The 71,530-nt window shown below is 45.0% G+C and overlaps 1 protein-coding gene across 4 annotated transcripts; it reads left to right on the top strand.

Moving 5' to 3' along the window:
* Positions 1–18,522: 18,522 nt before the first annotated feature.
* Positions 18,523–60,916, top strand: RASSF2 (Ras association domain family member 2). Of its 4 annotated transcripts, none has more exons than XM_061207765.1 (12): positions 18,523–18,572; positions 19,437–19,509; positions 39,394–39,483; positions 41,486–41,561; positions 43,906–44,057; positions 47,156–47,244; positions 49,325–49,485; positions 50,736–50,837; positions 52,311–52,362; positions 52,851–52,972; positions 54,190–54,287; positions 60,684–60,916. In XM_061207765.1, the coding sequence occupies exons 3-12, from the start codon at positions 39,425–39,427 to the stop codon at positions 60,703–60,705; spliced, it is 933 nt and encodes a 310-aa protein (XP_061063748.1). In that variant the 5' UTR covers positions 18,523–18,572; positions 19,437–19,509; positions 39,394–39,424; the 3' UTR covers positions 60,706–60,916. The 4 variants fall into 4 exon arrangements, with proteins under 4 accessions (XP_061063748.1, XP_061063746.1, XP_061063747.1 ...); XM_061207763.1 differs by lacking the exon at positions 60,684–60,916 and adding an exon at positions 55,785–59,634; XM_061207764.1 differs by lacking the exon at positions 60,684–60,916 and adding an exon at positions 55,241–55,332.
* The last annotated feature ends 10,614 nt before the right edge of the window (positions 60,917–71,530 follow it).

The following is a 71,530-nucleotide window of genomic DNA, read 5'->3' as shown; positions in this document are numbered from 1 at the left end:
CTGGGTCTGGGGAGGAAGAGGTTAAGGTTGTTGGAAAGCCTGGACAGCCCTGGCCTGCTCTCCATCAGGGGCACAACAGGAAGGCCTGGGTATCCTTGCTGGATCAGGAAGTCTCCTAGCAAAGCAGTTAGGTAGAGTGTGGAAGAGGATGTGCTGAATGCTGCTCTCTGTGCATCCCTGTGCATTGAGGAGGGCGGGGTGGTCCAGGGCCAGGAAGGAGCGACAATCAATGCCTCAAAGTGGTGAAAGCCCTGAAAGTTGGCTTTCCACTGCAGAGATTTGGCCGGCTCTGGGCAGAGGGTCAGCCTCTCACACAGGCCGATGGCTGGGCTGTCCTGCCCTCCCCTCCTTGGCTTTCCAGAGGTATCTTGAAAGGCCAAGAGAGCATGTCTGTTCTCCAAGAAACCTCCCCCAGCAGGCTCCTCCTAGTCAGTGTACATCTCCATGAGAGAGGTGGCGTTGGCTCACCCTCCGGCCCTGCAGTTTGGAGAACATTCACACGTAGGGAAAAGGGAGCTGTGTTACTGAAACACCACAGGAACCAGGGACGTCTTGAATTTTGTTTCTTGGCTGCATAAGCAGAACTTAAAATACCTCTCACCTCCCACCTTCTGTTCCAGCCACACTGGACCACACACTGTTCTCTGACCTGCCCGGTCTTTTCATGGCTCTGCCTGGAATGTCCTTCTCCATGCTGGAATGTCTCCTCTTACGCATGTAGTCCTGCCTTCCTAGGCACTTCCGTATAACACCCGAGACTATTAAAACAAGGGGTCTCCACCATTAGCATGCACACAGAGCACCTGGCCTTATTTTGTTTTGTTTTGTTTTGTTTTTAAATTTATTTATTTTATTTACCTTATTTTTGGCTGTGTTGGGTCTTTGTTGCTGCATGTGGGCTTTCTCTAGTTGCGGCGAGCGGGGGCTACTCTTCGTTGCAGTGTGTGGGCTTCTCATTGCGGTGGCTTCTCTTGTTGCGGAGCACGGGCTCTAGGTGTGCAGGCTTCAGTAGTTGTGGCACGCGGGCTCAGTAGTTATGGCTCATGGGCTCTAGAGCGCAGGCTCAGTAGTTGTGGTGCACAGGCTTAGTTGTTCCGCAGCATGCGGAATCTTCCCGGACCAGGGCTCGAACCAGTGTCCCCTGCATTGGCAGGCGGATTCTTAACCACTGTGCCGCCAGGGAAGCCCTCCACCTGGCCTTATTGTTAAACTTGAACATGGCCTGAGGCCTGGTTCTATATTTCTAACCAAATCCTAGATAATGTTAGTGCTGCTGGTCCATGGACCATACTTGGAGAGGCGAAGACTGAAAACATTTATCTCATTCTCTCACCTGGATTTTTTGGTCAAACACATGAAACGTTTTTAAAAGTATAACTTAATCTCTACTTTGAACCCCTAGTTGACTAATAGCAGAAAACATGTTGGTTAATTTCTGATAAACTTGGTCATTTCAGGTTAAATTCAGCTAATTCTGAAAATTTCCTTCCTGCCTGTTCCATGCCTCTCTTTCTCCCTAGGCTTTCATCTCAGTTTTGCTTGTGGTGGTGGGCTTATGGAACATCTTGGCAACTGGGGTTGGGAGGCAACATCTGGGCCTAAGTGAGTATACTGCTGGTTTTGGGTGCAGCATCTTTCCATCCTGGATCCCACAAGATGTCTGAGTTCCCTTGGGGTCCCTGGCATGGACCAGACCACTGTCTTTCTGTGGGTCCTCTTGTCCCAACTGTGAGATACTCTCCTGTCCCTCAGTTTTCTCCCATCTGGCTTGCATAGCCGTCTCTGGGGTGTGGAAAATGTTGGCTGTCTCCCACACTCCCTGTAATCCCCAGATGCTTTCTGGATCTGACTAGGTCCCTCTACTCCTGAAGATGGCTTAAGCAGCCACCATGCCATGGGTACCAGGATACTCCAGATGCCTGATGAAAAGTGGCACAGCTCCTCTCCACTTTCAGATCCGAAACTGGTCTGAAATCTGAGGGTCTTACTGTCTACCTCCATCTTTCTGGATATAAACCTAGAGAGGAGGCAGCATCTCGGACACCTCAGAAATCTCTACCATCATCTAAATGACTTGCTTAACCAGCAGGTCACCCCACTCCCCCTCTCCCCTCCCCCCTCCCTGCATCCCATAAAACTGCCTTTCCTTTTAATTTTTTGACTAGTTAATATATGCATATGGAACAAATAATTCAAATAGTACAAAAGAGCACTCAAAGTTTTATATAATTTATTTAATCTTCCTGCCTTAGGACAATAGCAACTGAATCTCCACAAGTGATGATGAAATCAGTGTGCTTCTACTTTACTCCACCTCTTTTCTCTCCTTTCCTCAGTTTTGATAGGTTATTACTAGTATTACTTCTAATGCTTAATTTCTCCACGAGGATGAATGAATGTGTTTATACGAAACAAATCTTTGTACAAGACAGTTGAGCCCTTGGCAGGTTGCTCATTATGTTTGATCCTAGCACACTAACTGATATCAGTGCTGCTCAAGCTCAGAGACCACCAAAGACGCAGACCCTACTCTGGCTGCAAACTGCTATCTAGTGAGTACCAGACAGTTTTAATTCATTTACATCTCTATTATTTGGGCTATCTACTTTAAACATCTTTTCATTTCCTTTTTATATAAAATGAACAAATCAGGATACTTAAATTCTTACCTTCACTAGTTTTATATTTTTACATCATAATGGTTTATAACATTTATGTTTTGTTTTGTAACCATAATCCTAATAGTTGAAATAGAGTACTCTCACTCCAGGGACTACAAGATGATGCTCCCAAGGCTATCAGTGCCCAGCACTGTAGAGATTGCAAAGAAACTATAACCTTCTCTCTACCCCCACCCCACGACATATGCCAGCCTCAGGTTCCCCATCTGGTTTCAGGTTTTAATTGGCATTCAAACATAAAAATTAAGAAAAATTTCCTAAATTTAAAAATCGAATTTGTAGATTAAAAGGCCATACTATATTGTGAAGAAATGGATATAGGGTTTTGGGGGTTTTTTTTTTTGCCTTTTAAGTATTTCACTAAAATGTAAATTCCATGAGGTATAAGGACAGGGATTTTTGTCCTTTTTATTTACTGCTATGTCCCCAGTGTTTAAAATAATGTCTGGCACCTGGGAGCCCCCTGTAAACATTCAGTGAGTTAATTGCTAAAGGAATAGACCAACTAATACAAACATATCCTATTAATGTTATTATATTTCAAAGATAAAGTTTCCTCTGGTTACCCAGCAAAAATGTCATCCTATCCTCCCAGCCCCCAAAATCAGGCTGGCTACAAACTTCAGCACGGCAACATTCAAAGTGAGAAGACAATCTTGTACCTCCTATGACACCATCAAGGCTAGCAATCGGGGTAGGATCAGCGGGTGTCACCTCCATGCCTGGACTGGCTTGGCTGAGGAGGAAGAAAACACAGGATTCAGAGAGGGACTTGAGATACATTTCTCAGGTTCATATTCCAGCTCTGGCACCTGCTGACTGTGATCTTAGGAAAGTTACCTAGTTACCTCAGTTTCCTCATCTATAAAATGAAGATAAAAATTGTACCTCCTCCTAGGGTTATATGAGAATTAAATGAGTTAATGCTTGTAACTTGGCAAACAAGGAGATGGGATTCATTTTTTCATTTTTTTCATTCATCAGATATGTATTGAGTACTCACAGTGTGGCAGATGGAGAAGGAGATGAACTGATAAATAAGACAACTTGGTTCTTGGGCTGGTTGACCCAAGAAAGTGGTCCTTGTAGGTGCATTTTGAAACAGTATGGTGAGAGCACTGAGGAAGTGATGGGGTGAGTGGGGCCTTCGTGGAGAGGGGCCCTCAAGCCTGGCCACGAACCTGGGCTGCCAGACGTGTAAGGGCCAACAAGTGGGAGATGAACAGAAGACGTGACCACTCAGTAGAGACTTTAAATACTTTTCCCCTCTGCCCACCCCTCCCCATTTTGAGAACACTGACCCATCTCACATCCTGGCCCTACCCTGCTGCTGGCCACAGAGACTGAGTATGTTGATGGTGGTTGCTGGATCTAAGTGCATGTAGACTTTGGGATAAAAACAGCCATCTGGGAGGAGGGAGGGGCAAGATGGCGGAAGAGTAAGACGCAGAGATCACCTTCCTCCCCACAGATACATGAGAAATACATCTACACGTGGAACTGCTCCTACAGAACACCCACTGAACGCTGGCAGAAGACGTCAGACCTCCCAAAAGGCAAGAAAATCCCCACGTACTTGGGTAGGGCAAAAGAAAAAAGAAATAACAGAGACAAAAGAATAGGGACGAGACCTGCACCAGTGGGAGGGAGCTGTGAAGGAGGAAAGGTTTCCACACACTAGGAAGCCCCTTCGTGGGCAGAGACTGCGGGTAGCAGAGGGGGGAAGCTTCGGAGCCACGGAGGAGAGCGCAGCCACAGTGGTGCGGAGGGCAAAGCGGAGATTCCCGCACAGAGGAGCGGTGCCGACCAGCACTCACCAGCCCGAGAGGCTTGTCTGCTCAGCCGCCGGGGCGGGCGGGGCCTGGGAGCTGGGGCTCGGGCTTCGGTGCTAGCCGGGAGGGAGTCCGGGAAAAAGACTGCAGCTGCCAAAGAGGCAAGAGAATTTTTCTTGCCTCTTTGTTTCGCGGCGCGCAAGGAGAGGGGATTCAGAGCGCCGCCTAAACGAGCTCCAGAGACGGGCGCGAGCCGCGGCTATCAGCGCGGATCCCACAGCAACAGGGACGCAGAGGGAAAAACGGAGAGATTCCCGCACAGAGGCTCGGCGCCAAGCAGCACTCACCAGCCCGAGAGGCTTGTCTGCTCACCCGCCGGGGTGGGCGGGGGCTGGGAGCTGAGGCGCGGGCTTCGGTCGGATCCCAGGGAGAGGACTGGGGGTGGCTGCGGGAACACAGCCTGAAGGGTCTAGCGCACCACGACTGGCCGGGAGGGTGCACGAGAGGAAGTCTGCAGCTGCCGAAGAGGCAGGAGACTTTTTCTTGCCTCTTTGTTTCACGGCGCGCAGGGAGAGGGGATTCGGAGCGCCACTTAAACGAACTCCGGAGACGGGCGCGAGCCGCGGCTATCAGCGCGGACCCCAGAGACGGGCATGAGACGCTAAGGCTGCTGCTGCCGCCACCAAACAGCCTGTGGGCGAGCACGGGTCATTCTCCACACCACCCCTCCCGGGAGCCTGTGCAGCCCGCCACGGCCAGGCTCCCGTAATCCGGGGACAACTTCCCCGGGAGAGCGCACGGCGCGCCTCAGGCTGCTGCAACGTCACGCCGGCTTCTGCCGCCGCAGGCTCGCCCCGCCTCCTCCGTACCGCTCCCTCCCCCCGGCCTGACTGAGCCGGAGCCCCCGAATCAGCTGCTCCTTTAACCCCGTTCTGTCTGGGCGGGGAACAGACGCCCTCAGGGGACCTACATGCAGAGGCGGGTCCAAATCCAAAGCTGAACCCCGGGAGCTGTACGAACAAAGAAGAGAAAGGGAAATCTCTCCCAGCAGCCTCAGAAGCAGCGGATTAAAGCTCCACAAACAACTTGATGTGCCTGCATCTGTTGAATACCTGAATAGACAACGAATCATCCCAAATTTAGGAGATGGACTTTGGGAGCAGGATATATTAACTTTTCCGCTTCTCCTTTTTTTTGTCAGTGTAGATGTGTATGCTTCTGGGTGAGATTTTGTCTGTATAGCTTTGCTCTCACCGTTAGTCCTAGGGTTAGGTCCGTCCGTTTTTTTTTTTTTTTTTTTTGGCTTAAAAATTTTTTTTTTTCTTTTTTCTTTTCCCTAATAAATGTTTTCTTAATAATTTTTTCCTTATTTTCTATTTTTAAAAAAATTTTTAATAAGTTTTTTCATATTTTTTATTTTAAAAAATTAAAAAATTTTTTTTCTTAATAAATTTTTTCTAAATAATTTTTTTCTTATTTTTAGTATAAAAAATTAATAAATCTATTTTTAAAAATTAAAAAAAAAAATTTTTTTCTTAATAAATTTACTCTTAATAATTTTTTTCTTATTTTTTATTATAATTGCTTTATTTTATTTTATTTTATCCTCTTTTTTTCTTTCTTTCCATTTTTTCTCCCTTTTATTCTGAGCCGTGTGGATGAAAGGCTCTTGGTGCTCCAGCCAGGCATCAGGGCTGTGCCTCTGAGGTGGGAGAGCCAACTTCAGGACACTGGTCCACAAGAGACCTCCCAGCTCCACGTAATACCAAACGGCGAAAATCTCTCACAGATCTCCATCTCAACATCAAGACCCAGCTTCACTCAACGACCAGCAAGCTACAGTGCTGGACACCCTATGCCAAACAACTAGCAAGAGAGGAACACAGCCCCATCCATTAACAGAGAGGCTGCCTAAAATCATAATAAGGCCACAGACACCCCAAAACACACCACCAGACGTGGACGAACCCACCAGAAAGACAACATCCAGCCTCATCCACCAGAACACAGGCACTAGTTCCCTCCACCAGGAAACCTACACAACCCACGGAACCAACCTTAGCCACTGGGGACAGATACCAAAAACAACGGGAATTACGAACCTGCAGCCTGTGAAAAGGAGACCCCAAACACAGTAAGATAAGCAAAATGAGAAGACAGAAAAACACACAGCAGATGAAGGAGCAGGGTCAAAACACACCAGACCTAACAAATGAAGAGGAAATAGGTAGTCTACCTGAAAAAGAATTCAGAATAATGATAGTAAGGATGATCCAAAGTCTTGGAAATAGAATAGACAAAATGCAAGAAACATTTAACAAGGACGTAGAAGAACTAAAGAGGAACCAAGAAACGATGACAAGCACAATAAATGAAATTAAAAATACTCTAGATGGGATCAATAGCAGAATAACTGAGGCAGAAGAACGGATAAGTGACCTGGAAGATAAAATGGCGGAAATAACTACTGCAGACCAGAATAAAGAAAAAAGAATGAAAAGAACTGAGGACAGTCTCAGAGACCTCTGGGACAACATTAAACGCACCAACATTCGAATTATAGGGGTCCCAGAAGAAGAAGAGAAAAAGAAAGGGACTGAGAAAATATTTGAAGAGATTATAGTTGAAAACTTCCCTAATATGGGAAAGGAAATAGTTAATCAAGTCCTGGAAGCACAGAGAGTCCCATACAGGATAAATCCAAGGAGAAACACACCAAGACACATATTAATCAAACTATCAAAAATTAAATATAAAGAAAACATATTAAAAGCAGCAAGGGAAAAACAACAGATAACACACAAGGGCATCCCCATAAGGTTAACAGCTGATCTTTCAGCAGAAACGCTGCAAGCCAGAAGGGAGTGGCAGGATATACTTAAAGTGATGAAGGAGAAAAACCTACAACCAAGATTACTCTACCCAGCAAGGATCTCATTCAGATTTGATGGAGAAATTAAAACCTTTACAGACAAGCAAAAGCTGAGAGAGTTCAGCACCACCAAACCAGCTTTACAACAAATGCTAAAGGAACTTCTCTAGGCAAGAAACACAAGAGAAGGAAAACACCTACAATAACAAACCCAAAACATTTAAGAAAATGGGAATAGGAACATACATATCGATAATTACCTTAAATGTAAATGGATTAAATGCTCCCACCAAAAGACACAGACTGGCTGAATGGATACAAAAACAAGACCCATATATATGCTGTCTACAAGAGACCCACTTCAGACCTAGAGACACATACAGGCTGAAAGTGAGGGGATGGAAAAAGATATTCCATGCAAATGGAAATCAAAAGAAAGCTGGAGTAGCAATTCTCATATCAGACAAAATAGACTTTAAAATAAAGACAATTACAAGAGACAAAGACGGACACTATATAATGATCAAGGGATCGATCCAAGAGGAAGGTATAACAATTGTAAATATTTATGCACCCAACATAGGAGCACCTCAATACATAAGGCAAATACTAACAGCCATAAAAGGGGAAATCGACAGTAACACAATCATAGTAGGGGACTTTAACACCCCACTTTCACCAATGGACAGATCATCCAAAATGAAAATAAATAAGGAAACACAAGCTTTAAATGATACATTAAACAAGATGGACTTAATTGATATTTATAGGACATTCCACCCAAAAACAACAGAATACACATTTTTCTCAAGTGCTCATGGAACATTCTCCAGGATAGATCATATCTTGGGTCACAAATCAAGCCTTGGTAAATTTAAAAAAATTGAAATCGTATCAAGTATCTTTTCCGACCACAACGCTATGAGACTAGATATCAATTACAGGAAAAGATCTGTAAAAAATACAAACACATGGAGGCTACACAATACACTACTTAATAACGAAGTGATCACTGAAGAAATCAAAGGGGAAATCAAAAAATACCTAGAAACAAATGACAATGGAGACACGACGATCCAAAACCTATGGGATGCAGCAAAAGCAGTTCTAAGAGGGAAGTTTATAGCAATACAAGCCTACATCAAGAAACAGGAAACATCTCGAATAAACAACCTAACCTTGCACCTAAAGCAATTAGAGAAAGAAGAACAAAAAAACCCCAAAGCTAGCAGAAGGAAAGAAATCATAAAGATCAGATCAGAAATAAATGAAAAAGAAATGAAGGAAACAATAGCAAAAATCAATGAAACTAAAAGCTGGTTCTTTGAGAAGATAAACAAAATTGATAAACCATTAGCCAGACTCATCAAGAGAAAAAAGGAGAAGACTCAAATTAATAGAATTAGAAATGAAAAAGGAGAAGTAACCACTGACACTGCAGAAATACAAACGATCATAAGAGATTACTACAAGGAACTCTATGCTAATAAAATGGACAACCTGGAAGAAATGGACAGATTCTTAGAAATGCACAACCTGCCGAGACTGAACCAGGAAGAAATAGAAAATATGAACAGACCAATCACAAGCACTGAAATTGAAACTGTGATTAAAAATCTTCCAACACACAAAAGCCCAGGACCAGATGGCTTCACAGGCGAATTCTATCAAACATTTAGAGAAGAGCTAACACCTATCCTTCTCAAACTCTTTCAAAATATTGCAGAGGGAGGAACACTCCCCAACTCATTCTACGAGGCCACCATCACCCTGATACCAAAACCAGGCAAAGATGTCACAAAGAAAGAAAACTACAGGCCAATATCACTGATGAACATAGATGCAAAAATCCTCAACAAAATACTAGCAAACAGAATCCAACAGCACATTAAAAGGATCATACACCATGATCAAGTGGGGTTTATTCCAGGAATGCAAGGATTCTTCAATATACGCAAATCAATCAACGTGATACATCATATTAACAAATTGAAGGAGAAAAACCATATGATCATCTCAATAGATGCAGAGAAAGCTTTCGACAAAATTCAACACCCATTTATGATAAAAGTCCTGCAGAAAGTAGGCATAGAGGGAACTTTCCTCAACATAATAAAGGCCGTATATGACAAACCCACAGCCAACATTGTCCTCAATGGTGAAAAACTGAAACCATTTCCACTAAGATCAGGAACAAGACAAGGTTGCCCACTCTCACCACTATTATTCAACATAGTTTTGGAAGTGTTAGCCACAGCAATCAGAGACGAAAAAGAAATAAAAGGAATCCAAATCGGAAAAGAAGAAGTAAAGCTGTCACTGTTTGCAGATGACATGATACTATACATAGAGAATCCAAAAGATGCTACCAGAAAACTACTAGAGCTAATCAATGAATTTGGTAAAGTAGCAGGATACAAAATTAATGCACAGAAATCTCTTGCATTCCTGTATACTAATGATGAAAAATCTGAAAGTGAAATTAAGAAAACACTCCCGTTTACCATTGCAACAAAAAGAATAAAATACCTAGGAATAAACCTACCTAAGGAGACAAAAGACCTATATGCAGAAAATTATAGGACACTGATGAAAGAAATTAAAAATGATACAAATAGATGGAGAGATATACCATGTTCTTGGATTGGAAGAATAAACATTGTGAAAATGACTCTGCTACCCAAAGCAATCTACAGATTCAATGCAATCCCTATCAAACTACCACTGGCATTTTTCACAGAACTAGAACAAAAAATTTCACAATTTGTATGGAAACACAAAAGACCCCGAATAGCCAAAGCAATCTTGAGAACGAAAAATGGAGCTGGAGGAATCAGGCTCCCTGACTTCAGACTATATTACAAAGCTACAGTAATCAAGACAGTTTGGTACTGGCACAAAAACAGAAATATAGATCAATGGAACAGGATAGAAAGCCCAGAGATAAGCCCACGCACATATGGTCACCTTATCTTTGATAAAGGAGGCAAGCATATACAGTGGAGAAAAGACAGCCTCTTCAATAAGTGGTGCTGGGAAAATTGGACAGGTACATGTAAAAGTATGAAATTAGAACACTCCCTAACACCATACACAAAAATAAACTCAAAATGGATTAAAGACCTAAGTGTAAGGCCAGACACTATCAAACTCTTAGAGGAAAACATAGGCAGAACACTGTATGACATAAGTCACAGCAAGATCCTTTTTGACCCAGGTCCTAGAGAAATGGAAATAAAAACACAAATAAACAAATGGGACCTAATGAAACTTAAAAGCTTTTGCACAGCAAAGGAAACCATAAACAAGACCAAAAGACAACCCTCAGAATGGGAGAAAATATTTGCAAATGAAGCAACTGACAAAGGATTAATCTCCAAGATTTACAAGCAGCTCATGCAGCTCAATAACAAAAAAACAAACAACCCAATCCAAAAATGGGCAGAAGACCTAAATAGACATTTCTCCAAAGAAGAGATACAGATTGCCAACAGACACATGAAAGAATGCTCAACATCATTAATCATTAGAGAAATGCAAATCAAAACTACAATGAGGTATCATCTCACACCGGTCAGAATGGCCATCATCAAAAAATCTAGAAACAATAAATGCTGGAGAGGGTGTGGAGAAAAGGGAACACTCTTGCACTGTTGGTGGGAATGTAAATTGATACAGCCACTATGGAGAACAGTATGGAGGTTCCTTAAAAAACTACAAATAGAACTACCATATGACCCAGCAATCCCACTACTGGGCATATACCCTGAGAAAACCATAATTCAGAAAGAGTCATGTACCAAAATATTCATTGCAGCTCTGTTTACAATAGCCAGGACATGGAAGCAACCTAGGTGTCCATCATCGGATGAATGGATAAAGAAGATGTGGCACATATATACAATGGAATATTACTCAGCCATAAAAAGAAATGAAATGGAGGTGTTTGTAATGAGGTGGATGGAGTTAGAGTCTGTCATACAGAGTGAAGTAAGTCAGAAAGAGAAAAACAAATACAGTATGCTAACACATATATATGGAATCTAAGGGAAAAAAAAAAAAAAAAAAGAGGTCATGAAGAACCTAGTGGCAAGATGGGAATAAAGACACAGACCTACTAGAGAATGGACTTGAGGATATGGGGAGGGGGAGGGGTGAGATGTGACAGGGTGAGAGAGTGTCATGGACATATATACACTACCAAATGTAAAATAGATAACTAGTGGGAAGCAGCCGCATAGCACAGGGAGATCAGCTCGGTGCTTTGTGACCACCTAGAGGGGTGGGACAGGGAGGGTGGGAGGGAGGGAGATGCAAGAGGGAAGAGATATGGCAACATATGTATATGTGTAACTGATTCACTTTGTTGTAAAGCAGAAGCTAGCACACCATTGTAAAGCAATTATACTTCAATAAAGATGTTTTAAAAAAAAAAAAAAAAAAAAAAAAAAAAAAAAAAACAGCCATCTGGGCAGAAGTTAGAGCACATATGTGGAGAGATGGCAATACAAGAAACAAGGAGGAAGAGAGAGAGGGAGCAGGGAGAGAGAGACAGACAGACAGACAGACAGACTCACACACAGATTGAACCCTGTAGGTCATATTCTAGTTCATCTTGGACCTGGTTCACTTCCTTCCCATGAGTTCTGCAAGAAACTCTTGGTTCTTTAAAATCAGTCTCACTTTACCTAGGCTGGCTCAAATGACTTCTGTTTCTTGCAACCAAATGATGTGGTGAGTTGATTTATCTAAGTCTCAATTTCTGAGCCTGCCAAGTGATGTTATTAAACTAGATACTGCCTAATATTTTTCTTGGCTCCATTATTCTTATTCTTCTTATTTTTTATCATGCCTAGTATAGCACCTTGCATACCATTGATGTCTAGTAAATACCTATCAATACAGTTTTGAAAGTGTACTCAATTTGTCTTATGGCAGGATAACATTTTCACACCAAAGAATTCGTATTTCAATACAACCAAAAATGGAAGGGGAGCTTTGATGGAATATAACCTTAGGGTTAAGGAAACTTGAATGGATTCCTAGAAAAAATCAAATGTAATCTCCCATCTAATTTGAAACATAGTTCAGTTGCCAAATTCCGTTTATAAGTACTTTGTTTAGAAGGATAGCTGCCCAGAGAGTTTAGCCTTAAGGCTCTTCACCAAATACTTTTTGTGAAAAGAGACACATTTGCTGGAAATGAACTAGTCAAGTCCATGTACTTTGTTTGAATCCTTTTTCCCTCTTACCAGTCCCTGTCTGCACTTTAACTGGAGGAGAGAAAATCTTACAAGATAGGGCTCCTGTCTGGGGCTTGAGACTCATACACCTGAGCTTACTTAAGTATGAACCATACGAGAACTTTAATCCAGCCTCCCATCTCCAAGGATGAATCCAGATACTGTTCCATATAGGTATTTTAGACGCTATAAAAACTTCTTAGCGGTGGATAAAGTGAACTCTTAATTAAGATAGTCCTTCCTCATGAAAGATAAACTTGTGGAGTTCAGTGACAAAATCTTTGTTACTCAAATTTCCCTTGGTCTCTCCATTTGTGAGGACAAATTACATTAACACATTAACAGTCATAAATCTAAATTTCACCATCTCACTCAGACTTTAGCCGTCTGAAAATACCTCTATATTGCTTTGGGAAGGGGGGGTGTATGTGGGAGGAGAGTTCCCCAGATGCATCTCTCTCACAAGCTCATAAACAATCCAGAGGTCACCAGACTGGTGTCCACCAATAGCCCAATCACGTCAGCCATGGACACTTCATCCTGTTTTTTTTTTCTTTGTATTAAAGGTTTTCATTTTTTGTGTTTCTTTTTTTCCAGCTTTATTGAGATATAATTGACATATAACATTTTGCAGGTTTAAGGGTGATGATTTGATGTACATATATATTATAAAAGAATTATGCCAATAAGGTTAGTTAACAAATCTATCACCTCACATAGTTACCATTTTTAAAATCCTGTTAAGTCTTTAACAGTTAGCTACTGCTATATAACAAACTATCCCAAATTCAGTGGCTTAAAATAACAACCATCTATTTATCTTATGCTTTTATTGGTTGGCTATTTGGGCTAGACTCACCTGCGCTCCCCTATGCATCAGTGGTCAACTCTAGGTTGGGTAGGGGACTTTACTGATCTTGTTTGGACTCTCCCACATGTCTGGGGCCTTGGATGGAACATCTGGACTGCCTTGGCTCTGGGCCATCCTCCAGCCAGCTAGTGCAGGCTTATTCACATGGCAGAGCAATGTTCCAATAGAAAGAGTAGAAGAATGCAAGGCTTCTTGAGGCCCAGGTTCTGAAAAGGCATGGTATGACTTCTGCCGCATTCTACTGTACTGGCCAAAGAAAGCTGCAATGTCAACCCAGATTCAAGGTGGGGAAGTACACTCCACCTCTTTGTGAGAGGAACTGCAAAGTGTATGCAAGGAAGGGGATAATTGTAACCATTCTGGAAATCCATCTACCACTTTCTGGGTAATGTTGTCAACATACCAGGCCCTTGAAATAGAGAAGCTGAGTGTTGGAGTGTTGGTCCCTTAAATGTTACTTAGCAGCAGGGTCCCCAAGCATGGCTGCTTAGGCCCCAGAATATCCCTGAAGTTCATGAAACAGTCTTTTCCTCTAAGTTATAACTTAGAGCCTCTTCTATCTTCTCAACCCCTCCCCTCACTATGTGTCCAGGGACTCAGGTTGGAGGCAGAGCTGAGAGACAATCTCTCACCTCCCTTCTTTCAACTAAAGCTTTGTTACTGGGCCGAACTTGGTTTCTTCTTTCTCTAGAGTGAAAATTATCTCCAAGGAGGGCCCTTTTTCACCTCTCCAACAAATATATTTCCAGCTAGCCCACTATGCTAGGGTGCCAGACATGTCCAGGTGTATTCAGGTCCCAGGGACAGACCTCACCTAGGCTTCCTTATTTCTCTATTAACTCATTGGATCTTCCTTTGCAGGTTCTCACCTCCTACATAGCAGAGGGACAAAATGGAGTATGACGCAATAACTTAAACAGTCCTGCTGGTCTCGTTAGGTTAAAAACTCTCTCAAGTTCTTCCTCCCTTCCCAGCTCTCTACAAGATGGATCTTTGGGGGAGATTCTGTCTTACTTTCTCTTGCAGTGGCATTTGAGGCTGGTGCCTCAGTTCTCTTGGCTCCCCTGAAGAGGGCCTGCTTTGTACCATCCCTTTGAAAGCAGCATGCTGAGGGGTGGTGGCCCCATTCATGAGCGTTTGGCTGGCATATTCTGCTGATGCCTGCAGCCCGTGTACCTCATGGTTTGGGTGCTCCATGCTCCTTCGGAGCTCTGTAGTGTTCCCTGTCCTCCCTAACCTTAACTCAGCCCTCGCCAATTGCTCCCTTTGAGTCCCCATCATGTTGTTCTGCCAACCTCCAGGGTCAACTTGCCCTCTCCATGCTGGGTCTTAGAGCAGATGATTTGTGTGTCCTGTGTCGCCTCCCCTCAGCCCACTTCTCACCCTGGATTAGCTGTGGTGGGCAGCTCCATGCACAGTAACTCGTCCCACCTCAAGTGCCTATGGCAGTGGCTCCAGCTTTTCTGCCTCAGATGTTTCCTCGAAGCCAAAGATATCCACACAACCAGGAAGTAAGAAGAGGTAAACTCTCCTGGGAATAATCCTCAACTGGTGGGGAATGAGAGTCAGCGGATAAATCCCCAGCTCCCTGACTTTCAGAGAGAACAATTCTGAGGGGCATTTTACACAGGTGCTTAGAGGGTCTCCAGAGGAATGGAGTGCCAGTTGTATATCCTTTATTAGCTTCTCCTTCTTCCCTGTCTTCTCTTGCTTTCTGGGATCAACTCCTAAGTAAACGACCTGCACCCAAGTTCTTGTCTCATGTTCTGCTTTTGAGGGAGCTCAAACTAGGACAGGACCTATAGAAGGGCTTTGGCTCACAATTTAGCTTCCTTCTGAGGCCTCTGGTCCTTGGGAGCAGGTGGGAACTCTGCAGCAGGTCTTGGCCATGCAGGAACTGTGGGTGACCCCAGGAAAAAACCCCAGGCCCTCCCTTTATGTAACATAGGCGATCCACTAAGTTGACCTTAATGAGGCTGCCCTCCACCCCCAGGTGAGTGTCTGAGAACCTGGGAGAAAGAGGTAGGCAGCCAGTGTGGCAATCTCCTCTATTTTATCCCCAGAACTCCCTTCAGCCCATCAACATATCTTCTCACACTGGTCGAAGTCACAAATGAAGAAGGTGCATTTCCTACTATGTTCCCCACATCTTCCTCCCTTCTCCCAGAATCCCCTGGGTACTTAAGGGTAGGCTTTGGGCATCCCCACTTCTCTGCATCTCCTGCTTCTTCCCAGGCATAAAGTAGAACTCTGATCTAGGTAGGCAGAGTCTGCCTCTTGAGATGTTATAGGGGGACATAAAAGAATGTGGAAAATCATTTTCTCTGACCATGCTTGATATTTCTGTCACTGTTTTGCTAAAGAGAAAAGGGAAGTTGGCTTTTTTTTTTCTTTGGCCGCATCGCCTGGCATGTGGGAACTTTGTTCCCCGACTGGCACCCCCTGGACTGGAAGCACAGAGGCTTAACCACTGGACCGCCAGGGAACTTTGGGAAGTTGGTTTTGAGACTCAAGCTCATCAGTGACCTCTTTGCTCTTCAACTTGTGCTGTCTCAATATGGTGGCTACTAGCCACATGTCGCTATTATGCACTTGAAATGTGATTAGTGGAACTGAGTATTAAGTTTATGTAAACTTAATTAATTAAAACTTAAATTTAAAAACTGATAATTCAGTTATTGGGAAACTTTTAAGCATGTTGGAACAACTTGGGTATGTGAATATACTTTTTCAAGTGAAAATTTTATAAAACCTAAATACAGATCAAGTATTTTTAAAGTTTTGAAATTTTATTTCAAAATTTAACATCCAAATTGAGATGTTTTGAAGTGTAAATACACACCTGATTTTAGACTTAGTACAAAAATAGAATGTAAAATACTTCATGAATAATTTTTTTATATTGTCTACACATTGAAATGGTAATATTTTGGTTATGTTGGGTTAAATAAAATATATTATTAAAATTAATTTCACTTTTTAAAATTATTTTTAATGTGGCTAGAAAGTTTTAAATTGCAACTGTGGCATGCATTGTATTTCTACTAGAGGATGGCTCTGGAAATACTTTTCTGCTGCTTCTTTGGGGCCATGTGCCTCCTGGTTTAGTCCATGGGGGTGGAAGTCTACAAGAAAACATGGTTTAAAGATGGGCTTTAATATAGCAGTTTAATATTTGCATTATATTATCCCTGTTACAGAAGTATTGTCCCTACACTGCCTTGAAGGATAAAGGCATATTCCTTTCTCTCTTGTGCTTTCTGTATGGGGAAATTGATGAAAAGAAAGATGTTTTCTGGTGTCTTGAACTAATCAATCAATTTATTCACCAAGATGGAGACTCTAAGTGGAGAGAAATGGATTTTGTTTTAAACAGGTCAGGGTTCCTGGCAGCCTAATTTGGACAATGGATGGTCACCTGACCTAAACTGGGCCAATGAGTTGCTGTCCTGGGAGACTGGAGTAGAGACTAAGGGATTCTAGTTCCACCTGGCTGCCTTCTTCAACAGGGAGCTCTAAGCCCCAGTGATGGAAGTGATGGCCACCCTTTGCCATGTGTCTGGGGTGCAGTGAACGCCAGTCTATGGTGAAAGAGAAAAGTTGGCTCCTCAGAGAAGACTTTCTGGGTTACTGGAAGCCCTTCAAGTTCTAGGTTTGCTTCTTACCGAGCTCCGCCTGCTGTTCTGACCCTGAGGTTGTAGGGAAATCCCCATGTCCTCATAATACATTCCCCTGAGGATGCTCCTATTACCTGCAAAGCAAAGAAGCTTACTAATACAGAGTAGTAACTCCGAAGTTTGGGGTGGGGGAGGGGGAATTAATGATTGACCTTTCTGTTTATAGCTCGGGAAAGAACCAGAAGGTAATTTTTTTTTTTTTTTCTATAGTTGATCAGTGGTCTCCTTGTTCTGGGGTAGCTGACACAGTTTTCACCACCAACCTTCAGCTGCATTTTGGGTTCAAAAGACTTTTGTGGCCAGTCCGGGAAGCAGGTCACCATTTATAACATTGTTTCTAAGGGAAACACATTCCACGATCCAAACAATGAATTTATAAAGAATGTTTCGCTTCCAGGAGGGATGAGCTGACCCAGCTGTACCCTGAGGGTTGTCTACCCATTAATCCTTAGTCCCCCTTCCACGCTGAAAGGCATGGGGACCGACCCTGCAGGGTTGGAGTATGTATGTTGGGGGACAATTGCGATAAGAGGGAGGGAAAAAATAAGGCGCCCCAAATCTGGGGTGCTCTAGGGCTCCGTGTATACTGAGAGGCCCTGGAGGTCCAGGGATGGCTAAGAGGGGGAGGTGAGAGGAGGACAAAGAAACTTGGCCTCCTTCACATTTCTGTCACGTCTGCCAGCCCGCGAAGTCCAAGGGGCCTTGCTCAGCTCAAACCCTTTTTGGAATAAGCAGGTGTTAGAAAAAAAAATCCCATATCCTCTGCCTGGGGAATCCAGGGCGCTCGACGTGGGCTCCGCGGGGCAGCGTGACTGTTCTCTGGGAGTGGCTGTCACCGCCCGGAGCAAACCAAGGGGCTCGGGCCAAGACTCTATCCCTTTTGGAGAAGGCCGCGGAGAATGGGGTGAGTGAGCCAGCTCATCCTCCCCACCCCCTCACTTCTACCCCTCCACCCCAGGCCGGAAGAGGCGCTGGCAGCCTAAGCCCGTACTAGAAGGGGATGAGCAGCCACAGCTTTGTCTGGGAGGGAGGGGAGAAGCCCCGCCCCCCCGGGGGGGAGGGAGGGCGGGAGAGGAGGGGGAAGAAGAAAGGCCGGGGAAGAGGGGTGGAGGGAGAGATGGAGAGCTAAAGAAAGAGGGGGAGGGAGGGCGGTCAGATCCGATTGGGGCAGATAAAGGCAGAGGGGCGTGAGAGAGGGCGAGGAGGGGCGGAGGGGGACTGGGCGCCCGACCCTCAATCGCGCGGCTGCCGCAAGCTCAGCAGGGCTGTAAGGGAGCCGGGCCCGCCGACCGCTGACCGAGACGCTGGCTGGAGCCGTCCCCGACCGCAACACCCCCACTTTCCAACTCCAAGGTCCCCGCAGCGCGCGAGAGGTGCAGCCGGCTCCGGACGCAGGCAAGGCGCGGGGCGCGGGCCGCGGGGAGCGAGGCTCCGGGCCCGATTTGCGGGGAGCAAGGTGTGGTGCACTGGGCGGTCCTCTCCCCCCTCGCCGAAAGTTTTCCCGCAGTGTCCCCTGACCCGTCCGAGTCAGCCCCTCAGTCCTCGTCTGCTCCTGTTCTCCTCCCTTCTTCCCCAGACACTGGGGGTTCCCGGGCGTGTGGACTCCGCAGGGGCCGCATAGGTGCGGAACCCCAGCCTGCCCGCCTTCCGCGGGAGAAAGTTGTGGCTCTAGGCTCGTCCTCCCCCTCCGATTCCTGGGGCGTCCTTCCTTCTCTCCACGCCAAGGGCGGCGGCAGGAAGGCGCCCCCACCCTATCCCCGGGGTCCCCGGGACTCCCTGGCTAGACGGTGCCGGGCGGGCAGGTGCAGGGATGGCAGGCCCCGACCCTAATCGGGGGGTGTCCTGGGGGGTGTCCGATCCTAATCTGGTCCTGTTCTTCCCGGCTCAACCGACGATTCCCTGGAGGCGGGTTCCAACCTCCGGCGCCCGAGCCTCCCTTGGCCTTCAGAAGGGCGCCGGATGCGCGGGGGCCCTGGGTCCTCGTTGCACTTCCCCTTTGCCGGCTCGCGGCCCGTCTCCGGAGCTGATGCCGGAGGTCGCTGGGAATCTCGTCTTTGCATCCTCTCTCGCCAGAGAGGCAAATGCCTTGGGCCGACCCCGGCCACTTCTGCATTTCGAGTGCCTGCATTGCACTCAGTTCCTAAGCTGGGAGATCCCTGGGGACAGCAGAGAGGCACGGTGGCCTGACAGGGAGATATAGGGTTCCATCTTACCCTGGGGCGCTCCGTGGGTCCTGGGTTGTCCACCGCACCTCTGCGCCTCAGTGACGGCAGGAGCTGAGCGCCAGGCTTCTGAACGCTGCGATGCACTTTATTTCCAGGTGTGTGGAATCTGGATCCCTAAAACTTGTTCTCCCAGAGAACAGAGGCCGTCTAGAACTGGCCAAATTTATAGTAAGTACTTTACATGTGATGAATGAATGTATGAACCAATGAGCTGACAAATAACAATTCCTGCCACAGTTGATCTTGGTACCATGGGAGGAAAGAATTAGAAACAATGATTCTTTTAAACAGCTGTGAGACAGAGCCAGGGGCCTTCTTTCCCCAGCATCTGGTTGAGGAATCCGGGGTTGGATTTATTTTATTCACCAATCCACATTTCCTTACTGGGAACTTTTTCTGCAGGTGGTCTGAAGAATTAAAGAAACTTCTCAGTGGCTATATTGGGTAGTTTGAGGAGAGTTTTGTTTTGTTTTTTTGTTTTCAAACTTGTGTCCAAATGCAGTGTCTCAGAGAATGTGGAGTCTGCCTGTGAGGTGCCCATTTGGGATCAGAGACCCTGGAGTATGGCTATGAGTGTGGGCACCAGCTGTGCTTTCTCCTCTGAACAGGTCAGCCTGATGCCTGGGAGCTGCTGCAGTCGGGTGGGCCTCAGGGGGACAGAAGAGGACCTCAAATGATGCCTGAGCTCGGAGAGGGACAGTAGCTTTGGAAAGAGGGTAGTTCTTGCCTTGGGACAAGGAGGTGGAGACAGAGCATGCAACCTGCCCAGGCACCTGGGAGTCTGGGCTGGTTCAATTCAGGATTCCCTGTGCTGAGAAGGCTGGAAGGTGAATCCTGCTCCTCCTTCAGGAGAAGGGAGAGCAGAGGTGGAGTGCAGAGGGGATAGGATAATCTTTGGAGTGCAACCTAGGCATATCCTATGTTCCTCTGTCCTAGTTTTTTATGCTGGTGAAATCTGGTTAGAATGATGAGGGATACTTTTGGGGAGCTTGGCTGAGAGAAGGCCAGGGGATCTGGGGCTCCTAGTCATACCCTCTTCCAGGGGAAGGTAGAAGATATGCCCTCTGCACCTGGCTGAGTGGGTCAGGGCCTGTGCAGTATTCTGCCCCTGCTGTACCTCCGGCTGGCAGCAACCCCGCCTTCCTGAGGGCGGTCTCACTCTGCCCCAGAGTCCACTTCTCTGCATCTCTGCATGGCTTCTGTTCTGGGTTCAGGCCCTCTCTCCAGTTTGTGTTATCCTAGAAGTTGGTCCAGGATGGTTGTCAACCCTACACCTTGTTTTCAGTCCCTCAGTTCTCCTCATCACTCTTGGATGCACTGGCCTACCTGGGACCACTCAGTTACCGAGTTTTGCTTTGATTTCTTGGTCTGTTTCCTGGAGCCAAGCTTTTTGTCTGCCTTCTGTGCGTGAGCTCCTTAGGAATGGCCAAGAGAATTGGCTGGAGAGGTGTCTAGGACCAAGTATTCTGGCACCTATGCTAGAGTGCCAAGAGCTGGACTGCGGGCCTTGCCAGAAAGGGGTCCTGTCACCAAAGTACAACAGGGCCTTGGCCTAATTATTTCCTTCAGTCTTCTCAAGGATACTTTTGGCAGGAAGTGTCCTCACTGGGAGGTGAGGTGTGGAGGTGGGACCAGATTGTCAGAGAATCCCTTGGAGAACTTGGGAGACCGGATGATCCCCAGGGCAGTCTCAGGATTTGTCCACATTCCTTTTCCTCTGCCCAGAGTGAGAAACTGGGCAGGTCTCAGTAGTGTTCTTAGAATGGAACAAGACGTACAGTCTCTGTCTTCAAGCTATAGTTGCGGAGAGCTGCTACAGCTGGGTTTGTAAAACTAGGGCAGTGGTCTCCTCCTACACCTCCCTGCCTCTCCCACCACTCTTCACAGTATGGTCCAGTTTTTTATCCCAATGACACACTGTGCTATTTAAACACCTCCCTGCCTCTCCAGAAGAATTGTAAATAAATCTTTGAGGCTGGGTAAGCTACCACAGGCCCATGACTGAAGGCTTCATTTATTTGGCTATTTGTGGATTCCCATGGAGGATGTGTTGGGGGAGGGGATGGGGCAGGAGGCAGTGGGGGAGCAGGGCACAGTAAACAGGAACATCTTCCAGACTCCATTTGCTAGGTGGCCAGGGGGTCATTTTTTAATCATCCCTTGGATGGTAGACTCTGGAGCCTCTAATCAGAGATTGATGCAGCTGCTCGGGGATGACAGCTTGAGGCTGTAGAACTCCTGCCCAAGGCAGCTGTGACTGAACTAGAGAAGACAGCCTCTCACTGAAGAAGCGGGCAGGGAAGGGCATTTGGTTAATTCCCGTGAGATGAGCAAAGTGACTTAGAATGGCTTTTCCTATTCCTTATATTGATAAAAATTAGCAAAAAGATACCTTATATTTCCTTGGACATGTTAACCCGAAGTGATTTGGCAAATAGGTTTACTTTTACCAGCATAACACTTTATCCATAGTGTTAGTTTGATTAACTTCTCCTTTCTATAGAGAAATGAAAGAACTGTTGGATTTGGAGTTTGAATGGCATTCAGAGTTTCTAGCAGCATGATATTGGGCAATGTAATAGATGCTGTCAGCATCCTTCCTGTGTTCCCTTGACCTCAACCAGTGACTGATGGGAGAAAGTGTATAAATACTCCAACTCCTTCACCTCTCTGTTGGGGTAACTTTGAGGCATATTCCATGCTGTCTTTCAGAGTTGTCTTGTGGGACCATATCCCAGTTGCTAACAGTAATAACTGTCTCCCTTCATTGGCTGCCTTCCCTTCCCTCTTTCACTTTTCCACTCCCTTTCAACTTGCACTCGAATCCTTGTCTTTTTTTTAAAAAATATTTTTCTCTTATGTTTTTTTTAATAAATTTATTTATTATTTTATATTTATTTTTGGCTGCATTGGGTCTTCATTGCTGCATGCGTGCTTTCTCTAGTTGTGGTGAGCGGGGATGACTCTTCGTTGCGGTGTACGGGTTTCTCATGGCAGTGGCTTCTCTTGTTGCGGAGCACGGGCTCTAGGCACACGGGCTTCGGTAGTTGTGGCATACAGGCTCAGTAGTTGTGGATCACGGGCTCTAGAGCGCAGGCTCAGTAGTTGTGGCACACGGGCTTAGTTGCTCCGCGGCATGTGGGATCTTCCCGGACCAGGGATCGAACCTGTGTCCCCTGCATTGGCAGGCGGATTCTTAACCAATGTGCCACCGGGGAAGTCCTCAAATCCTTGTCTTATGGTCAACTTCTGGGGGAAACCGACCTAAGGGTTTAGTCTGTAGTTAAAAAGTCATTTTAAGTCTTTGAGTCTCCATAGAGAATAGACCTTGCCAAGGGGGAGGGTTGGATTGGGAGTTTGGGACTAGCAGATGCAAACTGTTATATGTAGAATGGATAAACAACAAGGTCCTATTGTACAGCACAGGGAACTATATTCCATATCCTGTAATACACCATAATGGAAAAAAAAAGATAAACCCTGGTTCTGATAAAGTAGAACACTCCTACCACCCAGCAGGACCTACTCAAGGCTGAAAAGCTTGGGGCCACATTTCCAGCTACTTCCAATGTCACTGCATCCAGGAATTGTTCCCTGACTGTGCCCCATGGGAGTACAGCCCCATCTTTTGCCTTCTCATCCCACATTTTGCCCATCCCTTTCTTCCTTGTTTCATTGTTCTCTATCTCTCACCTTGTGAAATTTGAGAGCAGAGTCCTTGACTGACTCACCTTGGTAACATCCTGCAAAATGCCTTTTATATCTTGGATTCCTCTTAAATATTGTTGACTGAATAAAAAATGAGAAGAAAAAAAATAAAGTCTCTGAGTCTCAGTTTCCCCAGCTGTATGATGGAAATGATAACTATCTCACTGTGATATGTGCTCAGACAGGGGCCTGGCACACAGCAAGCATTCAGGCAAACATTTGCTGGCTCTTTGAGTAGTACAGACGAGGCTATGATGGATTTGGGAATGGGTGTTTTGGTGGACCATAGAGAATTATAATACTTTGGAGAGAGAGGCTTGAGAGCCTGGAGGAGCCAGCTCTAGCACACACCTGGCCTTGACTGGGCTGGGATGTGATCAGTGATCTTAATTTCCTATTTTGTACACAGGGTGAGGAAGATACGAATTGTACTAGGTGTGGGGGCTTCCCTGGCGGCCCAGTGGTTAAGACTACACGCTTCCAGTGCTTCCACTGCAGGGGGCGCGGGTTCGATTTCTGTCGGGGAACTAAGATTCCACAAGCCGCGCGGTGCAGCCAATTGTACTAGGTGTCAAAATTTAGGGTATGTTCAACTGTGCCCTGAACTGGCTGAATCACTGTGTATGAGACACTTCTGAGGTTCAGTTAAAGATTATTGAAGTGAGTGCTCTGAGTCTTTGGGGGCCTTGGTTTCCCCATCTCCAAGGCCAGGGCTTAGATGATTCCACAGGTCCCTTCTGGCCCTTGGTCTCCTCAGGAAGAGTCTATTGCATTCTCCTTCTGTCCATACAAAACAACATTTAACAAAAGAAAAGCTTTCATGTGTCTACAATTAGGTTGCCCACCATGGGGCACCCAGCACTGGGCCATCCTAAAGTTTTAGTCTTTCCTGCTGGCACAAGGGATTTCAACAGAATTATCCCAGTAAAATTTTTGCCTTCCTTGTGTACCAGTTTCACTTAATGACGTAGGCATGATGTGTCCCCAGAGGAGGCCTTAGGAGTGGGTAAGGAGGATATGGAAAGGATACGCTCTACTTTCCTGAACCACTATGCAATGTTGTAGACACCCAAGTGGAAACCAAGAAAAGTCCATGTGGAGGAAGAGACTTCTATATGACAGAATTCAGCATTCCTAGTTGGGTTTTACTCACAATGCTCCATTGATAATCCTCCTGAGGGAGTCCCTGACTCAGCAATTCCACCCATAGGAATTCTTATCCTAAGGATATAATTGGACACATGAAGAAAAATATGTGCATAAGGGATGTCCCATGCAGCGTTTTTTATAATAATAATAACAACAACAACAAAAATGGAGACTAAATGCCCCCAAATAGTAAAATTGTTAATCATGGTGTATTTATACATTAAAATACCATGTGACTACAAAAAATTTAGGATACAGATGTGTATCTGTTAACATGGGAAAATATGATACATTTCTAAAAAGTAGGTTACCAAACTTTGTGCTATTTTTGTAAGATATATCATATCATCCACTTATATTTGCCTCTGGAATGATATATGGAAAAATGTTAATAGTGATTGTCTCTGAGTGGTGGAATTTTGGAAGATTTTGATCTTAAATTTTTTACATTAAATATTTTTGATTTTTTATTATGGTAAAATATATGCAATATAAAATTTACCTTTTCAACCATTTTTAAGTATACAATTCAGTGGCTGTCTTAGTCTGTTTGAGCTATACTATATAACAAATCCCACAGATTGAGTGACTTACAAACAACAGAAATTTATTTCTCACAGTTCTGGAGGCTGGAAGTCGTCAGGGTGTGAGCATGGTCAGGTGAGGGTCCTCTTCCAGAATGCAGACTTCTCATTATATCCTCACATGGCAGAAGGGGCTTGGAAGCGCGGTGGGGTCTCCTTTACTCCCATTCGTGGCTCCACCCTTATGACCTAATTACCTCCCAAAGGCCCCACCTCCTAATACCATCATAGGATTTCAACATATGAATTCAGGGAGGATACAAATATTCAGACCATAGCAGTGGCATTAAGTGCATTCACAGTGTTGTATGACCATCGCCACTATTCTTTTCCAGAACTTTTCCATCATCCCAAACAGAGACTGTACCCGTTGAACACTAACTCCCCATTCCCTCCCCTCACCCCAGCCCCTGGTAACCTCTTATACTTACTTACTCATGAATTTCCCTATTCTAGGTTTCTTATAAAAGTGCAATTGCACAGTAATTGTCCTTTTGTGGATCCTAATCTTTTTGCTTATCTATATTTTTAAAATTAAAAAAGACTGTTTTACTTGTATAATAAAAATGAAAGGAACAAGAAAGACCTGGGAGAGAATTGTGGTGCTTGGTCTCTGGTATTTTCATTTCAGGCAGGGCCACAAGGTCCTGGCCATCCTTGCTGCCTCTGCCGCCATTACCTGGGGTGGGGGTCAGCGTCTGACCTCCATCTCAGCCTGGCAGGACAAAGGTGGATGGCCAGTGGGCCTCAGAACTAATCACATTTGGGGCTTGCTGGTTGCTGGCAAATCATCTTATCCCAGGGTTTTCTGTGTGTGGTGGTGGGATTGAGAGGGTGTGCTTGGGGTTCACTGTGCCTCAAACCTAACAGCTGTCATGCCGTGAGTGAGGTCCAAACCGGGTGGAAGTCGTGTTGTTGAGACCATCTTTCTTAAAGATTGAGAAGGAGAGCCTCAGCCTTTCTATTTTAAGCATCCTTTGTGTATTCCAGACCCTGTGGCTCAACTCACCCTACTAAGTACCCACCAATGGCAGCTGTGGGTATGGCTGCTGAATGCTTTGTCTACAGGCAGGGTCAGCCTGCCTGGGATTCAGGGAGGACTTTAACTGGTGGAATCCATGAGATCCTAAGAACTCTGGGGAGATGGGTAGTGGCCTCAGATAATCAGTGCCCTCTTCCTAAGGCTCCACATAGGCTCTTACAGTTGATTATACAGATATTTGGGGCAAGGATTGCTCTCTTGTGCATGTGGTGGGTTGTGTATGTGACAGGATAATTGGGAACATGGTGCAGAGGGGTGGGGGCAGGGGAGGTGGTATGTATGTGTGTTTCAGTCTGGTCTGAGGTGAGAGGAGGTCAGGAAGCTTCGGTACCCAGAAACTGGATACTAGGTTGTGTGGCTCTATTCAGGGGTCATGGGAGTGGGTCAAGTGGCTTTACTCTGGGATGCCTTGTTCTGTGGAAAATGTTTTAAGTTTCTCATTAAGCAGTCTTCCAGAAGAGCCTGCCCCAACCCTCCAGCGAGCTGGTGAAAGAATGTAGGTCTGGGAGGACAGATGTGCCTACTGTGTTCTCTGGAAATTTCTTCACCTGGCTCTGCCTGTTTTCTCTCTGCCCAGCAGAAGGCTGCTCTTTTAATCCAAGACAGTGGGGGAAGTATAAAGATTTTACGGAAACAGCTTTTGAAGGCCATTTTGAGAAGTTTGGTTTTCGTGGTGCTGATTTTTCTTTAGGGTTAGTCAGCTGGTTGCAGGACAGGCAAAGGAGGGTGTGAGTGTGGTTTTGTGGTAGACTTCCCCTCAGCCTCCTGGAAATGTTCTGGAAACCCCTGGCTGAGCTGTTTCTCCTGGGTCTGAGATCTGCTATGTGCGGCTGAATTTCCCCACACCTGTTGTAGGGCATTAATGAGGTTAAATGAGGGTGGATGTGAGATGCCCCACAGTGGCTGCCCCAGGGGAGGGCTCAGCTGAGCCTTCCTCCGCTCGCCTTCCTTACTGCTTCCAAGGGCGAGGAACCTGCCTGTCTCTGGCGGTGGAGGAGGCCAGCGCTTTGGGCTTTTGGGTTTCCAATCCTGGCCCTGGGTAGCAAGGAGAGGAAACCCTAAGATCTCTGCACACAAAGCTCATAGTCTCAGCCTATAACACCAAAAAAGGGAAGAACTGCTGGGGTTCCCTTAGGAAGGGGATGTGAGGTCAGAGATGAGTTTCAGAGAAGCACTTAGTAAACAGGAAGCGTGGCCAGAAAGAAACCTGTGCTTGTAGGAAGTGGGGAACTGGAGACGGCCTCCTCACCTGCCAGGATAAGCCAGCAGTGCCTAGAGCTGACGGCGAGTGGGGGCTCAGAGCATGAGGAGTGACACAGAACTTGGGCCCTCCCTGTGGAACAGGGCTCCACTTAAACCTTGCAATTATTGGGCTGGAGGAAAGCTTAATTTGCCCTTCTGAAGGCAGGACTTTAAATACCCATAAAATAGCCCTCGGTTTTGAGAAATGCAGGTGAAGGAATGCTTAGTCTTACTTGTCTTGTATGCCTCCACTAACTTCCCACTCTTTCCTCATGCCAGGTCAGTTACATGGAGTTTTGCACTTTGTTGAGCTTTATCCTGTGAGGGGCCATCTGGGCAGGGCCCCTCTGGCTGAAGATGATGGAGGCGCTGCTTCCCTTCCATCAGGGAGGCAGAGGTGGCCAGGACCTTCCCTGGGGCCTGTAGATACCGGAGGGTTCGCTTTCTGGGTCTTTGGGTTCTCTGAGCTGCAGTCTAAGTTCTTTGCACACACACACACACTCCCTCACACACCCATACCACACATTCATATGTGCACTTGCACGCTCTCTCCCTCACACCCATATGGACACATTTACACACACACTCTCCCTTACATATCTACATCTATACATTTACACACATCCACACCTACACATTCACACACATACCGCTTCTTCTGTCTGGAGTTTTTGCTTCCTTCATGCCTTTTTTGGCCCCATTCCAACACCCTGCTCATCCCATATGAGGCTAAGGGTCTTTGGGTTTCCTTCTAAATACCCGTCCTGAAGTCAAAAGCTTGTAGTTGTTGACAGGACTTCCCTATAAACAAGTAGTTGCTCGTCTGGGCCCGCGAAATGATCGTTTGGTGGGGGGTGACTGTTTGTTGTGACTCTCGGGGTCACTCGCCTGGCCACCTGCCCTCTGGCGTGAGAGTAGGAGGCAGGCCTTCCCGGCAGGCATCCCGAGACCATTCCCTCAGATCTTCCCCAGCCACACTGAGGGACTCACACTTGTGTGAGGAAGGCCTGAGCAAGAAGGGTCAAGGCCCCAGCTGTCGGTGGAAGGAGCTGGGGCTTTGCAGACCTTGCTGCTGGCAGGAGGGCGCCCAGCTTGGCCACCTGTCCTGCTGAATCTCAGGTCCTCATCTGGCAGGTGGACCAGACAGAGACTGCCTCCTGAGATAGGAGTGAGATTGCCTGTCAGCAGGGGCCTCGTACCTGTCAGTCAGGCCCCCAGGTTTTTTCCAGGAGGAGGGGGGCAGGCGGTCTGATGCAAAGCAGAACCCCTATTTAGTACAGCTTCTCTTGAGGTGAATGGGAAGGGGGGCAGGCGGTTTTTGGGGCCCATGAGTGTAGGGGGTAGCTTGTTCTTTAGACAAAGGGTGAGATGTGTTTGGGGATTCGTGGCTGTGTAACATTGCAAATACCTGGGTCCCTGGATGGGATCTCCATCCCGGGCTCCTGCAAGGTCTGCTTTTCCTTCAGCTTGTCTGCCAGGCCAGTCACTGACTCACCTGCCTTCCCCAGGACTCTGGGGTGTGCTGTGGCCAGCAGCTGAAGCCAGCCTCCAGCTGCCTGTCCTACTCGGAGACGCTCATGTCCAGCCAGGGCACCACAGAAGGAGCACTGGCCTCATCATGTCAGCTCTGTGACCTGGGACAAGTCACCTGACCTCCGGGACCTTCTGTTTCCTCATATTTAAAGTGATAAAAATAAAGCCTTCCCTGTGGGTTCTTGTAAGGAATAGGAGAAGGCATCTAGAGTCTTGTCACCAGCAGCACCAGCATCACTTGGGAGCTTGCTAGGAATGCACATTCTCAGGCCCCACTCTAGAGGTACTGAATCAGAAATTGGGAGGACGGGGACAGGAATCTGTATTCAATGAGCCCTCTGGGGGATTCTGATATACACTTCTCTAGAATATGGCCAGGTCAGGTGACTTTTAGCTGAAAACTCTTTCTTCCCATTCACCTCAAGAGAAGCTGTACTAAATAGGGGTTCTGCTTTGCATCAGACAGTCCTGGGTTTGAACTCTAGCTCTACCTCTTCCTGGCTGTGTGTCTTTGGACAAGTTACTTCACTTCTTTGTGCCTCAGTTGCTTCATCTACAAAATGGGAATATTAATGTTTCTTTCTTCATGGGGTTGTTATGGGGATTAAATGAGTCGAAGCAGGTAATATCTAGCCTGTAGTAAGCTTGCATTTCTGGTAGTTGTCTATTATTCACACTTGTTGTTTTATTATTAACATAGTAATACTGTTGTGATTGTTCTATTCCCTATTTGTGAGGGAAACAGGAGACCAGGGCCTCCTTTGGCTAGTCTTCTGTTAGTTCTCTTTGCTACCTGCCTCCACGTTAAGTGCCCTCCCTCCTCAGGCAGGACAAGCCAACCTCTTCCCAAATACCTTCCCCTCCCTTTTCCCTAACCTCTAACGTCCTTTTGGGGTGTGGAGGGGCAAAGCTTTGTATTCACATTCACAATAAAGCTGAGGAAGTAGAGTACATATACCCAGTACACTTGACCTTATCTCTCCCTTTGGTGCTGTTTGATGTTCTTTTCCTGAGCAGAGTGACTGAGAACCATGTGGGTGGTTCCCTGGGGGCCTGGACATGGGGTGGGAAAGGGATGGAGGAGGCACATGGGTCTGACCAGTAAGTGGGCCTTTTATTGAAGAAAGCATGTAGATGGAAGGCAAAGTATGCTGTTTCCTTCCTAGGCAGCACGAATTTTGCCCATGTTCAGGACAGGCTCAGGTGGAATCTCTTGTAATCTCTAGATCTTGGCAGGGCCCCAGGCCGCAGCTCAAGTCTCCTTCCTTGTGTGGCGCGGTAGGGCTGGGGTTTCCTGTTTGCCATCAACACTTCTTCCTGCCTCCATACGAGGAGGCTGAAGTGCGGAGGGGTCAGCACTGTCTCCTCTCTCACTGCTTGGTTACAAAGCAGAGTCCCTCAGGAGACCTGATGAGGCAGTCTTCGATACTATAGTGTGAAGCACCATGTCAGATAACTTTCTTTTCCAACCCTAGAGCTCCAGATTGTCCCCAGAGGGCAGGGCTGACCAGGGTTCAGAGAAGAGGTGGGGAGAGGCCCCAAAAGGGGAAGCTGCAGGCCCCCAGCTAGTGTTTCCTTTGCATCTGGGGCCTGCAGCTGGCTCCCTGGCTTCTGTGGTGTGGTGCCCCGGTTTGGTGATGGGGCCCCTTGCATCAGCTCTGTGCCTGCACACACTGATCCTCGGGGATGCTCTGCACTGTCCCCTCTCCCCTTTGAAATATTAGTAATGGGAAGGGGGGCACTAAAGACTCAACTCAGTTTGCTTTTAGAAAATTCTGTTCCTTCCATTCTTGAAAGGCTTCGTTGAGACGCATTTGGGGGTGTCCTCAGTTTACACAGCTCTATCCCCATCAGATTTCATAGTGGTTCTCAGCCCTGGTTGTACATTGGCATGACCTGGGGAGGTTTTAAAAATGCTCGTGGCTGGAGCTCCTCCCGGAGGGTCTGATGAAATTGGTCTGAGTTGCAGCCGTGACATCAGGAATTTCAAATTAACCCCCTACCCCACTCCCCCTCCAAGAGAGTCTAATGAGCACCCAGAATTAGAACCTCTGAGATGTCGTGTGTCCTGAGTTCAGCTGTTACTCCTTCCCACTTTGGTTTCAGCTGAGGCTTGCCAAGTGCATGTCCTTCTCGCTGGTCAGGGGGTGGCTCTGTGGGGTTTGCCCCCCGGGAATGCTTCATGGAATAAGCCCTCCCCTTTCCCAGCCTGTCTCTCTCTCCTAGTTATATTTTCTTAGAGACTGGGACTGCCTGGGTCCTATAAATTCGCTGTTGCTCCGACACCCCCCATCCTACCCTGGAAGCTGAGGTGGGAGTGGGGCAGGGCCTGGCCCCTGTTATGCAACCAGAAAGACCCTTTAGGAAACAGAAAACAAACAAAACACCAGAGGGGGTCTTCATCTCACTCTGGACTTTCCAGCCAGGGGTGGCTCCCCTTTCTGTTCTGTATTTGCCTGCTGGGGACTTTCCAGTTGATCAATAAGATGAGAGACATTTGGTCTCTAGGCTGGAACAGAAACTGTGTAGGGATTAGCTAGCCTCCTGGGGATGCTCTGAGACCAGGTTGACTTCAGTGTGTTCTCTGGGCTCCCTGACAGAAAGCGAGTGATGGCACAGGAGTCTGGAGGAACCAAGAGCTAAGAACAGAGGAGCTTCTGCTCTCTTTGAACCGAGCTTTGATGCCTTTCCGACCTCCTCAAGCTTCCTGAGGACTTAATGCTTGCCCTCATCACAGGAAACTGAGCTGGTTAATTTCAAGAGCCTGGCCGGCCCCTCATTTATTCTTGGGGAGGCTGGAAACACCTGTGAGTGGGGGGGCGGTTCTGTGAAAAGAAAGAGGAAAGGATCCTTTGTGCAACAGCTACAGGGTAGCTACGGGGTTTTGACTGGTCCAGAACTTGGGCAAGTCTGTCCCCATTCCTGCAGCTCAGCCTTGTACCGACCGCACCTGGAAATCCTGTGCAGGCAGCTGTTTCGTCCCAGCTTGAGAGTGGGTAGAGGAAGGTGATGGAGCCAGGAGCTTCAAGCCCTAACGTGAAGCAGATGTAGTGGCCGCTGCTGGTACCACCCAGATCCCCTTTATCTATTTTTTAAAAAATAAATTTATTTATTTGTTTTTGGCTGCATTGGGTTTTCGTTGCTGCGTGCGGGCTTTCTCTAGTTGTGGCAAGTGGGGGCTACGCTTCGTTACGGTGCATGGGCTTCTCTTGTTGTGGAGCACGGGCTCTAGGCGTGCGGGCTTCAGTAGTTGTGGCTCGTGGGCTCTAGAGCGCAGGCTCAGTAGTTGTGGTGCACGGGCTTAGCTGCTCTGCGGCATGTGGGATCTTCCCGGACCAGGGCTCGAACCCATGTCCCCTGCATTGGCAGGCGGATTCTTTTTTTTTTTTTTTAATAAACTTATTTATTTGTTTTTATTTTTGGCTGCGTTGGGTCTTTATTGCTGTGTGTGGGCTTTCTCTAGTTGCGGCAGGTGGGGGCTACTCGTCGTTGCAGTGCGTGGGCTTCTCATTGTCGTGGCTACTCTTGTTGCAGAGCACAGGCTCTAGGCGCACGGGCTTCAGTAGCTGTGGCTTGCGGGCTCTAGACCGCAGGCTCAGTAGTTGTGGCACATGGGCTTCCGCAGCATGTGGGATCTTCCCAGGCTAGGGATTGAACCTGTGTCCCCTGAATTGGCAGGCGGATTCTTAACCACTGCGCCACCAGGGAAACCCCCCCTTTATCTACTGCGTGTTATGGGTGTGGACTGCTGACAGGTCTCAGTTGCTCCCTAGTCTTGAGAATTGCTCTTGCAGGATAATGCCTGGGTGCTCACGCCCTCCTCCCAGAGGCGGCTCTCAACCAGTGACTGACTAGCGCGGGGTACAAAGGCCTGGCCTGCCTGTCTTAGGGTGGGACAATTCGGTGGAGTTGTTCACACCCTAGAGCTCCCATGGAATCAGGCTGTGGCTGGGCCCCAGTTCCTTCCCCAGCCCAGTCCTTCTTCCCTCACTCCCTTACAGGTTTCTCCTGAAATCAATTCCTTAATAACTCATGTGCACAAGAATCCTCATTTTGACCTCTGCCTCTAGGAATTACCTAACCTAAGACAGCAGGTTAGCTTTCTTTGGGCTGACTGTTGAATCCACTGTCTCCGCTGAAGAATTAATAATGAGAATGGGAATATTTGCAGGAGAGAGGCACAGTGTGGGAGCTGGGGGTCCAAAGAGAGAAAGCTCTAGGCCTAGGAGGGGAAAGAAACACCAAATGAATGGTTTCTGTGTGGTGGTAAGTGCTGTGATGAAGGACAGGCTGAGGTGTGGATGCCTATCCCCCCAACACTGCCCAGGGACAGCGAGAACAGTTTGTAGGGGAAGGTAAGTTTTGGATCAGTGTCTAGGGAACATGTGAGTTTATTTGGGTCTGAGAAGCATGGGCACACTCACAGAGCATGAAAAACAAGCGTAGAAAGTTCTTTGTAGCTGGGATGTCATCATCTTCAATAGCTTAGAAACCTTCCCTTTGTCAAGACATTCTCTTGGATCTTAGGGAAGGTTGTGCCCTCAAGTTGTCCTGGGAGCAGGCAGGAAGTAGTGGATGGATCTTCACATGGGAAGTGCTAGGTTCTGCTGACAGGCTGCATGGCATTACCCAGGCATTTAATGGAGCTGAGGAGAACCCAGAACATGCCAGGGCATGAAGTGGTGCCAGAAGAGAGGACTGACTGGTTAGTGGCCCAATAGGTCTCCACTGTGACTAGGTGACTAGGAGGCTCATGTCCTGACTTGGCAAGCCTAACGGTATTCACATCTCCAGACATGTTAGCAGACATGCTTTGTAGTTAGTAGACATTCAATACACATTTTATCTTTTAAGGTTTTTCTAAAGAGAAGTTGTACTGATCTAGAAGTCTTGAGGGCTAAATGGCCATGTTCACAGGGGGGTTCAGTAGGTTTAAATATGTTTTAGACTTCTAAAGAGTGACTCCACGTCAAAGATTATTTGTGTCAAATCTGCCCTTTCATTCCTGTCCCATTCTGTCTCTCTCCTCCTTTCTCTGTGTGGGAAGCAGTGAGCAGTCTCCGTTCTGTGCCTGAGATGCTGGCTGATGTGGGAAGCCCCCTCCTTCCTCTCTATCTTGCTTTCCCCTCTTCAAAGAGATGGTGAAGATTGGTTCTATATTCTCAAGGCAGTGTGCAAGCGATGCTTGGAAATGATCCTTACAAGGCATTGTGGAGTCCAGGAGGGCTTCATAAATTCTTGATAATAACAGAGAAGGCAGAAGAATTGCAACCAGCCAGCTGAGCAAATCCCTCTCTTTGAGACTGTAGATATTGGCAGGCACCCTTGGCAGAAGTGTCCAATTGAATGTGGATCCCAGCCCCATCAACCATCTTCCTCTGACTCTTCCTTGTGTGAGAAACAATACTCTGCTTAAGCAATATTGGACTGAACTCTAAATTTCCGGCCTTTTGTTTGCTCTGCTACTGTGTTTGCCTTAAAGGGTATGTAAATGTAGCTGGCTTTTTTTCCTCTCCAGCTGGCTGGAGGTAGCCAGTGATTTGTGGTGATGGTTGGAAAGTTTATGAAGACAGATGCAGTTGTTGTCCTTGAGATAGACAAAGGAGGGGTTGGGTCCTAGAATCAGCTACCTGTAATTTCAATTCAACAATGTGGTCGGCTGTGTAAGTATTTTCCTAACATTCCTAACCCAAGAAACATAAAAGTAAGAAAAAAGGTGGGGAGAAGTCAGGCTGGAGACAAAGATTGGGCCAATTGAGTCTATAGGTCAGATTTATAGCAATGGCCTTGGTGAAATCACTCAATATGTAGACAGAGAGAGCTTTAGAGAATTCCCACATTTGGGCCATCAGACTACTTGATGATTTTTATCAACCTGGTAAGTAAAAAATAGTGATGAGGGAAGTTGAACATCTTTATTAACTATTTGTATTTATTTTTCTGTGAGCTATCTGTTCATGTGCTTTGACAAATTTTCTATTGAGTGTAGTCTTTTTCTTATTGAATTATTAAAGACTTTTACATATTAAGGAGATTAACCTTTCATAATATGTATTGTAAATATTTTCCCCCAATTTGTCATTTGCCTTTTGACTCAGGATAGGGTAAACTTTTTTTCTAAGCAGAAGCTTAAAATGTTTACAGATTGGTATCCAGTTTTCTTTTTTCATCATGCCTTCTGGATTTTGGGTCAAGAAAGTTTTCCCCAGTTCAAATTTCCCTACATTTCCTTCTAGCATTTTATGTGTTTAATTTTTTAATTCATTTATGATTTCTTTTGGTGGAGGAGTAAGGTAGGGATTTAGATTCCCCATCTCCCCATTTCCAAAGGCCAGTCAATTCTCCAGCAACATTTTGTTTTATTAATCTATCTTTTCCCTGCTATTTAGAAAGGTAGCGCACATTCTATGTTCCCAAATATATTTGGGTCTATTTCTGTATGTGATATTGTTTCATTAATCTGCCTGTTTTCCTCAAGTACCAAATAGTTTTAGTAACTGCAGAAAAGACTTAATTTCTCTAATTGGTATTTTCAGTAGATTTAAGAGGACGTACTGTCAAAAGGGATTTGTCTTAGGAGCAGGACAGATTGCTTTCAGATCCAAAACAAAATTACCAAATTATAGGTTATTATGGAGGCAGTGAATGAGAGTCCTGCAGAAAATCCAATCAGTGAGTTAGAAAATTAGCTGTAGAATTCTGGGGAAAATAAGGAGGTGGAGACTGTGAGTAAAAATTATACGAGACTTGGAGGATAACTGCAGGGATGTATGTAAGTATGTACGTATGTATGTATAGTGCTGGAGAGAGGGGATAGAGACATTGCAGAAGAAAAACCAAGAATGGAAGGAAGAGAAGCAGTAATCAAAGCAAGTATAGGATATTTCCCTGGTTGGAGAAAGACCTGAATGTTCAGGATGAGGTCTGTCAATGGCCAGGCACTACTAATCTGATTTCTACTCCATCCAAGCTTTGGCATTGGCTCTGGCTGAGGTCCCCCATGATTCTGTGTGGTAAATCAGAGGCCCCTCTGGGTTTCCCTTCCTTGGGCTCCCACCACCAGCTCCTGGCTCTGCTGATCTTGGCCTCCTTCTCAGGGCCCCCTGTTCTCTTGGCTTCCAGGATACTGTGTCTCCTGTTTTCCCTCCTCTTATAGGGACTCATTTTTTCTCTGCCCATCCCTGACCTACTGGGTCCTTTGGATACCTGCCCTTGGCCCTGCCCCTTCAGCCCTCCCTGCTATCTCCCTGGTAACCTTGCCACTCTCCTGACCTCCCTCACTTCAGCCAAGCCAGGATTCCCTTCCCGGGAGCTCCACACTGTCACTCTCCTGGGCTGCAGACCTGGCTGTGCTTCTTGTCATCTGCATCACGGGGTTCCATGGCCCTGCCTCAGACTCAGTCTGTGTTCCTCACACCAGTGCTTGTGACTGTGCATGGCCACCTACATTGCTATCCTCACCAGTAGCCAGGCATCGTGCTGGACTCTGCCTTTACCCCTGTGTCGAATCTGGCCCTTTCCAAATCTTTTTATTGATAGATCATGACTTTTTCTCTACCTCTTTAAACTCTTTAGACTCTGTTACTCCATCCCCATTGCCTGCTGCCCTGGGACAGGCCTCTCAATTGGTCCCCCTACCTCTGTTTTCTTCCCCAATCCTTTCTCAAAGTAGACAGCAGAGTGGGATAATCATTCCAAAATTCAACTCAGATCACACCCTTCCCTTATAACTCCCCTTGTTTTCCTATTGCCACTATTAAAAAATGATCACAGACTTGGTGGTTTGAAACAACAAAAATATACTCTCTTACATTCTGGAGGCCAGAAGTCTGACATTGGTTTCAGTGGACCAAAACTAAGGTGTCAGTAGGGCTGCGCTCCCTCTAGAGGCTGTGGGGGGAATTTCATTTGCTTGCCTTTTCTGGCTGTGTTTCTTGGCTCATGGTCCCTTTCTCCATCTTTCATCCACAGCGTAGCATCTTCAAATATCTTTCTCTGCTGAGGTTGTCTGTAGAATCTCCCTCTGCCTTTCTTATTAGGACACTTGTGATTACATTTAGGGTCCACCCAGATAATCTAGGATAGTCTTCCCATTTCAAGATCCTTAATTTAATCACATCTGCAAAGTCCCTGTCACCATATAAGGTGACATTGACAGGTTCCAGGGATTAGGACCTGGATATCTTTGGAGTCCATTATTCAGCCTACCACACCCCCCATTGTACTTCAAAGTCCAAAGTCCTCGACATGGTCAAGGTCCAGCACACACACCACCCCATCTTGGTGCATGCTTCTGCCTGGACCACTCTGCCCCTCACCTTTGCCAGCTCTATCTCATCACTGAGGTCTCAGTTTAGAGTTCACTTCCTCCAGAAAGCTCCTGGGACCCCACCCAAGTCCAGATCAGGTGCCTTTCCTGTGTGCTGCTGTGGCACCTGCCCTCCTCGATAGAATTGTCTTTCCCCTCATATCCACCTCCTGCTGGACTATGTACACTTGAAGGCAGGGCTGTGCCAGTTTACTTGCTGTTGAAATGCCATCAGTAAATGCAAAGCTTTGTCCTTGAGATAGACAAAGGAGGGCACACAATAAATGAACGTATACATTTACATATGCATAGAAGAGGTGCTTTAAAAAAAAATGGGTACTCACTAGTTATGGTAATTGTCACTTAAGAAAAAAAAGAAAAACTTTCTCAGTAGTCTGACTTTCTTTCCTTTTCCTTTTTTTGTAGTACATATATACTCCAAATTTTATGATTTTTTTTGAAGAATTGCAAAATTAAAATTTAGAGAGAACAATTGTGTTCTTGGGGTACCACTTTGGGTATACAGGTGGGGTATGAATTTTCTAAATGGAACTCAGCCCTCCACTCCCCTCCTCCCACTTATACCCCTTCCTTAGGGGGCCTTTGTATTAGTTTCCTGTTGTTCTTGTAACAAATTACCAAAACTTAGTGGCTTAAAACAATACAAATTTATTATCTTCTGGTTCTGTAGGTCAGAGGTCTGACATGGGTCTTCCTGGACTAGAATCAAGGTTTTGGCAGGGCCTGTGTTCTTTTCTAGAGGATCTAGGGGAGAATCCATTTCCTTGTCCTTTCCAGCTTCTAGAGGCCACCCACATTCCTTGGCTCACACCCGATTCCCCCAGCTTCAAAGCCAGCAACAGTGGGTTGAATCCTTTTCACATTGTGTCACTATAACACTGATTTTCTGCCTGCTTTTTCCATTTAAAAAATTTGTGGCAAAACACACATAAAATTTGCCATCATAACCATTTTAAGTGTACAGTTCAGTGGCATTAAGTACACTCACATTGTTGTGCAGCCATCACTGTCATCCAGCCACAGAACTGTTTTCATCTTGCAAAACTGAAACTCTATACCCATTAAATAGTAACTTGCCATTCCCCCTTCCCCAGCCCCTGGCAACCACCATTCTATTTTCTTGTCTCTATGGATTTGACCTAGGTACCTCATGTAAGTAAAATCATACAGTACTTGTCCTTTTGTGACTAGATTACTTCACTTGGCATAATGTCCTCATGGTTCATCCATGTTGTAATGTGTGACGGGGTTTCCTTCCTTTTTAAGGCTGAATAATATTACATTTTATATATATATGCCCCCCACATATATATGTGTGTGTATATATATATATGTATATACCCCCCACATTGTTAATCCATTCATCCACTGATGGATATTTGAGTGGCTTTCACCTTTTGGCTGTTGTGATTAATGCTGTGAAGAACATGGGTGTACAGATATCTTTTCAATGTCCTACTTTCAGTTCTTTTGGGTATGTACCCAGAAGTAGAATTGCTGGATCATATGGCAGTTCTATTTTTAAGTTTTTGAGAAACTGCCATACTGTTTTCCACAGTGCTGCACCATTTTACAAATTTTACAAATTCCTTGTGCACCAATAGTGCACAAGGGTTTCAGTTTCTCTGCATCCTCACCAACACTTGTTGTCTCATGTCTTTTTGATGATAGCCATTCTAACAGGTGTGAGGTGATATCTCATTGTGGTTTTTTCAAAAAATTTTATTGAAGTATAGTTGATTTATAAAGTATTTAATTTCTGCTGTACAGCAAAGTGACTCAGTTATACACATATGTATTCTTTTTCATATTTTTTCCATTATGGTTTATCACACGATGTTGAATATACTTCCCTGTGCTATACAGTAGGACTTTGTTGTTTATCCATCCTGTATATAATAGTTTGCAAGATTTACGTTTCCCTGATAATTAGTGATATTGAACATCTGCAATCTAAAACCTCCCAACAAAGAAAAGCCCAAGACCAGATGGTTTCATTGGTGAATGCTACCAAACATCTAAAGAAGAGTTAATACTGATCCTTCTCAAACTCTTACCAAAAAATTGAAGAAGATGGAACACTCCCAAACTCATTTTACAATGCCAGATACCAAAGCCAGATAAGGACATTACAATAAAAAAAAAATTTAAAAACTGCAGGCTGAAATACTAGATGAAAGTAAATATAAAAATTCTCAACAAAATACTGGCAAACTGAATTTCAACAGTGCATTAAAAGGATCATACACCATGATCAAGTGGGATTTTTCTCAGAGGCTGTGGCAAGCAGAGGCAGCAGCCAGCAGTGTGGCATTTCCCTGGCCCTGGGTCAGTGTTGGGCTGCTTGAGCTGTGGATCTGGGGCAGGGACAGAGAGCCATGTGCTCCCCGCCCCTGGTACATGGTCTACTGAGTTCCTAAGGACACAACCTGACTTTAACCTCTGTCTTCACCTTTCAAATATAGGCCTCTCATCTGATGAAAAGAGAAAGGAAGAATGGACTACAGTCACCAAACTTCCCTAGTCCCATGTGGACAAGATAAATACATTTCCAAGTAAGATTTTTTGCTATGGTATTGTGTTTGCCAGTCCCATGTGAATGGAAGCCACTGGCAGAGGAGCCTCCTCTGTGCACGAGAGGAGTTCATGTGTGTGAGAAGGAGAAAGCAACTGAGTGTGGACCAGTGAGAGCATCAGCAAGGTTGCTGCTATAGATAAAAAACATGCCCCCAGAGCCTGGCCATAGAGAGTGAAGTTAAGGAGGTCTTCAGGACATGGCACCCTTAGGGGTTCAAAAGAGATGATGTTCTGGAGGGCTTCCAGGAGGAGGAGTTGGTGCTGGCTGCTCACTGTCTTGTCTGTGGTATACCCCAGGAAAGTCCTGGCTGGGTCGTGTCCCTGTGCTGCTGGGGTTCTGGCTAAAATGGGCACAGGTGCCCCCTGAACAGAAGGAGACAGTTTCATTGCTTTATATGCACTAAAATCTTTTGAACTCAGATTTTTGCTGATATGGCAGGGCCTAAGCCAAAACGGACTTCTTTAAATTATAAGTTTGCAGATATATTTTTACATTCAGCACAGAGATTTGTACATATTTATGTTCTCTATCTTAACGAAATGTTTAATTTATTTGAGGCCAAATTGTTTTAATTCCTTTAGACACACTTGGTCATACACAGACACACAGTTGTGTGAGCTATGGATGATACTTATCTCTTAACTGATGGATTTCCCCTGGGGCTTCTACTGACCAGTACTTTTAAATCCTAGTTTCAGATCTTTGTGTTCAAAAGTATCAAACAGCTTTTGTTTTAGGTTATTTGGAGTCACATTTTTTACTAATTCACTCCAGCTTATCTAGGTTTAACTTGTCTGGAGCTTCTTCGAGTTTCCAGCCGGTTTTGAACTCCTGTGTGGCCCCAAATCTCTCCATTGAATGGCTGGACTTAGAGGGACTGAACTCCCTTGCCTCTTGCCTGAGTATAGGCAAAAGAACACACCTCAGCCTCCTCAAGCCCTTCCCAGGCCTCCCCTCATTCACTTTCAGATAAAACTTGATCACAGCATTTTCAGGTTTGGCAGCTCTCACTCTGATCACAAAGGGTGTGACATGCTCTCTCACATTTAGTAGAGCTGTGCTCCCAGGGGGGCCACTTGGAAACCAGTATTTAGAGGCCTTGTAAGGTTTTTAAAAAATATTTTTATAAACTAAAAGCACCTAGAATAGATTAAAAAGATAAAAGCACCTAGAAGGGTACATTGCTAGGGTCCAGAAGCCTCCTCATGCCCACTTCTAGTCACCACTCCCAAAGGTGAACCACTATCCTGAATTCTAACACCCACCTCGAATGTCATATAAATGGAATCATACAATATGTGTTCTTTTGTGTCTGGCTTCTTTCACTCAGCATAATATCTGTGAGATTCATCCATATTATGTGTAGTTCATTCATATTCTCGTTGCTGCTCCATTGTGTGACCATAGCTGCCTTTATTCATCTGTTCCACTCTTGATGGGAGTTGGTAAGTTTTTAAACACCTGATAAGGTCATGTCAATGAAGCATAAGTCAGTGGGACCCAGACCTGTCCCTTTTAACTTTCTGAAATTCTAGGAGTTTCTGAGTCTTGTGAAGGTTTGTAGTGATTGTCCCCTCCTCACTCACAGCATGTGTGAGGGAGGAAAGGCTGTGGAGAGGCTGGAGAAATCCTGTCTATGGGCTTTTGAAGTGTGTTTGCCTCTATGAATCTGTGATTTATTAAGGCCTGCATATTTAGCTTGGGTTTGGGGAGTGTTGTGAGAGATGCCAACCTTTGTCAGCAGACCAGACCTGCCTTGGTTTTCTGGAGTTGCTCTTTACATCCAGTCTGTTCTAGGTAGTATTTACTCTTGACCTTGACCTTGAACTCTGGGTATGTGTATGTGTATATGTACACATGTAGACAAACATCCAGACTGGAAAATCGAAGGCCAGGTTAGAGGTGAGAAAAAGAGGGAACAACTGCATTATAAGTGGCTTCACCTGAGATTGTGACACCTCTTGTATTTTTCCCTTAAGGAATGAACTTCTCCTGCATCTGAAGACCTACAACTTGTACTATGAAGGCCAGAATTTGCAGCTCCGACATCGTGAGGTAAGGAGTCCCAAGGAAGATCTGTGAGGCTCCTTCCCTGGTGGCCAGCCCAGTCTTTGTCTCCATGTCTCCTGGTCTGAGAGTCCCTGCCTCTCCTGCCACAGTGAGGAGCCTCTCAATGCTAGTGATGTTATTGGGAGTCCCTAGAGTTCTTCGGAAGGAGACCCCAGGCCAAATTTGTTCTAAAAAGGATGAGCTTTTCTGTTCCGGAGACATTCCTGCAGCTGTATGGCTGGGCTAGCGCCAGCCTCAAAAGAAGAACCCTCCCTTTCATGAAATGACTCTTTCAACTAACTCTCAAGTAGCCTTCCTCCTCTTGGGCAATTCAGGAACCTCTCCCAGTCCTCTATGTTGACACATCTGGGCCCATGTCCTATTGCTGAAGCAACCTGGACAAGTTACATAAGCTCTGGGTGGTAACTCTTGGCCCTTCCCCACAACTGCAGCAGCCTTCCTCGAGTGCCTTCTTGGAGTGTCCTTTGTTATCCATCTGTCTTTCCCCAGCCCCCATCCTGAATCTAAGCTTATGCATACTGTATCCATTTCTGTAAAGCCTGTTTCAGATAGATGGTGGAGTAATATATACTCAAGTGTTCTTGACCGATAAGAAGGTGTGTGTAATACCCTTCTAAACACATTTTCAGGTTGTCAAGCCATGGGGATTTAATTCATAGAAACAAACGGATATCCAGATGGCAGAATTTCAGCTACTAAGGCAGGCTGGTTGGGAATAGTATGTAGTGGCTTTTTGTATGTTCCTCAAACCACACCACTTAGGCAAAGTCCTACTTTGGGTTAAATTCTGCCCTACAATCATGTGATATAAAGTAATGATGCCAACCTTGACCAGCTAGAAGGCCATATATGACCTGTGCTTAAATAAAGCTTTTCTCCCTAAGATCCCCAAATGCCCTAAAGTTGCTCCACTCTTCTCCTGCCTTCTTTATTACCCCCTCCCTCTCTAAGGATGATCCTAGGGCCCAGGTTAGTTGTTCACTGAAGAAGTGTCATCTTCATTCATGCGGCTTGTCCTGAAGATGTGGCCATAGCCCAGATCTCGGGTCTTGGCCCTGCTTATAAAACATGGGTTCAGAAAGGTTTTTCTGAAACTCTAGAAAGAAAACCTGACCCTTTAGGCATTGTCCTCAAACCCTCTACTAATTAGTGGCTGGACCATTAGCAAGATTTTGGTCCTTAAACAGCTTTTCTGAGGTGTGTCCTATAGGTGATTAAAAGGTTTTATGGTGATTAGTGAGATCCACTTCTTTGGGATAAAACATGCAAATGTTTTTAGAAGGGTTTCACATTTAAATTCTTATCAGTCAACAACCCTTGAGTATAAAGTTGGAATTCTTGCAGGATTTATTCACCTCTTGGAGAGTTGTTATGTAGCACATTAGCTAATTATTGGCCTGGGAAGTTCTGCTGTTAAGAAATCTGATTAACACATCATCTCCCAACTCAGGATCACGTGGTACTCTTTTTAAGGTAACAATTGATCTGCTAGAGGAGCTAGTATTCTGTTGAACAAACTTGAGGAAATGTTACTTTAAATCTCCTTCAACCAGTGGGTCAGATTAACATATAACATGTTATAGCTAAAGACACATCACTTTCCATAGTAGGGGAGGGGAAAGTAGCTAATTTAAGGTTTTAGCTCTTGCTTCTGTTAGCAGGGTTAATCTCACATACATTTAAGAAATGTAATTGGACTTCCCTGGTGGCACAGTGGTTCAGAATCTGCCTGCCAATGCAGGGGACACAGGTTCAAGCCCTGGTCTGGGAAGATCTGACATGCTGCAGAGCAACTAAGCCCGTGCGCCACAACTACTGAGCCTGTGCTCTAGAGCCCGCGAGCCACAACTACTGAGCCTGTGTGCCACATCTACTAAAGCCTATGTGCCTAGAGCCCGTGCTCCGCAACAAGAGAAGCCACCACAATGAGAAGCCCACGCATCGCAATGAAGAGTAGCCCCCACTCACCGCAACTAGAGAAAGCCCGCACACAGCAACGAAGACCCAACGCAGCCAAAAAGGAAAAAAAAAAGAAAAAAAAATGTAGTTAGCTTTCTTTAAAATCATTAGTATAAAAACAACAAAAAACCATTGTTATAATTTGCACATGTCTATGAATTTTGAGGCAACTTTGCCCTGACCTCTGAGGTCGGCTTCAGAGCCTCAGGGGTAGTTTACAAGTGGAGAGAGTGTCTTGGAGCTGGGTTGTGACTATAACTTGGGTGCACCCAGCTGGACACATCAAGGATGCTGTCAATTACCCCCAACAACATGGTGCTGGCTTCCTTGGGGCTTTTCTGGGCTCACCCTGCCAATTGTTTTGTGGCAGGAAGAAGATGAGTTCATCGTGGAGGGGCTGCTGAACATCTCCTGGGGGCTGCGCCGGCCCATTCGTCTACAAATGCAGGATGACAATGAACGCATTCGCCCTCCTCCATCCTCTTCCTCTTGGCACTCTGGCTGTAACTTAGGAGCTCAGGGGTGAGTGAAGAGAGATGGGACTGGGGGGTGACCAGGGGTATCTGGGGGTCCCATCTATTCTCAAGCAGGTAAATGCCACCTTCTTCCAGCAAGCCTTGATCTCAGCTCCTATTCCCACTGCCCCCTGCCTTCGACTTGGGAGGAGGAGAAAGGGGTGTATGTTGGTGTTATTGGGCTTCCATGCCTGTCACCACAATCACTGAGTGAGAGTCAGAGTGAGGAGGGGAGATGCTGAGTCAGAGAGGAGAAGCACTAAGGCCTGGGTGAGCAGCATGCCTTCCCTCGTGGAGACCCCTAGTCTCTGAGGGGTATTGTAGTGGCCAGCCAGGCCCAGTCTGCAGATTTCCGACAGGACACCTGATGCCCCAGCATCCTCCCCACTAGGACCACTCCTCATAGAACGACCCCACCCCAGAGACATTTAGGGCTCAAAACTTCTGTCCAAAGCTCTCTGTGTCTGAGGGGAACCTGGAAGAGGAAAAAGAATGTCAGGTCCTGTCCAAGCCAGCCAAGCAAGGACTGCTTCCTTCAGGCCACACCTGGAGTTGGGTGGTGGCGTGATGGTCTTGAGAGGTCCCCTCTCCTGGGTTCCCACTGGAAGGTCTGTGAAGACTAAGCCTGTTCCTCCCTGTAGCCAGATGAGTAGTTCAATGCATCTAGTAAGGCACACCCTCTTTACTGTCTTTCTGGGACTTCAGTTTTTAGGATCAAGTGACTATCCCTTGTTCCATCCTAAACTTTGCTGATACTGAATGCCTTGGGGCCAGAGCGTGGGTGGAGTGCGCCAACCTCTCAGCCAAAACCACAGTGATGTTTTTTTCTGTTTTAAATAAGAACCAAGCCCTCTCTGTTGACCCCGTTGAACATTTTGTTAAACTCCACAGCCAAATCTATTCTTTGCTAAAGTTGAGAGAAACCTACAATGTGGCCAAAGCCTGTTACTGATCTGGTTTCTTTCCAAGGGAATTTAAGGAGGAAAATCTTTGCCTGTCCCATCAGCGCAAGGGTGTCCAATCAAGGTTCTCTGGTTTCATCTAACTTTGCCGGTTTCATACTCTGCTTTGTTTTCTGCACTTTCTCTGTATTTGGTTTCGAGTGGGCCAAACCCTTTCCACAGCCCCAGCCCAGGCCCTGGGGTGTTACATTCCATTCCCTAAGTGAGATGATTTTTAAAATTCCACTTGACCATGTGACCTTTGGCTGGCCTACTAAGGGGTCTTTCACACTGTACACTTGTTTCTTTTCCATTCCCTATGGCATCAAACTGGTCTTGGTTGGTTCCTGAAACCTGCAAATACTTTGAGAGAGTTTTCAGGAATGGTAAATAATGTTATCCCAGTGCCTGCTATAATAAAGTGAATGCCTGAACCACTGTGTTAAGAAGCATGCTGAGACCAGTTTCTGCTTTGGCAATAAAGAGTGCTTTGGACAAGGGAGTGGGAAGTGGCTGCTATGGGTGCCAAATGTTCACCATTCCTGAGAGGCTCTGCTCAGTTTCATTCTGGGGCTCAGAAGCCCACAGGTTATAATACAATAGGCAGTTCTTTCAGATTTTCAATTTTAAATTGTCTTCCCTTAAAATTAGCATCCCTTGGGATTTCCCTGGTGGTCCAGTGATTAGGACTCTGCATTCTCATTGCAGAGGGCCCAGGTTCAATCCTCAGTCTCAGAACTAAGATCCCTCAAGCCACATGTGACCAAAAAAAAAAAAAGAAACAAAATTATCCTATCTCTGCTGAGTCCCAGTGTTACCAAACCACACTTGGGTCTGCTCATCTACGTGCAGTAAAGCCAATTTACTGACACCGGGTTGTGGTGAAGGAAAGTGCTGCGTTTATTGCAGGTCCAAGCAAGGAGTCCAGGCAGTTAATGCTCAAAAGACCTGAACTCTCCAATGTCTTTCATCGGAGAGTTTTTAAAGGCAAGGTGAGGGAGAGGGTCGCAGGGTGGTAGATGCTCTTCTGATTAATTGCTGGTGAGGTAATTGGGTGGTATTTCAGGAGTCAACATCATCTGGTTCCAAGGGGTTTGGGGTTTACCTGCTTGTGGTCAGAATGCAGTTAACTTCTTACACCTGGTGTTAGAAGATACTTTCAGTATCTGCAAAGCAACTCATGGACATGGCTCAGGATACTATCTATAGCCCTTGAGGAGGAACTAAAGTCCTTGACTTTGTTTTTTGGCTAAACTATTATTATCAATATTTTGTCTTGCTTGACTGTTTTCCTTAGTTTCTGCATTTTCTCACTTCTCTGATTAAATTTGTTCTTTGGAACTCAGGGAAGGCCTAGGAGGTTAAAGCTTTTTTACAAACAAGAGGAGGGGGATACAGGGGTCTGTTCCTGGGAAGCCCCCACAGGGTTCTGCTTTGTTTCACCAGGGCACCTGCATTCTTCTCACCATGGGATGGTCCTAATTGGTTAAATATTATTCTCCTTTCTGGCCAAATCCTCTGTTGATTTTGGGTGTGTTTCTCTGAGCTGCTTCCACTGTTCTTTTAGGCTTTGAGGAGTTATTTTCCAGCTATCGTAGCAATACCAGGTCTCAACTCAGATTGCCTGCTTGTGACCCTTTCTCCAGCAACCCTGAGAACACTGCCATCAGTGCCACTTCCAAAGCTGCCCTGACTCTTGTAGCAGCCAACCTATTATTTTCCATTCCTGTTAGATGGCAGAAGCAATTTCTGAGTTATTCCTCCAACAGAAGTGGGTCTGAACTAGGATCTTGTCCCTAGAAATAAGTGACCATTATTAGGGTTTTCTAAATAAGCTATAGAATTTGTACGTGCTTAGAAACTCAGCATAGGCACCACACAGGTGTTCTTTGTTGTTCTCTGTCCTGGACTTCATGTTGCTGCAAATACCGGGAACAAGCATTTTCTCCCTCCAGAACTCCCCTTCCCTGCCCAGTGCTTAGCCCAGGAGCTGGACCAGCCTCATGAGACACTCAGCATAGCCCACCATGTCCTTTGTCACCTGCTGTGTGCTGGTACCCAGGCTTGCACAGGCCAAGTGCTCCCTTTGTACAAGTGGGGTGGGGTGGGACTGGGGGCGTTCTTCTGCAGGGGCTGAATCTTTTGTTTGTTTTCTGCTCACCAGCACCATCCTCAAGCCCCTCACCATGCCCAACATTCCAATCTCAGAGGTGGATGCCCTGCCTGAGAGTGATCAGACATCAAGTCCCACAGGTACATGCATGGTGGGAGGATCCTCTAGTTTGGGGCCGACTGTGTGAAGACTGTTGTGATGATGTTGTACACTGTTACTTAGTTTTTGAAAACAAAATTCACATGGTTCAAGATTCAAAACTTATTAAAAAGAATTGAAAGTTTCCCATCTCATCCACCCACTGAGTTTCCCTCCCTAGAAGCAAACTGAAGGCATTCTTCCCAAGGTACTCTTTGCAAACACAAAGAAATACACACCAACAAAGCTTAATGGTTGGATGTCATTTCTTTTCTTCCCCTTTTTATGTAAGTGGCTGCATTTTGCACATCCCGTTTCTATTAGTTTGTCTTGAGGATTGTTCCATACAAACCCATGGAGAACTTCTGCATTCTTTACAGCTCTGCAGTATTACATTGTATGAAAAAAATGATAATTTAATTGCTCCCTATTGATAAACATTTAAGTCGTCTTTAGTCTTTCAGACAAACAAAAGTGTAGACAGTGTCCTTATACACGTATCATTTCACACATTTCTCAGTGTCTGTAGGATTCTTTGAAATCGAATTTCTGGATCTGAGGCTATGTGCATTTGCAATTTTAATAGATATTGTCAGTTCGAAATTATCTTGCAAGTCCTTATATCGTGCTTATCTTGTGCAGACATTGTTCTAAGCACTTTAAATGAATTAACTTATTTAAACCCTCACAACAATCTCGTGAGGTGGATGCTATTATTATCCCCACTGTATAGATGAGGAAACTGAGGCACAGAGAGTTAGTGATATATGGTGTTGGGAAGGAAGACATTTTTCTCTACCTTCTAGGTTCTTCTGGCTGGTCTAAGAATTAAATTGACATGAGACAGATTAACAGGAGAAAATCAAACAAAAGTTTAATAACATGTATACATGGGAGAGACCCAGAAAAACTGAGTAACTCACCAAAATGGCTGATGCCCTCACCTTAACTACCATCTTCAGCTAAAGACAAAAGAGGATGTTGGGGGTAGTGGTTTGGGACTTCAGGAGAGGAAGGCAATTCACATGGAGATGGAAAAGCAAACGTTTGGTAAACAAATGTTTGCTGGGCCTGCAAAGACAGTGTGACACAGGGTGGACTCTGATCTCTAAGAGTTTCCCTCACCACATTTAGCCCATATTCTTTGCAGATGTCTCTGGTGATAACTCTAGTCCAGTAATAAGCCCGCTATCTAAATTCTTCAGGCAGTTAGGGGAAAAGGCAGAGTTTCTTCCTGAGTCTTTTTGACTGAAAAATTGTTCACAACCTAAAAGTTTAGAGTTATGTTTTATTCGGCGAATATTCTTAGGACTTCAAGCCTGGAAGGTAGCATCTCAAGTAACCCTGAGAGAACTGCTCTGAGGAGGCAAAGGGGGAGCTAGGATACGTAGGAGTTTTTCAACAAAGGGCAGGTAGTTTGAATGTCAAAAGATTATTGTTTATTAAAGAAAACCAGATATCCCAAGTTAAGGAATTTAGCTCTTTTCTGTGTATGGGAAGATGCAAGAGTCTGGGCTCATTGAAATCATTACTTTGATATGAACCTCAGCTATCTGGGGCCAGTATCCTGTGTTTTCACCTCGAGTTTCCTCAGGGGTCACCGTGGGGAGTGGCTGCAGTCTGATGGCTGCTAGATGGCAGGTATTCTTTTCCGTCCTGAGTCCCCTTAGAGCTAACCGGCTCACCATCGCCTGTGGCTGCAATCTCTGATGACCGTGATATCCTTTGTTTACTGATATAGCAGACTATATTTCATTTATCAGTCTTTTGGGGCTTGATTGTTTTCAGCATGCCAGAGACATTTTGGGGTAGCAAGTTTTGCTCCCCTACAATGACAGTGGTGGAGCTGGGGTTTGAACCTAGGAGTCTGGCTCTAAAGTCTGTGCTCTGAACTTTGTCACTGTATTGCTTCTTGGTAAATTATGCATCATGTTTTTCCCCCAGCAGGAAATACTGTTTTTATAAAATACATTTTTGAGAAAGCTGTAGGTGCTGTAGCATTGGTCAGGAAGAGGGTACTCTGTGCACACTGCCACATCCCAGGTCCAGGCAGACAGAGCTCATCTTCCCCTTCCCTCTCAGACTCCAGGGGCCTGAAGTCCCTGCAGGAAGACACCCCACAACTGATGCGCACACGCAGTGATGTTGGGGTACGTCGTCGTGGCAATGTGAGGACACCCAGCGACCAGCGGCGAATCAGACGCCACCGCTTCTCCATCAACGGCCATTTCTACAACCATAAGGTAGAGGCGATAGGGTGGCAGGGGGCAAGGGCCAGCCCCAGTGGGGGCAAGACCCCTTCCTGGGCAGCTGCCACCTCAGGGCTGCAGACTCCTGGGAAGCCGCTCAGTCTTTGGGTCATGAGTGGGCTGCAGGCTCTGCTGGCTCTGAGAGAGATAAGGGCCTCCGGATCAGTAGCCCTCCGAGATGATGGTGTTGTAGGAAAAAATGGGGTGCAAGAGGATGGTCACGTCCCAGGTCTTGGGTGAGTCCGGTGGCCCCAAGGCAATGGGTCGTTCGGGAATATGAGAGCAGCCCTGGGCTGTGGGGGTGATTCATTTTTATGGGCTGGGTAATTTCACAGGCTAATAAGTGGGAGGAGTATTATAACTATCTTGGAGAAGGGGTGGGGATTTCCATGAATTGGGCCACCACCCACTTTTTGGCCTTTTATGGTTGACCTCGGAACTGTCGTTGCACCTGTGGGTGTGTCATTTAGATGCTAATGTATTACAATGAGTGTATAATGAGGTGAAGGTCTACTGGAAGTCAAATCTTCTGCCATCTTGGGCCTAGTAGGTTCTAACCAGTTTTTGTGGTATCCTGTTCTTAATGGCTGTGTTATTAATGGTTGTGCCCTGCCCCCTTTCTTCCTGTCTCAGTGGGTGAGATGCGAGATGACCCCACAAACAGCCCTCATCAGAAACCCCCCCATCCACGTGTTACTCTCTTTCTGCACCATGTGCCTCCAGCTGCTATGTGGCCTGACTTCTCTGTGAGTTAAGGGCTGCCCTGAAACAGAGCTGCAGAACTCAGATCACCCACCCCACCCCAAGCTAGCTGACTCTCCTTCCTTCCTGCTGCTTGGTTTGAATCTGGCCCCAGAAACAAGTGCATCATGGAAGAGTGGTCACAGACCTCCTCATGTTGAAGTTGTAGTAGAAGGGGCTTTGTGTGTGCTTTATTTGGAGGGAGTGCCTCCCTTATCTGGTCCTCTTTCCCTCCTCAGCGCTGCCGTTTGGCAAGCTCAGACCCCTTAAGCCTCCTGCAGTGGGGTGGGCGTGAGCTCCTGAGCTAGGCAAAGCCCAGGGCTCTTTCTTGACATCAAAGCCCAATGCTTCTACGTTGTAAGGGACAGAGGACTCTCAGGGAGCACAGGTTGAGTGCCATTGTCCCTGTCCCTTTACCCCAGGTAACAGGGCCAGGACACCTGGGTTTTAGTGCCCCATCCTTGTCTGTACACTCACTCTGAGCTGGACCCCTCTATTGACAGACGTCAGTGTTCACGCCGGCCTATGGCTCCATCACCAATGTCCGCATCAACAGCACCATGACCACTCCACAGGTCCTGAAGTTGCTGCTCAACAAATTTAAGGCAAGTTCCCTCTGCTGGCTGGCCTCAGACAGTGACATGTGTGCCTTGGGGCCCCCAGAAGTGTAGAGGTGGGGGCTATGGAGAGTGTGTGGTAAGGGAGGCACCGGGCAGAGAAGGTTTAGGTTCTTTAGACCCCACGACATCAGCATCACCTGGGAGCTTGTTAGAAAAGTAGGTTCTCAGGCCTCCCTCTCCCCCAAATCAGACCCACTGAAGCGGAAACTCGGAGATGAGGCCAGGGAACCTGTTCCACAAGGCTTACAGGGATTCTGGTGCCACTGAAGCCTGAGAAGCACCTGCCCTCAGGTGCTTTATGGACCTCCAGAGAAGGACAACGGACCTGATGACTGCTTCAGGGCTCCATGCACATATCGACTTCTGTGCATTTGGGGAACCTACTTTGATGAGCCTTCAATAGATGTGAAAATTATAGTGCATGAGTGTTTTTGAAGTCCTGTTGCTCTGTATGTTTCCCACAATACCCTTCTAAGTCTTTTGGAAACCAGGTATTCTTATTTCTAATAGAAGCCAGTGTGTCCTAGTGGTTTAAAGCCTAGGCTCTGGGTTTGAATCTCTATCTATCACCTGCTGGTTGGAGGAGTTGGACAAGTGACTTAAGCTCCCTGTGCTTCTGCCTCACCATCTGTAAAATGAGGTTAACAGGACCCCATTACTGGTGTCAACTGAAAAAAAATTGCACAACCTAAAAGTTGAGTTTTATTCAGCAAATATTCTTAGGACTTCAAGCCCAGAAGGCAGCATCTCAAGTAACCCTGAGAGAACTGCTCCGAGGAGGGGAAGGGGGAGCTAGGATACATAGGAGTTTTGTCACAAAGGGCAGGTAGTCTGAATGTCAAAAGATTATTGTTAATTAAAGAAAATCAGATATCTCAAGTTAAGGAATTTAGCATTTTCCTACATATGGAAAGATGCAAGAGTCTGGGCTCACTGAAATCATTCCTTTGATACACACCTTAGCTATCTGGGGCCAGTATCCTGTTTTCTCATCCTGAGTTTCCTCAGGGCTCACCGTTGGGAGTGGCTGCAGTCTGATGGCTGCAAGATGGCAGGTATTCTTTGTTTCTTTCCTGAGTCCTGTCAGGGCTCACCAGCTCACCATCGGAGGTGGCTGCAATTGCTGATGACTGTGACATCCTTTGTTTACTGATATGGCAAGCAATATTTTATTTCTCTCTGGGTTGTCATGAGTATTAGATGAGTTAAAACATGTAGAGTTTGTTAGAACTGTGCCTGGCATGGTGCAATAAATGTTAGCTCTTATTACCTATTATTATTGATAATGTTACCACCCCCATTTCCTCACCACTTTTAAATGCTGTAGATAAATAGCCCTCCCCTCAAAAGAGCCTATCATTTATTTAGCTTTGCAGTGTTCAAGAAGAAGAAATGGCCACAGTTAGGATATGTAAATATATGCTTTCAGCAAGTATCTTTTGCTCCTTCCTGATTCAGATTGAGAACTCAGCGGAGGAGTTTGCTTTGTATGTGGTCCATACCAGTGGTGGTAAGTATAAAGAACACAGTATACTTAAAACTTTTAATTAACTCAAAATAGCAAGTTAAAAAAAAAAAATCTCTGCCTCATTTGCTTGTTGCTTGGGTTTTGGAAACTTCCAAATGTTGTTTGCCTCCAAGGCTGGTGAGCTCGCTGGATGAGTCCACCGGAGAATGCCATATATGGTCAGTAAACTAACCCTAAAACCTAACTGCCTATTAAAAAAAGAACTGGATTTTCTCAAAGCACAGAGAAAACCAGATTCTCCAATGCAGCATCTTCCAAAGGGCTTGAGGCATGGAAGTATTGTTGACGGGTAGGGGAGTGGCAACAGTTGCTTTGAACTGTTGAATTGTTCATTTACAAATCAGCCTCCTGACTTGTATGGCCAAATCTCCTGAGGTGCCTGGTCCATTTGGGCCCCTGAGTTGACAACTACTTAAGGTGAGAAAGGCCTCAGGCAACTCAGGGCTGCTTCTGGCTGTGTGTGGTTCCAGAGAAACAGAAGCTGAAGAACACTGATTACCCCCTGATTGCCCGGATCCTCCAGGGCCCATGTGAGCAGGTCTCCAAAGTGTTCCTTATGGAGAAGGACCAGGTGGAGGAAGTCACCTATGATGTGAGTCCCTTTTCAGTCAGATGTCTGTCCCAGGAGGGTGGGGGATTTTGTTGGGTAAACTACAACTGGGGTATAGCTTGGCTTTTTGGCCAAGGACCAGGCCCTGTTTTGTTGCTATTTCTCAATACCAGGTTTTCTTGAAACAGTAATGACCATGGGGCCAGGAAAATGAATGCAGAAGCTAGGTTGAGGGTGTGCCCTGTGGGAGTTAACTGGAAGAATGCTCAGGCACGAAATGATTTCCATAGAAGGAATAAATTTCTTGAGGCTTTCTGCGGTACTTAAGAGGGCTGAAAAGTTTCTGCAAACCTTTTCCAAGCAACTTCAAGAAGTTAGCAGTGATTTTATAGCTTTTGCTATAGCAACAAACTTCCCCAAGTCTTAGTCACTTACAACAGTAAACATTTACTTTCTTGCTCCGGATTCTGCAGGCTGGTAGCAGTGGTTCTGCTTTAGATTGTGGGTTCAGCTCAGGTCGACATTGCATGTCTTATTAAGAGACCGAGGGTCAAGAGGCAGTGGCTACCTAGGTATGCTTCTCATGGCAGATGGCTGGAATGCAAGAAACCATGTAAGCTCCTTTGAAGCCCCCACCTGGATTTAATGTATATCACATCCACACACCCATTCCATTGGCCAGAGCAAGTCACATAGCTGAGCCCACCCTTTACAGCATGGAGAAACATACTTCTCCCACAGAGAAGAGTTGGTAGAACAGGTTGAGGGTTCTGGTGAGGGAGGAAGAGTGGCTGCTTAACTTCAGCTCACCTGGGAGCCACCCCCACGCTTATAGCCTCTCAGGAGGCAGTTCACATTTGGATGCCTGTTTGAGCCTTGAGGCACAAATCATCATTCTGAGTGATGGTTCCTTAATTTCTCTTAGGGGAGAGCAGAGAGGTTTATTGAATATTATGTGTTCCGGTCTTCTCTGAATGCCTGACAAGAGAACGTGCTTTTCTATGTTTGACATCACCTTTCATGGATTGGATACATGAGATGAAAAATGAGAAGTTATCATGTAAATGAAGTGATCTTCATCATAGACTCTATACCAGCCTTGAGAAGAATGAGGCTTGGCTCCTGCCTTTAAGGAAATCCCGGATTAGTGCAGAAATAGATTTCCCAAGGCTTTGTGCCTGATATGAGAGAGATGCCAAAAAAAATTAGAATAGTGCTGGGAGGGGTCTTGCACCCCAGACTTACTTTTTCCTCCCCAGGTGGCTCAGTATATAAAGTTTGAGATGCCTGTCCTTAAAAGCTTCATTCAGAAGCTCCAAGAGGAAGAAGATCGGGAAGTAAAGAAGCTGATGCGCAAGTAAGCATAGCCCCTGGGGTGGCTGGTTGGGTTTCTCCTGTGGCCTCAGTGAGAGGAGTCTCTGTTCAAGAGCCTTGCAGGGGCTGTGAGGAGCTGCTGCCTGGGACTGGGTCGTATGGACTGTGTTCAGGGGGCTTCCCATTGGCAATGCCAGATCTCAGATCTCAGGTGGGGACTTGAAACGTCGGTGTGTTGGTCGTTCTGCTTCTCGTTCAACTTCTCATTTTGATGTGGGACATAAAATTGTTCCAAGGATTTCAGGAAGGTTGTCTCGGCAGTGGAAATTTGTCTGAGTAGAGTAACCCTAAAATCCCTTCCTCACATCCTTTCTCCCTTTTTAACATTTCTCTTCTGGAAATTGCATTTGGGTTGAAAAGTCCAGTACTAAAACTCCGTTCTGGGGAGGATTTTGTTATTTTTTTGTCATGTTTAGTCATAAAGTAGAGCTGTGTTTCATAGATATGGCAGAAAAATTGATTTTTTTTGCCACTAAAGTCAATGCTACATTTTCTGTGTTGATGATAATAACTAATATGATAGCAGTTAACATTTATTGAACACTTACTATGTGCCAAACTTTAAAAATAGTTTTGCTGTGCAGTGCAAAGCCACGTTAGCCCTGCATAACAGTGCCCACTCCAGTATCTGAATTACCATAATTCAGGGAAGGGATGAAAAAACCGTACTCACCACCAAGCCATGGACCTCCATGCTTGGTCGTTGCTATAGTGTCTTTGGCAAAATGCAGATACTGATATTAGATTGAACCATATGAAGTTGCCATTTTTGTAGGCTCCCCCAAAATGGTAAAAGTAATGGCAATTTCATATGGTCCAGCCTAGGTGAAGATTATATGATACTCTATGCATAGTGCCTTGAGCATAGTAAGCACTCAACAAAGGGAATCCTTATTACTGTTCTTGTTATTTCACCTTCTCATTCTTCTTCTCCAGACTTTCTAATCATAGTAAAATAATTAGTTTGGAGTGAGCATCTTCAGTCCCTTTCCTCCTGTTGTGGAAATGAACACAAGTAATGAAGTGGTTCAAGAGTGGGCCAGTGGGGCTTCCCTGGTGGCGCAGTGGTTGAGAATCTGCCTGCTAATGCAGGGGACACGGGTTCGAGCCCTGGTCTGGGAAGATCCCACATGCCGCGGAGCAACTAGGCCCGTGAGCCACAACTACTGAGCCTGCGCGTCTGGAGCCTGTGCTCCGCAACAAGAGAGGCCGCGATAGTGAGAGGCCCACGCACCGCGATGAAGAGTGGCCCCCGCTTGCTGCAACTAGAGAAAGCCCCAGCACAGAAACGAAGACCCAACATAACAATCAATCAATCAATCAATCAATAAATCTTTAAAAAAAAAAAAAAAAAGAGTGGGCCAGTGAGAGAAGCAAAGGGTTGGGACACTTGGCCCACACTGTGACCCAAGTGATGGGGGAGGGTCATGAGAAGGAGTGTGTTGCTTTCTGCTCTCCACCGAAGCTGTTCTGTCCCCAGGTACACCGTGCTCCGGCTAATGATTCGGCAGAGGCTGGAGGAGATAGCCGAGACCCCAGCAACAATCTGAGTCACAAGGAGGGGATCCAGACGCCATGGAGGGCATTGTTGACCTGAGAAGACTCACAGGAAGCTGGGCGCCTTCCATGGAAACGTTTAAATGCAAACCTTTCCAGCTCCCAAACCACCATGGAGAAGCCAGCAGACAACTCCCTGACCTTTCTTTCCCTGCTCCTTTCCTTCACTCACGAGGACTTTCAGTTTTTATTATAAGAAGAACCCAAAATGTGTGTGTGCACGTGTGTGTGCACATGGTACACATCCACATGCCTACATGATATATTCACATGCAATTCAATTCCAAGCAGCCAGCACAAGTGCTATGAGGCTGGCAGATGTTCTGCTTGTGGGCAGGAAAATCAGAGGAGTCACCGATCTGAAGGGTTTTAGGTTGAAGAAAAGATTTCCCCCCTCAAGTGCCAGGGAGCAGCCATACATGTCTGCTTGTGTTTAGAAGGGGAAGGGGGCCCAGCAAACTCACCATTTGGGGTATTTTTATGTTAATAGCTATTCTCCCTGTATCCCTAGAAAGGATCTGCAAGTGTGAGATCCTTGGCAGTTAACAAATTAACAAACCATGCCCTTGGGGCAGTTCTGATGGAAAGAAAAAAATAAACCATCAGTGGGGTAGATGCAATAAGCCCACAGGTTTTTACACTGGAAACTTCAATTGTTTTAAATAACAAGGACATATGTGATGATCTGTGTGGATGCCAGTAAAGAATGGATTCTGCCTCCACCCTCACCTCCCTGGCTACCTCTAGGAGATAGGGGAGCCTGATGTTTGTCTCAGCATGCCAAGCTGATGACCCCGACTCTTTGGGGCCTCCCTGAGTTGAAAGAAGTATCTTATGAAACAGGCCTCACTGGTTTGTACATGGCGCCTCGTCTTGTATGGCTGGGAAGTTTCCTTCCTTAGAGAAATGTGGAGGCTCCTTGCAGAATGACAGGTGCCTGTAAGCCCAGCCCATTTTCATATCCAGTGGTCTTCTTGCACTTGGAGCTGAGGCCCTGCGTTTGCAAGGTCAAGGCTTAATACTTTCCAACCACTGGATTCTTGCAAGTTGCCCTCACGTTGTGTGTGGAGATGGACTCTAAGAATGAAGACTTGTCCTGCTACTGACCAAGTGTGGGGCTAAGGGATACCTTTTGGGCTGCCCCATGAAAGTGTGTAGATAGGATGGAGCTTCTCTCTCAGCTTCTCTGAGCAGCCACTTGGGTGATCTTGAGAGACTCCAATGGAGGGGGAAGGGCAGGAAGAGTCTGTCCTTCTGGGCCCCCATTGGTAAGATCGCCAGGTAGCTCAGCTCCAGTACAACTGATACTGTTTGAAGAGTGACAGATAGATGCTTGGAGCAGGTGCCTGGCTGTGGAGGTCAACCAAGAAAGGCCAGAAGCTCCTAACACTGAGCCTTGTTGTGGTAGGGAAGCTCCCCATCTCTTCTCCACCTCCTCTCCAAAGAAGGTTTGGAGAGCTGGGCAGTTGAGGAAAGAAGAGCCACTGATCTGTGCCTGCAAGGACAGTGGACCTTTGCAGCAGAGCTGTTCCTGCCCAGGCACCCTTGCCCCCTACCTGCCCCTGTGGCTTCCGTGGCCTCTTTAGATGGCTCACAGCTGTAGTCTCACTGTTGACTTTCAAGAAGATGGCATGCTGCTACCTGGCATTTTGCTGAGGGTCTCTTAGCAAGCTTACCTCCTCTGGGGGGAGCGCCACCAGCCCTGTGGGGGATGGACTGGAAATCTGGAGGGCCTTAGCCTCAATCATACACCTCAGTGGGCTTCTGCAAAATGCACAGAAAAAAATGGGGGCCCGGGGAGAGGCTTCCTTTGTTACAGATGGGAAAGAGCAGTTTTGTGAATGCAAACATACTTCCTGAGTTTTGCATTTGAGAAATGACTTGGAAAACTTTTCTTCCGGTTATTTTTATTTTGAACGTTCAAAGCCTTTGTTGGCCCCAATAATCCTCCTTGAGTGGCTAGGGAAAAAATTTTCCACAAAGCAAATTACTAATGGCTAACTTTTATTGGACAGCCGTTTTTGGTTTATCAAAGTTCTCTTTAATTTGCACTAGCAATATGATAGTGGTAAATATGGGAATGTTGCAAAATGTCAGATTTGCCAGATCACTTTCTCAGAAAGTGATACTGAGGTAGACTTGGCTTTTTAGAGATGGGGGGTTGGGGTGGAATTGAGGGGAAATCGCATCTTACATGATACATTCCACTTAATGCAGGCCGCACTTTTCCATTTTGGCTCAGCCTGTTTAGAAATCATTTCTCACGTACTAATGACCCAGTCAGGAATTTTGGAAAGGTTCTTTGAAATAGCAGCAACTGAAATAGAGACCCTCTGCTGTGATGTGGAGCTGGATTTTCTCACTGGTATCACATGGCCTTGCAGCTTTGAACTCCTGGACTGATTTGTGTGGGTTTATGTAATTGTGTGCAATGAACCTGAAATCGTGTGAAGAAAAAAAAGGCCAATTTACAGGTTTTTTCCTCACTTGTGAAAAACGGCATAGCCACATCTGTGTCTTTTTCCAGGGGCTTATGTTACAAGGTGATCAAATGAAGGAAAAACCTGAGTTTATCGTTGGGAAGGGGATCCAGTCCCCCTGGTGATGATGGAATTAAGCACAAGGTCACATTCTTAATCATCACATTAGTGAGAAGGCGAGGAGTTAAATTGTGGGGGGAGGGGGAGTGGTTACCTTGGGGAGGGATTGAAAAGCACAAACAATAGGTTTGCCTGTGCAAACTGGTGAGGAATGTGTACACTGGTCTCCAGACTTGTGGACTTTGTGAGTTGAGGTTGAGGTGGGAGGATCTCGGATTAGCCACCTACCCCTGTGACAAATGCTGAGCCCTGAGGTTGAGGTTTTGGTCTGAGACTTCAAGGAGAAATATTTTTACCCTTCCCTCCTCTCTACCAGAAAGAAAACAATACTCTGTCCTAGGGACCTCCAGATAAAGACATTTTATCATCTCTGTAGATAAGACTTTAGGATATAAAGACCAAAACAAACAAAAACACTCAAGAAACAAACTCTGATGCAAACATGTCTTGGCAAGAATTCTTTTCTTTGGAGTTGGGCTGTTATTTCAGTGTTAGGAGGTTGGAAGGAGAAATGGACCAGAGAAAGGCAGGAAGCTCTCTTAAGAAAAGAGACACTCTCTTTAAAAAACAAAACTATTTCAAAGCTCTGTAGCACAGAGAACGTGGTGCCATAGATACATCTCCAAGAGAAATTCCTATACGAACAAAGGAATTCCAGTGCCTCATAGCGACAAAACCATGATGTGAGGGCCAAGGTAGGAGGCAGAGATCTCCTTGAACACCTGTTGCAGCAGTACAAATTCTCGAGTCAAGCCTCTACGAAAATTGTTTTACACAAAGTATTCTTGTTGGAGGCAGATGAGTTGAGGAATGATCTCCTAGAGAGGTAAAAATAAAGACAAATGTGGCACCCCTTCTTTCATAGGGAATTGACAGTGTTTACCCTGTCATGGGAGGTGACAGCGCCCCCTGTGTTATAGCCAGGCACCAGACATGGACAAGCTGTGAAAGGAGAGCCTCAGTTTTCCTGTGGAGTCTCCCTGGCGATTGCAGACCTGTTTCCCAGGCTGATGGTTTCTGGTGTGTTACTGCTAGTGTTTCTTAAGGGTTTCCTCACTTGATTTAGCTTTGTGAAGTATCTTTTTTCTTAATCATAACTTGCTTTTCGAGCAATGGTACATGACCTCGTTCAATGTTTGGTTCTGAAGTTATAAACTGATGTGTTTAGGTATCTTAATGTAACTTGGCAAGTCCTCAGTAGGGAGCTGTGAATTTCTGTAACATTTTGATATGTTTTAAAGCACCTGACTTAGATCTTGTTGAATAAAGCACTTTCAAAGAGAAGTCCCCGGTGGACAGGTGTGTGTGTGTCCGCTGCATTACAGGAGGGTTGGGGATGGGAAAGTGAAGGTGCATCCAGGAGACGCTTTGATTTTCTTTTCAGAGTTTATGGTTTGACTGCACTCAGACTTGGTTCTAATGTTCCAAAAAGGAAGTGAAATGAGAATATTCCCTATGAATCTTGAGTTCAGGCCCTGGTGGAGCCAAGAATTGTAGAAACAGCTGGGAACAGCTATTCAGTGAGGCTGGATTTTTGTCCTAACTCTACCCTTGGCTTGTTGGGGCCAATTCACTGAACCTTTTTCTAGGACTTGGTTTCCTCATCTGTAAAATGGCCAAGCCACTGTCAGGGTTTGGGGACCTGGGCTTGCCTCTGTTGGAGGCACAGCCCCCCAGGGGTTGCCAAGCCTAAGACCTTTAGACTAGGGCCCAAGTTCCACGCTATGGTGTGAGGCAAGTGTGATGGTTAATTTTATGTGCAACTTGGCTAGGTCATGGTACCCAGATATTTGGTCAAACACTAGTCTGGGTGTTGCTGTGATGGTATTTTTAGATGAGAGTAACATTTAAGTCAATAGACTTTGAGTAAAGCAAATTACCCTCCATAATGTGGGTGGGCCTCATCCAATCAATTGAAGGCTGTAACAGAAAAACACTGACTCACCTGAGGGAGAGGGAATTCTGCCTCCAGTCTGCCTTTGGACTTCAGCTGCAACATTGGCTCTTCTCTGGGCCTCCAGATGGCCAGCCTACCCTTCAGATTTTGGACTTCCCAGCTCTCACAATTGCATGAGCCAATTCCTTAAAGTAGATCCCTATCTATCTATCTATCATCTCTCTCCATCCTATTGGTTCTGTTTCTCTGGAGAACTCTAACACAGAGAGAGGTTGTGTGGCTGGTTCATAACATTTAAATATGTGATTGACAGTTGTCTTTCTAGGAAATCTGGCCATGGAGCATAAAGAGTGACCAACGGGGCTTCCCTGGTGGTGCAGTGGTTGAGAATCTGCTGCTAATGCAGGGGACACGGGTTCGAGCCCTGGTCTGGGAAGATCCCACATGCCGCGGAGCAACTGGGCCTGTGAGCCACAACTACTGAACCTGTGCGTCTGGAGCCTGTGCTCCGCAACAAGAGAGGCCGCGATAGTGAGAGGCCCGCGCACCGCGATGAAGAGTGGCCCCCGCTTGCCGCAACTAGAGAAAGCCCTCGCACAGAAAAGAAGACCCAACACAGCCAAAAATAAATAAATAAATAAATAAATTTTAAAAATAATAATAAAATTAAAAAAAAAAAGAGTGACCAACATAATTTGGCCTCTAGAAAAAGGTAGCAACCAAGACAAGATTTTTTATCAATGCTGCCAAACAATGCTTATAGGTATTTAAAAAGAGAGAAAAGTTTGGATAACGGTGGTTCCCCTTTAATTGTTGTTTTGATTTCTTACATTTAGAGTTTTCACTCCAAGCAGTAGCTTTTTAGGTGCTGAATTAACTAAACTGAGTAAAATAGATGAGCAGACAGGTAACACTTCCAAGGCAGTGAGGTTTTTGTACTGTACAGTATGTGGATGTAGGCAACATAAACAAAAGATAAATGGTCTGTTTGGGGCCCCACCAAGACCCCAAATCAGGCAGTAAACTTTATAGAATTAAAGAGTGCCTGAAGTCACCCAACAAATACTAATAGCCGCTGCCAAAGGAGTTGGCAGTTTTTGTCTTGCTTTATGAAAACAGATTTTATGAAATAATTTATTGTATCCATTTTAGGTAATGAAGCTCTTACTGAATGGAGTTTGCTGTGAGCACCAGACTTTACTGTAAAGTTCTGAATACATTTGAGTAGGTTTTGCTGGAATGCTTAGATGCAAGAAAACCTACTGAAAATTGAACTTGGGTAAAATTGACATTGCTCTTTTCATTTTAAAACCAAGCAAAATAGGGGGTGGGGGGAATGCAGGGGAGAAAAAAAAAACCAACCAAACAAAATAAAAATGATTATTTATTATTTAAGTATGCAATTATATAACAATAACTATGTAAATTAACTTTATAGAAATATTACCTTATAAATATATACTTTATAAGTACATAAATTCCAATTTATGTCCATTGCTCTAGTGTAATTATCAATAGCACCCCCTTTTGCTCTCAAAATGTCCCATTGTGGATGATATATATGGTCACTCTATGCATTGGCCAAAAAGCAGCTTATCACAATTTTAATATGTGAGATTTTTAAGAAAAGCTGTAAGTTGGAATTTAAATGTTAAGTTTAAACTTTAGGCTAGAACTGAAATCTAAACCCATGTTTTGGTGGAAGGCAGAATATAGTATGGATATTTTATATATCACTGTTTTGATAATACTGATTTAAATGTTCTTGCATTAGAGCAAAATCCATTTTTCTTTTGGAGTTTTAAAACTGGACACATTAGCACTAACTTGTGACTTTGAATGTCACACTACCCGTGTCTGCAGAACCATCTAAGGGATCAGCAGCACCCAGATTTGGGTCTCTTAAAATATCCTCCACTGAGAGAAACCTGGGCTCCCGGAGGGTAGCTTGTGCCAAAGCTTGGATCAGAAGGAACAGGTCAGCGTGGGTTGTCTTACTAATGGGAATAATTATGTCTCAGAGATGTCTGAAGTGTAATTTCAGGAACAAACTGCTGATGAGAACTCCCACACATAGCCAATATTGAATGTCTGGGGCCATAAAAAGCCTGGAATCCAAAATGAACCCAAAGAAAGATTTTTAAAGGCAAGGGACATACTTACAGAAATGTAATGTATTGTTTAACTTAAATTGTTAAAGTTCCTTCACCAAATTTTGGCAATAACATGAATGGTCACAAAAATTAATATAAGTAGTTTGGCCAAAACCCTTAAGTTAACTAAGCAAAAAGAGCAAACTACAACATCCATGACCCATTAAAAGAAACCAACAAATAAAAGTTGAATTTAAAATGGTCAGAATAATCTAGAGAGAAATTATTAGAAATAATAAATTGATTTTACAAGGTTGCTAAAACAATGTGACTATATACAAATTAATTTTATTTCTATGTATCAGCAATAAAAGATTAGAAAATAAAATTTAAAAATGGAAAGTTATACTTCATTTATGAATTGGAAAGATAGCAACTCTCTTCAAATTGATCTAAGTAGTCCCAATAAAAAGCCAAGTAGGTATACCTCAATCAAAAAAAAGCCAAAGCCAAGTAGGACTTTTTCTTTCTTTCTCCTTTCCTTCTGTGATAATGCTACAGGCAAAATAAAAACCATAAACATGGATATTATTCAGCCATTAAAAGTATAATTATAAATTTATTTAGAAACATTGGAAAACATTACATAAAGTGAATAAAATTGCATGTTCAGTATGATTGCAGGCCTATATATAAAAGTCTATGAAAAAAGTTACCTTGGAGTGGTGAGATTATGTTTACTTTATGTTTCAATTACATTGGCTTTTTTTTTTTTTGGCGGCACGCAGCTTGGGGGATCTTTATTCCCCCACCAAGGATGGAACCTGTGCCCCCTGTAGTGGAAGTTCAGAGTCCTAACCACTGGACTGCCAGGGAATTCCCTACATTGGCTTTTGGATTAAAATTTCCTGTTTAGTGTGTCCAAAAGCACATGTACATGTAAAAACACAAAAAAATGAAAACAATGGCCAGAGGATTAAAGCCAGCTAGGCCCTCATCTCCCTGCCAGTGTCAGTTTTCTCCAGGCACAAGACTTCAAAATCCTGTTGTAACACGAGGCCCATCGTGCAACTGAAATGCAGTCTCTATATGCCAAAACCATATGTGTGTGTGTGTGCAATGTACACGCACCACACACACACACATACAGACACCAGAATGGAAAGATCACATCCATAGTTCTAAGGTCTTTGAGAAAACCAGCCACTCTGATGTCTTGAGTGTGCTGAAGGATGGAGTCTCCATGTGAGAAACTCGGGAGCTCCCTGTGTTTAGTCTCAGTCACCCTGGACACCAAACTCACTTTCTAATTGGACTCTCAATGCTCCTTTCAGGAACTGGACAAGCAAAAGCTTTCAAAAGGAGAAAAAAAATGCCTATCATAAATTCTGGAAACCTGAGGTTCACCAGAATATACCATCAGATTGCTCTGCTTTCAGTTTCTTACATTCTGAAGTTCTCTTTATTAATAATTGGGTACCAGAAGCAAGGCCTGCTTGGCTAATCAAAGCCTTTTATGGTAGATTCTGGATAAATGTGTGCTTCACCCCACTCTAGCACACAGGACACTCCCTATTTCCCTATCCTGTCTCATGCACCTGGAGGTCTGAGCCAGGAGTTTTGACCTACATTCCCACAAAGCACTTTTCCCAAGGGCTTTAGGGAAGATGATGTCTGGGGATAGTGGCATTGAAGATTCTTCCTGGAGTGACTCAGATAATTATCAAATAAATTGATAATTTATTTATCAATTTAATAAATTGATAAATTTATTAAATTGATAAATTTAATCAGGTATCTACCAGCACCCTAAAAAGATATGCACACTCTTCCAACAATAAATAATACTAAAATAACTCAAATGATCCTAAGTGATCCTAAAATGCCCTTAGAATCTCCCCACCCTAGAAAAACTCGAGGATTCTGAAGATCCTTGTAAATCCCATGCCAGTGGTTTTGAACTTCAGGTAGCATCGATGATTTATTTATTTTCTCCACTAGAACCCAAACTCTATGAGGGTAACCTCAACACCCAGAGTAGGACATGACTCTTGGTAGGCACCTTGATAATATTTGTGCAATGAACAAATGAATATCCAGATGTACCCCAAACACAAAGACCTCAAAATGCGAAGACCACCAAGGCTAACAACCTCAAGATCTTGACCCAAATTCTTTATCACAATCACTATAATCCCTCTTAAAATGACTTTTCTTTCTTTTTTTTTTTTTTGGCTGTGCCTCATGGCCATGGCAGTAAAAGCCTGGAATTCTAACCACTAGGCTACTAGGGAACTCCCTAAAATGACTTTAGATCATCCCAAACTATCCGATGGGCCATGAATCACTGCAAATGGACCATAAATTACTGCAAATGATCCTAAACCCTTGGTGAGCCTAAATACCTGAAATGGCCTACGACTTCAAACAATCTTGAAGATCCTGAAGAGGCATAAATTACTCAAAATGACTTAAGCCCTAAGTGAATGTCAATGACTTTAAATGATGCCAAATGATATAAAACATCCTTTAAAAACTCTAAGCAATCCAAGTAGAAGCTAAACACTGGAAATCTCTAGAAGACCTTCAATATTTTGACTCCTAAATGATTCTAACTCTAAATACATAAAATATCCTGAATGATGAAAATGACCCTAATTCTAAGGACTTTTTAAAGAATCCAATAATTTCAATGACCCAATGGCTAATGTGTCTAAAAACCCTAAAGCTCTAATGACTGGAAATGGTCCCAAATGACCCTGCACTATCCTAGAAGAGAGGTCTTCTTGGGGGAAGACTCTCAGGGGATGCCATTGTTGCTGGTTCACAAATCACACTCTGAACAACAAGGATAGAAGTCACATAAACCTGGATGGCCCCAAAGGATCCTAAGAAAACTAAAACAACCCTACATTCTAAAATGTCCTCAAAGATCCTAAACAAAACTAGACCCTAAATCCTAAACAGTACTAAACATCCTTAGGTTTCTTAAATGATGCTTAAAATCCTAAGCCCCAAATTATCCCATGTGACCCTAAACTAACTCAAACAGCTCTACATGACCCTAAGGATCACAATAGACTGTATAAGATTTTAGACCTTACACCTCCCTAAAGCACCTTAAAAATCCAAATTTGCTTTAAATGACTCTAAACCCTTTCAGTCCAAAAGACCATAAAAACCCAAGAAATCCTAAGTACACTTAAATTCCAGATTCCCTAAACAATTCTAATTGATCCAAAATTATCCCAAACCCAAATTAACCTGAAAGAGTTTCAACGGAGCCTAGATCTAATGAGCCTGACTTTCCCAGTCTCAGTGACATTAATGCTAACAACTCTAATAAACTTGACATTAATGAGTCAGCAATCCTAAACCCTAACAGGCAATGGAACAGACACCTTATGGATGGCCTCTCCAGACTCTGATTACCCCAGTCCCAATGACTCACTTCTTCCCTGGAATAAAGTTATGATTCATCGCATTGCCACCATCATTGCACCTGCATCTCCACCATTCCAGCCGTGGTGGTTGAAGTGCAAGCCCTTATCCAATAGGATACAACCCATCCCGCTCAGCTAGGCACCTGGGTGCCCCAGGGCCCTGGAAGGTGGGGAGGAAGCAGAACATCATTCTCTCCTGAGGCCTGAGCAGGGGAGTGCCTCTTCTCTACAAGAGGCATCTGTAGAGAGATGCTTGTAGGCACCTGGCTACATGACTGACCAGAGGCCCGTGTGGTCCTTTTCACACCAGTGACTCTTTCCATACTGGTTACACATTCTAGCATCTTCAAACCAATGGCTTGGGTCAACTTTGACCTGTCATATCCAGAATTAATGCTCTACCTCCTGCCTATTTGGAGCTTCCAACAGGACCAGACGGGCCATTTGGCTCATGTTCAAATTAATGAAGGGCCGTAAATATATGCTTTTAACATTATCACTAGATGATATACAATAGTGTCTTAGTTTGGGTTCCTCCAGAAGGCGACTCTAAGTCCTGGATTTGAGGACTAGAAGTTTATTTGGGAGGTGATTCCAAGAAAGACTGGAAGTGGAGTGGGGAAGGGAAGGAAGCCATTATAGGGTGCGTTATCAATTAAGTTACCACTATGGGCAGCTACAGCTCAATCCCACTGAAGACCTCTGGGAGCCAGGGTAGAGCACACCTCAGAGTTCTCCCACTGAAGGGTGAGAGAGCTGGGGTATTTATACACCAACTTTCATCAGGCATTGGTAGGGGGCTGCTTTTGGGGGAGTGGGGAGCCATTAATTCCCCAGCATATCTGACTTGCAGTGCACACAGGCAGAACAGACTCTGGTGGCCAAGGGACACAGGTGCTGGCTGTTAGTGGTCAGGTGTATGTACACAGAAATAGCAGGCGATACGAACAATGTCTGCTATATGAAGTTGTTGTAGGGATATATGTATACATATAGCTGATTCAGTTCACTGTACAGTAGAAACTAACACAACATTGTAAAGCAATTATACTCCAATAAAAAAAGAAATATATGCTTCCTATTCTCAAGGTAAAAAAAAAAAAAGTGACAATTTGTTAGATGTAAATATTTAAGCTATTCCACACTTTTGTAAACTTGTTTCTGCATTTCTTCATCTTGCAATTTCCTGGATGCCCTAAATAGAAAGGCCTTTCTCCTCCACTCCAGGAATTTATCTAAGGCCCACATAAATATTCCACCATAATTTCCCCCTTTCAAAATCCTTAACTTAATCACATTTGCAAAGACCTTTTTTCCATATAAGATAACATTTATAGGTTTCAGGGATCAGGACCTTATACTTTGGGGGGAATTTTCAACCTACTACACTATGGAAAGCCTGGACTACTTTGGAAAAAGTGAAGTTAGACAAAAATGATGCCCACAGTCGGTTGTATGACCCTGTTTAGCAGACAAGAAGATGCATAACTTTGAAGCCTGGAACACTGCCCAGCCATGAAAAACAAAGATGAGAGAAACAAGGCCAAGGGAAGGCTGACCCCAGACCCCCAGCTCCCAGCACCCACACTTCTCAAAGCTCATTCCCTTCTTCTAGGCCATCTCAAGGCCACCATAAAATTATGGGTAATTCCCAAAGCAATTAGTGAACTGAGGAAGCTTTGGTTCTTTTCCTCTGTCATTCATTTAACACTGGAATCAATTAAGACCCCAGACACAGAGAGATGAGAAAGAGGGTGTTTTCATCTCTGGAAAGACAGTGTGTCCCAGGGGAGGAGCCCTTCTCTTTGCAAGCCTGAATGACAAGTTGAAATTGCCCCTCTATTTTCTTGCTCCTGCCCAAGCAATTAGCTCCAACTTGTTTCACCTTGGTGAGGTTGCCTCCATTCTCAGATGACAACAGATGGCCCCATCTCAAATATTCAGCTGAGGTTTTCTTTCTCTAAGGAGTCCAGGTCATTTAGGTGTTTGGGGGCAACTTTGAGGAGGCCTCGGACCCCTCCAAGTGAACCTGGATCTTTCTGACTTGTCTAGGTCCTGCCTGTTCCCTGCTGTATTTTCCACCTGTGGCCACAATGCCCACCCTAGACAACTTGGACCCCAGTTGCCTACCTGCTGTCCAGGCCACTCCTACCATTAGTTCTCAGGTAGCTTCTCGGCTTGGCTGCTTCCTCCTCCCTCTTCCGTAGACTCTGCCTGGAGATGGCCCTGGGGCCCATCATCAGGCTCGGGAGCTCTCTTTCCTCTAACCTGTCCCCCACTGGCTTCCAGCTGCACTTACAATGAACTCCTACACAGTCTTCAAGGTCCTCATCACCAGCCCTTGGCTACCTCCTTAAGCTCATCTCACACACCTGCCCTCCTTCTCCCCTTGCTCATGCTTTCCTTCTCATGCCACCAACACATTCTCAACTTGGGCCATTTGAACACATGGGTTTCTCTTCCTGAAGTGTCTTGGCTGCATAGTTACCATGGCTAACTAGCTCATTCTCATTCTAGCTCATTCTCATTTTCAAGTCTCAGCTCTGATGTCCCCCTGCAAAGAGGCCATCCTGGTCACCCTAGTAATGTCTTCCTTCTCCAGTCACTCTTTTCATTATTTAAGAAAGTTTTTTTTTATTAAGATAAAATCTGCATACAATGAAATGTACCAATCTTAAATGTACAGCTTAGAGAGTTTTGACAAATGTATACATCCATGTAGCAATGTCCCAAATCAAGATACAACCTTTCCTCAGTGCCTTGTTATCTGTCTGTTTCATCAACTTCACTCAGCTCTGTAGAACATTTCTTGTTTATTTGTATGTTGTCTGTCTCCCCCTCTAAAATGGAAACTCCCGGATAACAGAGCTCTCTTCAGTCGCCTTCACTGCTGTATTCCTCATGGTCAAGACATTCTTCTCTGTTGCACTGAATGAACTAATGGATGGTCTTTTCTATTTGCATAAGCATGAAGCCCTGACTTCTAATGCTGCAAACTCACCCAAGGTATTTTCTGGGATTTGGCATTGCCCTCCCCTTGGTGGAAAGGAATACAAGATGCAGGTAACACTGAGGTGAGTAACACTCTTAGTCCCTGGGCCTAGGGGGAGTGAACCTGTCAGAGCTCTTTCCTCAGCAGTCCCCAGGGACCAGTTTCCTGGAAGACAATTTTTCCCGGGTAGGAGGTGTGTGTGTAGGGGGAGGTGTGTGGGGGATATATGGTTCAGGCGGTAGTGAAAGCACTGGTTCCTGCGGTAATGCGAGCGATGGGGAGCAGCAGATGAAGCTTCGCTTGCTAGCCCCCTGCTCTACCTCACACTCTGCCTCACCGCTTCCACATTCCACACCCGCCCAGCCTGAGAGGACACCTTGGAGAGTCAAGGTTAGGGTGATCAAAAGCAGTCCCAAAGCAAAAAGTCATTCATGCTAACCTCAGAGGTTCAGATGATGTGTGAGTGTGTGGGTTAGAGTTTTTTTTAAAGCAGAATGTCCTGACAGACGCTTCACCCTGAAATCATTAAAGAAGGTCTTTATAGATAGTCTCATCCACCAGAGGACAGACAGCAGAAGCAAGAAGAACCACAATCCTGCAGCCTGTGGAACAAAAACCACATTCACAGAAAGACAGACAAGATGAAAAGGCAGAGGGCTATGTACCAGATGAAGGAACAAGATAAAACCCCAGAAAAACAACTAAATGAAGTGGAGATAGGCAACCTTCCAGAAAAAGAATTCAGAATACTGATAGTGAAGATGACCCAGGACCTCGGAAAAAGAATGGAGTCAAAGATCGAGAAGATGCAAGAAATATTTAACAAAGACCTAGAAGAATTAAAGAACAAACAAACAAAGATGAACAATACAATAACTGAAATGAAAAATACACTAGAAGGAATCAATAGCAGAATAACTGAGGCAGAAGAACGGATAAGTGACCTGGAAGACAGAATGGTGGAATTCACTGCTGCGGAACAAAATAAAGAAAAAAGAATGAAAAGAAATGAAGACAGCCTAAGAGACCTCTGGGACAACATTAAACGCAACAACATTCACATTACAGGGGTCCCAGAATGGGAAGAGAGAGAGAAAGGGCCCGAGAAAATATTTGAAGAGATTATAGTCAAAAACTTCCCTAACACGGGAAAGGAAATAGCCACCTAAGTCCAGGAAGCATAGAGAGTCCCATACAGGGTAAACCCCAGGAGAAACAGGCCAAGGCGCATAGTAATCAAATGGGCAAAAATTAAGACAAAGAAAAATTATTGAAAGCAACAAGGGAAAAGTGACAAATAACATACAAGAGAACTCCCATAAGGTTAACAGCTGATTTCTCAGCAGAAACTCTACAAGCCAGAGGGGACTGGCATGACATATTTAAAGTGATGAAAGGGAAGAACCTACAACCAAGATTACTCTACCCGGCAAGGATTTCATTCAGATTCGAGGGAGAAATCAAAAGCTTTACAGACAAGCAAAAGCTGAGAGAATTCAGCACCACCAAACCAGCTCTACAACAAATGCTAAAGGAACTTCTCTAGGTGGGAAACACAAGAGAAGAAAAGGACCTACAAAAACAAACCCAAAACAATTAAGAAAATGGTAACAAGAACATATATATTGATAATTACCTTAAATGTGAATGGATTAAATGCTTCAACCAAAAGACACAGGCTCGCTGAACGGATACCAAAACAAGACCCATATATATGCTGTCTACAAGAGACTCACTTCAGACCTAGGGACACATACAGACTGCAATTGAAGGGATGGAAAAAGATATTCCATGCAAATGGAAATCAAAAGAAAGCTGGAGTAGCAATACTCATATCAGATAAAATAGACTTTAAAATAAAGAATGTTACAAGAGACAAGGAAGGACACTACATAATGATCAAGGGATCAATCCAAGAAGAAGATACAACAATTATAAATTTATATGCACCCAACATAGGAGCACCTCAATACATAAGGCAACTGCTAACAGCTATAAAAGAGGAAATCAACAGTAACACAGTAATACTGGGGAACTTTAACACCTCACCTTCACCAATGGACAGATCATCCAAACAGAAAATTAATAAGGAAACACAAGCTTTAAATGACACAATAGAACAGATAGATTTAATTAATGTTTATAGGACATTCCATCCAAAAACAGCAGATTACACTTTCTTCTCAAGTGTGCACAGAACATTCTCCAGGATACATCACATCTTGGGTCACAAATCAAGCCTCAGTAAATTTAAGAAAATTGAAATCATATCAAGCATCTTTTCTGACCACAATGCTATGAGATTAGAAATCAATTACAGGGAAAAAAACGTAAAAAACACACACACACGGAGGCTAAACAATACGTTATTGAATAACCAAGAGATCACTGAAGAAATCAAAGAGGAAATCAAAAAATACCTAGAAACAAATGACAATGAAAACACGACGATCCAAAACCTATGGGATGCAGCAAAAGCAGTTCTAAGAGGGAAGTTTAGAGCAATACAATCCTACCTCAAGAAACAATAAACATCTCAAATTAACAATCTAACCTTACACCTAAAGGAAGTAGAGAAAGAAGAACAAACAAAATCCAAAGTTAGTAGAAGGAAAGAAATCATAAAGATGAGAGCAGAAATAAA

The sequence above is a fragment of the Eubalaena glacialis genome, chromosome 13 (assembly GCF_028564815.1).
Source record: "Eubalaena glacialis isolate mEubGla1 chromosome 13, mEubGla1.1.hap2.+ XY, whole genome shotgun sequence".
In the NCBI taxonomy this organism is placed as follows: domain Eukaryota; kingdom Metazoa; phylum Chordata; class Mammalia; order Artiodactyla; family Balaenidae; genus Eubalaena; species Eubalaena glacialis.
The sequence above is the reverse complement of the archived record's forward strand: the minus strand, read 5'-3'. Positions and strand labels throughout refer to the sequence as shown.

Excerpts from the sequence above, each read along its gene's own strand:
- RASSF2 (XM_061207763.1), top strand. The coding sequence starts at position 39,425 with ATGGACTACAGTCACCAAACTTCCCTAGTCCCATGTGGACAAGATAAA. Across the intron at positions 44,058-47,155 it reads TGTAACTTAGGAGCTCAGGG|CACCATCCTCAAGCCCCTCA; the intron begins GTGAGTGAAGAG and ends TCTGCTCACCAG. Across the intron at positions 54,288-55,784 it reads GTAAAGAAGCTGATGCGCAA|GTACACCGTGCTCCGGCTAA; the intron begins GTAAGCATAGCC and ends TTCTGTCCCCAG.